The sequence below is a fragment of the Hydra vulgaris genome, chromosome 13 (genome assembly GCF_038396675.1).
Source record: "Hydra vulgaris chromosome 13, alternate assembly HydraT2T_AEP".
Classification (NCBI taxonomy): domain Eukaryota; kingdom Metazoa; phylum Cnidaria; class Hydrozoa; order Anthoathecata; family Hydridae; genus Hydra; species Hydra vulgaris.
In genome coordinates this window covers 13,293,029-13,365,117 of record NC_088932.1, presented here as the reverse complement: position 1 = coordinate 13,365,117, position 72,089 = coordinate 13,293,029, and the positions used below count along the sequence as shown (strand labels likewise).

Sequence of the window (72,089 nt, the reverse complement as noted above, 5' to 3'; positions counted from 1 at the left end):
GCCTACGTAACCTCCTGGATCCAGGCAGGAATGGAAGCTTTCATTCCTTCTTGTCAGTTTTTAAGTCAAATCACATTCTACTTCATAGTTTCCATCTTCTTGTGCAGCCTCTTCATCTTCTTGTGCAGCCTTTTTATCTGATTGTAATTTTTTTAACTTAATTACTGGAACAACTCTCTTGAAAAAAAACGCTTTTTTATTATTGCAAGAATTCGATTTAATAAGGTGCAATCTATTCCTAAGCTCTATTATTCCCAGTTAACTGAATATTTTATCTTATCTCAGGTGTTAAGCTCTAGAGAAAAACTTTTGGAAAATCTTCAACAGTGTCATTAACTAAGGTAATTTAAACATTCCGTCTCTTCATTAGTTTGACTTTATTACCTCTCCCAAGGAAAGGTAAAAAGATTAGACAGAACCTATCCTCTAATTCAACTCTTAACACTCCACTTAAACAGGTTTAGTAGCAGCCCTAGCGCAGTGGGTAGAGCGCTTGTCACAGAAGCTAGAGATCTGTGGTTCAACGCCACCTCTGAACAAGTTTTATAACATTGGTAAGTATGGCATTTGGGTATAAGACCAACAAGAACACAATTATATATTTATTGATATAAATATATTAGCTTTCTCTCGTTATAAATATTACATCAAGAAGATACGAGCAATCCTACAGCTACGAACTATTAGCTGCAACTATAAAACTATTTTACAAATTCGCATTGCGATCACGTGACAACAAGAGTCACGCACAAATTAATAATATGCGATAGGAATTTGAGCGCTATCGCAACATTAAGGAAGGAGGCATAAACTTTCTTTTAAATGCTCTTCCGCGGCGCTCTGTGATTCTTAAAAATATATATATATAAAAAAAAAAGGAAGTAACCCATTGTTAGACATCCAAATCACTCCGGCTTCCGTTGCTAAAGTCACTTCTCAATTTAACTCATTTACAACTAGTGGTCTAGACAACATTTCTATTAGAGTCTTACAAGAATTTTCTGAAACTCTCTACAATTCTTTCTAAACTTGCTTGCTGGAAATTGACATCTGCAGTTCCAATTTTTAAAATTTTGACCCAACTATTGTCTGATAAATCTTTTTTCTTTAAGGTGGCTCATCCCTTTTAAAAATATATATATATATATATATATAAAAAAAAAATCATAATTTTTTTTTTTGCTTCTTTATCTAGTTTAAACATTGCAGATTCCAAAAATATATCATTTGAAATGAATTATACGTTCTATTATAAAGAAATTTGCGTTTTTATGGTATAGGTTGAATAATGCAATTAAAATAAATAAATACTATAAACCTACTAATAATACTATATACCTATAAAACAACTAATAAACCAATACCATAAAAATAAATTTTTATGGTATAGGTTGAATAATGTTATGTCACCTTTGTTTTGTTTGCTCGTTTTTTGACACAAAACTTTTAATTTGAACTAAAAATGTATTTTTCACTTTGTCTACTTTGTTTTACGGCATCTGTAATTTCTCAAATAAATTTTAAATTTATCTGTAATTTACAAGTTATAGTTTTGATTTCAATTATGACATCTCAGTAATACAAATAACTGGATTTATTCTTTATATGTTTATAGAGTTATTAAATATGGGTAATAATAAAAATAAAAAAGATTAAACAGAAAAAGATAGTTTTCATCTAACAGATATACATGTACTGCAATAAATCAAATTGATGAACCAAAAGTAAAGGAAGCTGTTTCGTCATCAAAAATTAGTTTAGATGATTCACTCCTAACTGTTGACGAAGGAGATTCTAACTTATTTATGATAGTTCACTTTTGAGTACTGCAAAGTCTTCAACTTTAAGGTACATGTCTAGATTGTGGTGACTGTCAGTCTTAACCAGATATAAAAATTGGGACTCTCGCATAATCTTAAACCAGAGTGTATATCTTATGGTTTGAGTTATAATTTTTATTCGTCTCCTCAGATAAAAAAATAAACACATTCAAGAAGTCAATGTAGGTACTTTAATGAGTTTTGGCGAGATTGATATCGCCTTTGAATAACAAAGAGCTAGTGTAATTGATAAAGTGATAAACTTAAAAGTACAAGTACAAGATAAACTTCAAGGTACAACCTACAAAGCACATTTAAATTTGCCTCTAGCTATAAAAAAAGAAATTAAGAGCATCTTTAAAGATCTTGGCTCTGAAAATCTTCTATAAAAGTGCTTGGGTTTACCCGAAATCCAAATGAGGCTTTAAACCAATTTGTTCGGAATAAGTGCTCAAAGTCTCATTTTGTGTCATGAACTGTTTTAGAGATAAAATTATATTCTGCTATCATTAAATACAATAAAGGTTTTATTGAAATTAATAATGTATTTAAACTGTTAAATTTGACTGCTGGAAAATACTTTAGCTACTATGCGATAAAAAAAGGACAATAGGATTCTCTGACAAAAAAAAAGAGACAGGGGCCCCAAAACTTATAGTTTTGGGGCTCACTAGTTTTATTTTCATACTTTTTATTCCAACATTTCCAGCGCTAGTAAAGTATGCTAATCTCCTTTTTGTTTTTGACTCCTTAAACAAAAACTTACCATTTCCTATCACAAACTTATTTACAGAAAGTAGACTTTCTGTGAACAAGTTTGTGATAAGAAATGGTAAGTTTGTGAATGGAACAGGAGCCTTGCATGCATTTTGAATGAGTCCAAAAAACTATACCCTAAAATACCTTTACTCCATCTTGTGCTTTAATCTATGTGTTTACGGTCCATATGTTTCAATGCATGTCTTTGCTAATTAATACTTATATTATGTTTAAAAATTGGTGTCACTCCTTTGATCAGATTTCTGTATGAGTGACACCATCCTAAATAAATCATTAACTATTTATTATAAATAATTTTATACTCATAACTACCATTATAATATTAGCTTTTTTTTTTCCAATATAGTTATTGTAAACATACTTATTTTTACTATTACTATAGTTTGTATTAATTTTTTTTTTATCTTATATTATTTTAATATATTATTATTATTAATAATATTACTATTACTATTGTTATTATCAAAACTATTGTATAATGATTTACGGAAAATAAATAGCTTGTTGTTGTTGTTGTTGCATATTTGTGTACTACTTATTTTATTTTTAATTTTTCTCAGAAATATGTTTTTGTTACGTTCACTTGAATTCAAACGACAATTTTTAGGACTATTCGACCGATTGATCTGAAATTTTCACAAACCTTTTGTTCAATATTGGAACTAGGTTCTGAAGTAAAAACTATTTATAACAAACAGAACTTTTTTAATCGCACTTTATTTTTCTAAAATCACCTGATTTTTTAATGCTTAAAACGAATTGTCAGCCATTATGGATTGGTATGTTTTTGAATTTTGATTTTAGTTCAGAACCTTCTTTACTACTTTACCTATATGCTGTCAGAATTTGGTTCAAATACTACTAATAGATTTTGAGAAACTAATGTTTAATATTTGATACTTTTTAGATGATTTTTGCTGACACAGCTTTTTTTAGACATTTAAAAAAAATTTTGTCAACTTTTTTTTTTTTTTTATCTAATATATATTAACAGTAAACTTAGTCTAGTGACATTTTTATCAATTTTTGAAGAATTTAGTAAAGGGTAGAGCCACCTTAATTAGAAAAAAAATTTGAGACCTTTTATCAAAGTTTTTAATCTTCTCTTTTTCCAGAAGTCTTGCTAACTCTGCATCTGAAAAATTCTATTGTGCATTTTTTGCTCCTGACGTATCAAAAGCTTTCAATAATGTTTGGCATACTGGACGAATGACCTACCTAAATATTTTATTTGAAAAGATCTAAAACGTCATTAAATATGAAAAAAAAATTAAATGTTTTTAGCGACATTTCTTGTAGTACTGATGGTTATTATTGCAGAGGCATTTTTACAAAAATTGGAAACAAGAGCTCTACATATTGCAGAAATCAACAATTTTTCACCAAAATCTTATAGGAGGTATGTTGATGACAGCCATACCAGATTTGAATCAGTTGAAAAGCATAACAAATTTCTTATCTTATTAAATCAACGCGACTCCAATACTCAGTACACGTCAGAGGTTGAAAATGATCAAAGAGAACTAAATTTTTTAGATATAAAAATAACTAACACAAATAATTACCAATATGATTTCAAAGCCCACCGTAAAGAAGCAATAACAAACATACAAATAAAACTCGACTCAAATATCAACCCTGCAATTATTACTGGAGTTTTTAAAGGTTTCATATAGCGAGCCACCAAAATCTGCTCCGAAAAATACATTAACAACGAGATTCAGTTTATAATAGATATGTTTGTTGAAAACGGTCATAAGAGATCAAATCTAGAAACAATTGCCGCGAATTACCTTTCAAGTAAAAGCAATCCTAACAACAAAGTTGCATAAAAACTAGAAAATAATATTGCGATAATAAAGCTACCAACACTTGGACCGAAACTACGAAAAGCATTAAAAACATATAATGTCAAGTTATTTTTACAACACCACCTAATTTAAAAATAATTCTCTGTAACAACAAATCTAGTTTAATGCCAAACAACAACCCTGGGGTGTAAAAGCTAACGTGTTCGTGTGGGGGAATTTATATTGGGGAAACAAAAAAGAGAATTTTGCAAAGAAGCATAGACCACCAAACTAATAGCATGAGTGGCAATTGGAATGCTTCTGGAGCAACTGAGCATTGTAAAGAATGCCATGGGATAATCGACTGGCTGCACCAAAAAACATTGTCTATAAATAACAACTATTATGAAAGGAAAATACGGGAAATAAATTTACTTCATAAAAGGAAAATATGGGAATCGCTTAATTAATATACTTATCTCAGGAGGTTAAACAATACCCGGTACTGCTTAACAGAGATAACGGGGTAAAAGTTACTTTAAATAGTTGGAGACCACTATTTAAAAAAATCATAAAATAATTTTTATTGACGTCATCTTTGTAATGGCTTCTTTATGGTTTTTAAAATTTTATATTGTAACGGTTTTCAAATTATTTTACGTCTGATGATAGTCCGAAATTAGAAATTAGAAAATAGACCGAAATGTCACAAAAAAGAAAAATTAGTTAGTACGATGCTGTTTTTGATGTTATATAACTTGTTTTATAACGAAAAACATTAAAAACTACAGGCGTAAAAAAAATGTAGATGACAGACCAATAAAAACTCAGTAAAATATCTTTTCTGAAAAACTACTTACAAAATAAATCTCATCAATAGTACCTAATGATGTTACAATAGCTCAAATAAAATATTCTTGTGGTCTTCGTATACAAAAAGAGTCATTAATTACGCTTTGAAACGAAATCAAAAATTTTTCGAGCGACAAAGAAAAGATAACTTAAAAATTCGGTTAGCAGCATTAATTTATTTACAAAACCAAAAAATTAAAACAGCATCAGGGGCCTTTAATATTTACAAGGAAATAGATTATTAATATGTATAAATCTAATTTCTTTCCGCAAATTTACTCAGAATGTGTCCTTTAAGCTGAGGTATATGACTAATACGTAAGAATTTACTGGCAGAGTATTTATTTTTAACGGCTTGATATTTTGAATTGTCCATAGAAAGAGTTAAAATCGAAAGTTTACTAACGGTAGATGATATTTCATCCTCTGTATAACCACTGTAATGCGCTAATGTTGGCGTCTAGAAGTAAACCAAGTTAGTTTTTTAACCAAATAAACAACTTTTAATAATCGTATTAATAAAATAATTAATTTTACCCAATTTGAATCATCTATTAGCTTTAACGCTAAATATAATGCTGCAGCTGCAATTTCAGAGGGTAGTTTAGTAATAAACTCATATTCTACGAGTGTTAGCTCCATTAGATATTTAGCTAAAGTATGTTTTTGTGCATCGACCTACATGAAAATATCATTTTAAACCTGAAAATGTATAAATAAAATCGTGTTTATTTATACATTTTCATTATTAATATTTTACTTTAAAAACATAAATATTAAAAATACTTACAGCTCCAGCTTTTGAATTTCTTCGCAGAAAATGCAAACATAATGGATTACTGAAATCATATTCACAAGTTTTTAACATTTTTTGCTCCATCTGACGAATTTTTTCTTTAGAATAAGCATTGTCAGTTATATAAACAAAATCTCCGATTTCAGGAGCATACATTTCTTCATACTTTGATGCAATTAACATTGCTGTCACACCAACCAATTGAAGTTCCGCACGCTTAACATTTTGTTTCTGGAATTTCAAGAGAATTTCTTATAAAACAATTTATTTACTTCGGATAAGTATGAGATAGGTACGAAACATTTTATAAAATTGGATTTTTTAAATGTTTCAGCCGCTTATAAAAATTTGAAATAAAATTATCATGCAAGACTATGACAAAACTAACTCAATAGTAACTAATATTAAATGAGAAACTAAATTTAATGTAGTTAAATAAAATAATTAAATAAAAAGATTAATAACATACACTTAGATATCTATCTATAATATAGATAGTAAGGTACAAAGTTTCTTGCAAAAGATTGAATCTCGATTGCACCTGAATGAGCCAGTCAACCAATATGCTTCTCATTTTAAAATTTATTTCAGCTTGATGAGCCATATAGTCACTGGGCACTAATCTTCGCTTAAAAAAAATTTTTTAAATCATAAATAAAATTCAAGAAAGTCTGTGAATAAAATATAAAACTTCTAAAAGATGGAACATACTTCTAGTTTATTCATATACTTGTAAATATCTTTTACATATTCAGCACATAGAGTAGGATTTCCTAAGTCTTCAAGATCAATATCATCTACCTCCAACTCTGTAAAGGAGTTTATCATAGCATTTATTGGAACATCAACATCAGCAATATCTTGGTAAGCAGGAATGATTTTTGTAGTTTTTAGCTGAACATCACTAATAAGATTAGATTGAGAAACTGTTTTCCCGAAACCTTTATTTAAAGGAGCCTTTTCCTCTAGTGCAACTCCATCTTCTTTCTGAATAAAAATTTTTTAAATAAAAACAAAACTATTGACTCCAACACATTTATTCAATTTTATTTATACATAATTTTATAAACAAATTTCAATACTTAAAACGATCTAACTTTGGGTTTCTACATTTTAGTTAACGTGGATTAAAAACAACTTCAGAAGTTTTTAATCCACCTAATTTATAATAAATCCTTCACCAGTGTTTTGTTTCAAAATAATTTTTCTTTAGACATCGAGGCAGAGGTTAGGATTGGAATAGGCTCAAATGTATTAATAAAGGGTTTTTACATATTGTCTTAAATGAAAAGGAAATTGTTTAAATTTTTTAAAAAACCTAGCCCAGATATGACAACTACATTCTATACATAAATAAACAAGGAAATTATTAAGGTTAAACCAGATTTTAAAATTTTTTGACAATTTTTGGTATCACTCTTTTGAACAGATTAGTGTATGAGTGACACCATCTTAATAAATTATTTACTTATCTTTTTTAATGTAATTATTGCAAATATTGTTATAATTACTATAATTTGTATTAATTTTGTTATCATATATTATTTTTATTATTTTCATTATCATTAATACTATTGTAAAAATGATTTACAGAAAATAAACAGCATGTTGTGATTTGGTTGTGTTGACCCTGTTTCCAGGAGAGGTCAGTAATAAAAGATAATCCAAGAACATGTTAAAATAAAAATGTTAAGCTAAAATGCTGCCATTCATACATATAGAAATTATAAAAAAAAAAAATTGGAATAATTTGAGTGACCAATTCAAATTATTGCAACCCACAAGCAATCTTAATTCAAATTATTATGTTTAAGAATAGCTGCATGTTCTAAACATTTAGAACATGTTCTAAATGCATGTTTGTTCTAATGCATCTATCTATTTATCTATGAGTGTTCTAATGCATGTTCATCATGCATGTTCTAAACAATTAGAACATACAGCTACACTTTAACGTATAAAAATGAAATATATAATTGCGCCATTACTAACTTTAGCTGCCTTACTCTAAAAAATTCTTTTTTAACAAACCATCAAGAGAGCTGATCTGGAAACACTTAAAAGATTGTGACAGAATGTAATTTGGATAACAGACTGCAAAAAAGAAACAACTTTAACCATACACACACAAAATGATTAAAATGTTTAGAAAAAGGATTAACATGTTTATCTGGAAAATCAAGAATAATTCAGTCTTATCTTTGGGAAAGTTAACAAAATCTGACACACTCAAGAAAAAAGAAATAATGTATTTGTCCATTCTAATAGTAACAAAAAATTTTCAAAATTTTCTGAAGACAAACAGTTTCTTCTCAGGTGCTTTTACTTTTTTAGCTTTACTTTTTTACTTCTATAGGTGCTCTTACTTTTTAAGGGTTGTTTTATAATTTAGAACAGCATCTATATGACTTATGATCCAAACTATACAAAGAGATGTTTAAAACCAAGAAAAGTAAAAAAAAAAAAATTTCAAACAAATGTTCCTCTTAATATTCTTATTTTGCTAAGTTTTGCATATTGCTTTTGAACGTTTATTTTCATTTATATCTAAATAATCACAGATTAGACTTTAAGATGCTTCACTCATTGCTGATTTATGTCTTATTTAATTTTATTTTTAAGTTTAATTCCTAGAATATAGTTAGAAATGAATACATATATAAAAAAATTAAAGTTAGCAGTTAACATTTTATTTGAAAATAATTTTAAGTTACCTATTAGTAAAAAAAAAAGAATATAAATTCAAACTTGGGACTGGAAAAGACTTTAAAAATATCATAACACATTTATTATAAATTTTATAATTACTTAAAATATTTTTTATGATTATTAATAACTATTACTATTATAAATATACAAATATTCATTAAAGTTATTGTTTATTATCATTATTATGATTAAATTTTATACTCCTCTTTGTTTTTTCACGAAAAACTAAATTATTTTAGGCCGCTTGAGAGAGAGAGGTAATCTATATAAAGGTGGACTATATATCCCATTTCTAATTGAATTAAAATTCTGAAACCAAATCATTGCTTAAATCAAGTTTCAAATTCGTAATGAATTATATTTATTAATGGTTACCTTTATTTTTCCGACAACTTGAGGTCTTCTTTGAATATTTGAGATATTTGAGAGTACGGTTCTGGAGTTTGAAATTTTACCGCCAAGGACATTTTTGGTACCAATTCCTTTATTGTTAAGATTTTCCTCATTCCGAGATATCTAAAATAATCATGTTTAAAAAAACTGTTTTAATCAATATGCTGCAAGTCTAAATATTTTTGAAATACTAAGTATTAATTACATAGTATTTAAATAATTATAGAATTTTAAAAACTTTTTATGTAGTTATGTTATGCTATAAATTAGCCTTAAAACTAAAACTTGAAAAAATATTTATGTTACACTATAATTCACAAACTTGTACCATTATTCTTCGTTGAACACCAGCCATGTTAAAATGTTTTTAAGAAATAACTACCAAAATATTGTTTTGAAAGTGACACAACTTCAAGAAAGAAATATTGCCGTTTGAATTTCTAACGGATTATTATTTCTAAAAGTTTGAACGGCCCGCTATACAGAATCTGATTGGTTATAAACTTTGAAAGAATTTAAATGTCAATCATCAGTAAAAATTTGATCGATGTTTTACTACTTATTACAAATTAATCAAATTTTATGATTCAAATATTTTCAAAACATTTATTTTCAAACTATCAAATAAAGTTCAAAATATCAAAGCTTTATAACAATTTTTATACTGGTGACATATTGTTTTTAACAATAATGTTTAATTTAGACCTATATATTACGACGATGGACACATTAAATAAATGTGTTTCATGGAGGAGATCGTTTGACTACAGTCAATTTATTTCCCAAGAGAATTTTTATCATTTAATAAATAACTTTTTTTTTAAAGATTTCAAAATGCGTTTAAATGTTTTAATATCAATTATCATTCATGTAATAATGTCATATTTTCTATCTATTGCAAAATATCATTGCAAAAAAAAAAAAAAAAAAAAAAGGTATCGGCCGTAAACCACTAAAAAGGAAAAGTTGTCGGTACTTTCTAAACAATTTCTAAAATTGTTATCCTTAATTTGCATTGAATAATCTGATCAAAAGTATTAAAGCTGTGTACTTTTATGCACTAACTTTTTTGCCAAAACCTACCTTCTCGCATGTTTTTGATCTTTATGAGATTAACCTGTTTCATCTTTGAACCTCGGTGTGAATGGGAATTATCCTTTGATTCGCAAAGACTCCGATGATCACATGATTGGCCTTGGCATATACTTACGAATACTGTTCTAGTACCGCTGACCCTACTGGCACAAAAGCTCTGAACTTTTGTCATTCCAATCTTTTATTCAGATGCAGAGTTGTTAGTCCTTGGCCTTAGCCTTAGCCTCGGCCTTGCATTAACGCCAAAAATTAAAGGCCTTAGCCTTGGTCTTTGCCTTAAAAATGTTGGCCTAGGCTTTGGCCTTGGTCTTGGCCTTAAAAGTTTTGGCCTTGGCCTTGCTTGTTTGCCCTTGGCCGTCAAAAAAGAATAAAACTAAAAAAATAAATGTTTTCATTCATTTTTTTTAAGGTATTTTTTAGTTTATTTTTATAACATGCGGTTTTATTGTTACAACAATTGTTACCTACAGTTTTGTTAATAATTAGCCTTAACGTAAGGCAAAAATTATCAACAGTCTTTGGTCTTGAAAATGTTTGCGTAGGCCTTAGCCTTGAAACTCTTATTCTTGGCCTTGACCTTAAAACTCTTGGCATTGACCTTGTCCTTGGATCCTTAGACTGATATGCCTTTGATGTAATCTCTAAAAACATTCAGGAAGACTTATTATTATTTTTTCTCGTTGGTTTTATGTCAAGCCTCATCAGACTTCATAGTTTTCTACATTTTATCGCAGTTGCTATTTTATCGGTAATCATTTTATTTATCTTTTTCCCTAAATCAACTCTCTAGAGGAAAAGCATCTTTTTAGTATTACAAGAAATCAAATCAAATCTGACGCTTCAATATTCTTACTTTACTAAATCTTGTAGTTTATTTCAAATGTTAGATTCTGGAGACTTTTGGGGAAATGTTAGACAAGTCTAACATTTCATCTATAACAAATGTTTATGATCTTACTACATTTCCCAATGTTAGGACAGAACTATGCAAAAAAATATGCAAAGAAATTTAAATTTATCATTTATCTTACGAATCTCATTACCACTTTCTGTCATCTCAAAGAAACAGGTCCATTGTTAGACATCCAAATCACTCTGGCTTCGATTACTACAGAGACTTTTCTCTTAAACTCTTCTACAGTTTGTGGTCCATTCAACAGTCTTAATGAAGTGTTATCTAGAACCATCTTCAATAAATTTATTTTGTAAGTGTATAACTGATTTTTGATTTCCTGCCTGTTAAAAAATGACATCTGTGGTAACAATTATGTGTGGTAATAAACAAATATCTGTGGTTATAAACTCTGTAGAACATTCTCTCTAATTATCGTTCAATCAGTCTTCGCCCTATTATTAGCATGGCAAGTCTCCAACTTTAGTTTACAAACTTCTATATCTCATTTTAAGTTTAACAATAATTGAACTCTTCAAAATAAAAATCTAGAAATTTTAATACACAGTGACAGCACGATATATACGCTAATCCAAAATGCGCTGATCCCAGTTTTAAAAGCCGTCCGTAATCTAGTTTTGAAGGTCATCCGTTGTTTTGTTGTTATTGTTATTATTTTTATTGTTATTATTATTGTTATTATTATTATCATTATTATGATTTTTTAATTTTCAATTTTTATCATTATTGTGATAAATTAGTTTCTATTACCTTTGCTTTATTAATGGATATATTATTATATTTGTTTGTTGTTATCATTATTTTTATTTTTATTTTTATTATTATTGTTATAATTACTTGGTGTCACTCCTTTGATCAAACTTCTGCATGAGTGACACCTTCCTTGTCAAATAATTATCTATATTTATTCTTAAAAATGATATTTTATCATGATTTTGTTATTTGTATTAACATGACAATGACACGTCAAGTCAATGACATAGCAAATGGCGGAAACGTTTATTTAACGGTGAAAAGGAAAAAAAGAGAAAAGGAAATTATTTTGAAGAATAAAAAAGATTAGTTAAAAATAAAGTAAAATAAAGAAGTTATTGAAAGGTATAAACAAACTCAAAGATTGAAGATAAAATAAAACAAGAAAATGAATCAAAGTACTAAAAGAACAAACAGATTTAATAAAATAAAAACAAACAAAAAAAATCAATTTCATACTTTTTGTCGTATTATTTAACTTATTATAGCTTTATCGTTATTATTGTTATTTTTAAAGTTATAATTATTATTTTTAATTTAATTTACGCATGCTTTTATTTATTATTATTGCTGTTGATTTTTTTTTTTTTTTATTTGCTTATTTTAATTAGGTGTCACTCCAATGACTAGTTTTTAACTATATGAGTGACACCTAACCTAATTTTGTGAAACTCTAAAAGTAATTTTTGAAATTTTACAATTTTGGTTGAATAAATGGATAAATATTATTAAATATGATCCAAACAAAAATTTCTGCTAACCACACTTGATATTTTTGGGGATAGTGCCCTTCTAGCTAACCCGAAAAAGCCACCTATATGGAGTGATAGTGGACACATGTAGGTATCCAAAAATGGGAGTTTTGAAATCCATCTATTACGTTCGGGAAAAAAATATCAATTTAAGTTGAAAATTTCCCAATTTTTTTACTGTTTCGATTATTTACTAAACAAGCCATAAAATTGAAATGGGTCATTGGAACTTCATGAAATTTTATGGTGTTGTACCTATATAACACCCCATAAATAAAATTTCGGACAAATTTTAATTACATTTTTTATGTAATTTATTTCATTCACGCAAAAAACCTTTAAACTTATTTGAAATAGGATTGTATAATCTATTTAAATTTAATTTAATTAAGTTAAAAATATTATTTAAATATTGAAAATAAAATGGTCAAAGTAAAGGACCTCGAAAGAATTATGGAAATTTTTTTCCACAAAAATCGAGAAAAAGGTAAAGCGTTTGTTGCTTAGCAATTTATGGGATGGGGTTTACCCCGATCAACTGCTTACTATAAAATCGTAAAATTGGAGAAAGGATCTCTAAAAAGAAAAGTTGGAAGTGGTCGAATCGCTAAGGTAGCTTCTAAAAAAAATATTCCAAAGATTGCTGCATTTTTTGAAATTAAGTCAGGGTGCTCCCAAAAGAAAGTAGCTTAAGTTTTTAACTGTAGTCAAACTCGAATTTCCCAAGTATTAAAAACAATGACTAATATTCGAACTTTGAAAAAAACAAATCGTCCAGATCGTAGCCATCAGGTGAAGAAAGCTACGCGTCCTAAATGTCGTAAATTGTACGAAAATTATAAAAACTTGGATTTTGTTATGGATGATGAAAACTATTTTACCTTAAACAATAGCACATTAGCTGGTAATGATAGGGTTTATGCCGCTGATCCTTCTCAATGTTCTGACCAAGTAAGATACAATTTGCATAAAAAGTACGAGGACAAGCTCTTAGTTTCTTGTTGCATCAGCCCCCGTGGAATAAACCCTCTTTATATTCATCACAGTAAGCAGGCAATCAACCAGTACACTTATAAAGAGGTACTAGAAAAAACTTTACTTCTTCTATTATCATAATATTATAAAAAAGACAATGAGTTTATCTCCTGGCCTGATCTAGCTCGATCACATTACGCAAAGTTGGTCATCGACTTTTTGAAATTGAAAAAAATCAAAGTTGTACCCAAAGATATAAACCCAGCTTACGTTACAGAAGCAAGACCAATTGAAAACTTTTGGGGTGATTTAAAACGGCTAGTGTACGAGAATAATTGGAGAGCTGAGATTTTGGAAGAGCTTGAAGCAAGAATTAGATATTGTTATTCAAAGATGAATAAAGACATTTTCCTTACTCAAATAAACATCTTTCAAAAAAACTTTATAATATTGATAAATATGGTATTTGAAATAATTATTTTAATATATTTATAAACTACGTATACTAACATATTACAGTTGAAATATTAAATAATAAAACTTATTAGTTCTTGAAATAATAATTTTTAAATTTTGTCCAAAATTTTCTTTATGAGGTGTTAGTATGGCTATCAATCTATAAAATTTCATACAGATATCTTGCTTGGTTATAAAGTTATAGGCCAAAACGTTTTGCAAAATCATACATTTTGACAGTGTTGGTACCAAACGTTTTTAGTTTTGGTAAATTAACTTTGTCTGATTGCCCTGAATTTTTGTATGTATACTCAATAGGCAATAGGCAACAACTTTTGTTATTAGAGTTTTGGAATTAGGCTATTTGCTAAAAAACTGTGGCCACAAAATTATTTCGAGCCCCAAAATTTCCTTATAAAATTGGCAAGTCAATTTTCAATGAAAATGACCAACTGAGGGGTCCATTTTGCCTTTTTGCTACCCTGAGCACCAATCAATATAAAAAATTATAGAGTCTATTGAAAAATATCAAAAAATTGCAACTTTTAGGTCAGTTTTTAGATTTTCGTAAAATAGGCCTTTTTCGTGTACATTTTCTATGCATTAGTATAGGTTTAAAATGGAAAAGCAATAAGTAACCATGGCTTTTTTTGCATGAAAAACTAAAAAATAAAATTAGATTGTAAAATATAATGGAATGCATGTACACATAACACAAATTGAAGGGTTTTGCCCAATAAGTTAATTTTAAGGCTTCCTCTTCATGCACCTTGGGGCTTTAGTAAAGGTTCAAAGCTGAAAAAAATTTTCAGATGCAATATAACTTGAATTTTAATCAGGTAAGTTACCTGAAATAGTTGAATTGAAGAGTTGAAGAAAACTCAAATACTAGAGGTGAAAGCTTTTAACACAAAAATTGTATTTTCTTTTTAAATTGATAACTTAACAATTTACTCTCAATCGCAATTTAGGTTTTTTTTCTCGATTCAAGAAGCATCTACTTTCTAATTTAATTAAACAGTTCTAAAATAAACTGCACAATTTTAGAATTATAAAATGTGGCATTTTTGGCGGAGTAAGACTATTAAAGGTGCTTGCTGCTGTAGTCCACGAGATGGGAGTCGTTTGTATCGTTGCCAATGATGAGAAAAGTCTTGATGAGCTGCTTTAACTACCAGTTCGCTGTAAATTCTAAGTGGTGACATGTGGCGGTTCACAAAGTCTTTGATGTGGTGAAATACCACATGGATCTTGGGTGTAACACTAGCATTCGGGATGGCAAGGTACGAGTCTAGAAATTGTTGGATTTTGTCCAAAAAGTCATCCTCAAGGTCTGATCCAAAGCAGCTTTTCACTACAGCATCAAACTTTCTGAGCGCTTCTATGAATCCAAAAACTTGGAAAGCCGACTCAGCTTCTGCCAACTGTTGAAGCCTACCCACATTCCGAAGAAGTTTACGACAATCGTTTTCTTCAAACATGCCTCCATGATAGGGGCTCAGTTTCATGTTAAGAGAAGTTGGTCATTTTTTGGCATTGGGCCATACACTTTTCATCTTCTGAAAAATGTGGTTAACAACAACATGTGGCAAGCAAAAGATGAAATTCTGGTGGAGGAAAAACGTCCAGAATGAGAGTATCATCGGCTCCACTGAGGATAGGTGGATGGACAACATTGCTGGTGTGTTTTGCCTTGACAAGAATGCTCCCTGCACTCAGGAAGCTTTTATAGCTCTCTCTGAGTAACCCAAGTGTTCTCAAGGCTCCAGCCTTCTCTAGGTTTGTGAAATCAATGCTACACCAAGAGCAAGTGTGAGAGCTTGAGTGTGCTTGAAGCCCACAGAGAATGTTGGCCAGTTTCAAGTCACAAGCAACAATGGCTTTCACTCTATCGACTTGAATGAGCGACCAAATTTGGCGAACATTCTCATAAGTCTCGGTAAGCTCTTCTGCAACTGCCACAAACATCTGGCGCTTTACACCCGTATCTTTTGCAAGCCCGTCAGTCAAGGGACGCTTTTGAGTTGGGGACTCTTTTGTGGCTCTGTCAATGACTCCCAAACAAAACTTCAGAAATCCCTTGCCACCATCGATTCCGATTTTTATAATTTGCTCAGTTGAAACATTTCGAGATGTGTTGATTGTGCCGATAAAGTCAGTAATGTTTTTACAGTGGGCAACAGTGTGATCTGAACCAGTTTCACCTTTTGCATCAGAAGCCTTTATATTTAAGTGGGTAAGAAAAATCGGTCAGTTTTCGGCCAGCAGCCAGATAATGTTTGTTGAAACTCGGCTCAAAAGCTTTGTGCCTGAAGCCTGGTTTACTACTCTTGCCAATTTCATCATTTCCAAATTAGATAAACCTGTGTTGAGCTGAACATTGACCATGTCTTGTGTCTTCAAAGCAGGAGAGATGGTTTTTGATATAGCTCCACTTGGCCCTGTAATTACAAATTGGCTTGTAAAATATTTTTCCAATTACTAAATTATTGAGGAGAAAAATGCTACTTGAATAAAAATATTTGTTGTGTCAATGTAACATTACCTGAGGTATTCATTATTAAATGAAGCACTTGGAGTCACAGGAAGAGGTGGTCCTCCAGATGGTTTTGATAGCCTTACAGTGCCTTTTAGTGAAGCTGTTTTGTTTGCAATCACCTTTGCAGTAATCTGTTCTGCAACTTTCTCATCTTGAGCAGCTAGCCCTTTGAGGCCTTCACGAGTTTCCAATCTGACACGGATAGACTTGAAGTCATACAGTGATGGTAGAACAACTTCTTTGCCTTCATCTCGCTTCTTCATGATTGTCCGGCATGTATCACATATTCCTTGAGGCACTCTTGCATCACCCAAGTCAAAGTTGATGCCATAGATTTTTGACAAACGCTCCGCTTAAAAATGAAGTTTTTTGCCTGGTGCACTTTTTAAGGCAAGTTAGACAGAAAATTTTTCTGTTCTCCTTGTGACCTCTTGCATGATTTGGCATTGTGAGAAATTGCTTAGTCTCTCGTAAATGCAACAGTATTCAAACAGTTTTATCAGTCTTGAAATTTAAACTATCTCTTAGTTGTGCAAATGGAAGGAATTAAAAAAAACAGGCAAAAGTTTTTAGACTTATAAACCAAAATATAATTGATGTTATTGGCAATATATGCGATTGAAACGAATCGAAACTTTACCTGTATGCAGAAATATGGACGGTCACAAAAATGAGGGTGAAAATTTTATTTCGAGATTGGTCTAAAATTTAAGCAATGCTTTGTCAAAAAATTTAAAATAACTTAATTTAATTTCAGAGCTTTAAAATATATTTATTAGGATTAAAATAGTTTTGATATAAAAGCAAACTATTTTCATATCTACTCTCCCTTTGGTTCATTTTCCCACTTGTCATCTTAAAGTATAGCTTGCATATGAGTATAGTGCACACTCAACTTTTTTAACAATAAATATAGAATACATCTATTAAATAAATATTATTTTTAAATTGTGCACCTTTTTCTTTGATATCATTTTTTTGTTATAAAAGTGCGCACTATACTCAATAAAATACAATACTTTTTAATCACTTCCCACTTTTTCCGCTGAAAAACATTTCCATCTTAAACATCATAGACCAAAAACGTTCCTCAGAAGTTGAAAATGTAAAAAAAGAATCTCACCTTGATAATTGTAGTTTTGTTGATTAAAGAAATTAATTCCAAATGCAATAAAATGCAAGTTTTGAAAACAATAATAAGTGATTTTTTTATGGATTAACCTGTAAAATCGGTTAAACAAAAAAATAGAGAATGCCGTACATTTCTTTTTTCGGTAAAAGTTGTATGTGTCAAAAACTACCCGTCAGAATTCAACCAAAATTTACACGAATGTTCCTTAGTCTATTGCTCGCATTGGGTTCAATTTTTAACTCGATAGCTCAATTTTTACGGCCTCTGTAATGCTTTTTCTGAATGAAATTCATACGGATATAATAAAAAGAGCGAATTACTTAAAAAATCTACTATTTTAAAATCTACTTATTTTGCTAAACCCCCAAATTGTGTTATGTGTACATGCATTTCATTATATTTTACATAGATAACTGCTCATGGTAGCCAATACTTCAAAAATTTTCCCCAGAGTTAGTCATTTCTCTCAAAAATTGAATAATCCATATTATGAGATGATCTTGTGGCCACAGTTTTTCAGCAATGGTCCTAATTCTAAAACAATGTTAATAAAACTTGTTGCTTATAACCTGTAAAGTATGCACATAAAAATTCGGGGCAATCAGACAAAAATTTTTTACCAAAACTAAAAACTTTTGGTACCAACACTGTCAAAATGCATGATTTTGCAAAACGTTTTGGCCAATAACTTTATAACCAAGCAAGATATCTGCATGAAATTTTATACATTGATAGCCATACTATATAGGTACAACACAATAAAATTTCATGAAGTTCCAATGATCTATGTCAATTTTATGGCTTGTTTAGTAAATAATCGAAACAGTAAAAAAACTGGGAAATTTTCAACTTAAAATTGATTTTTTTTTCTCGGACGTAATAAATGGATTTCAAAACTCCCATTTCTGGACACCTGCATGTGTCCACTATCATCCCCATATAGGTGGCTTTTACGGGTTAGCTAGAAGGGCACTATCCCCAAAAATATCAAGTGTATAACATGTATTATTTCTAGATATCGAGGAAACTGTATGGACTTTTTTTTCATAGTTGTTTTATTGTTAAAAAAAATATATAATAATTTTTTTTGCTTTCCGACCACTGGGTTGTTAAACTAGTTTACCAAGTAGCAATTTAAGACTTGCTCTTTGTCCTATACGTTAGGTCCGGATTGATAAATACTTTATTTTTTATATGCCTTGACTTTACCTTATTATTTTTATATGCCTCGACTTTAAATGTCGAACTTTTATCTTCCTCTATTTTAGTTAGTCTATTTCTTTCACCGGTGAAAGAAATAGACTAAATAAAAAAGAGCAAGGTAAAAGTTCAACATTTCGATTCGTTATCAAAAACGATATGTTGCAGGGTATTGAAATCAAAAAACACTAAAGAACTTAATGCACCACCAAGTCTAATATCAAAAGCGAAATAACGTGCTTATGCATGAACGCAACTTCATTAAACAATAAAATTGACAATCCAATTGAAGTGATTAACTCAAACAAAGCTAACATAGTTATGATTTGTGAAACTTGACGGAATAATGAATCAGTAACTAATATCAATGGATACACCTTATTTAGAAGAGACAGAGGCGTTGGTAGAGGTGAAGGAGTGTGTGTATACGTACAAAACGATATAAAAGCGTATAAAATTTCAGAAAAATATTTAAATGAACCTAATATAAAACAGATTTGGTGCGTTATTAAATTAGGAAGTGAAAAAATATTATGTGACAATATGTACAGAACCGGAGCAACATTAGCAACATAAGTAACTGTATCAACATCGCAAAGCTTATTAATTTTGCTCATTCAATGAATTTGTTAAATAAATATACTAAAATGCTTATTTATTGGGATTTTAATTTCAACACAATCAAGTGGACAGAAAATTACTATGGCACACTAACTAGTGAGACTGATAGACCAGCCAAATTTTTTTAAAATTTTGAAACAATTGCTTCATGCATCAGAATGTGATTAAGCCAACGTTTCAAAATAACATTGGTAATGAAACGAATGAACTGAATTTGATTATAGCTAAAAATAAAACTAGAGTTTATAAACTGGTACACCTTCCACCAATGGGAGGTATTAACCACAGTCATCACATTATTAAATTTAATTACCGCCATGAAGAGTGTATTGACATCATTTTATTTAAAAAAGACAAGTTTAGTTACAATCGAGGGAAATTTGATGAATCAAATAATTATTTTAGAATCGTAAACTGGGACGATGAATTTAAAGGCTTGGAAATAAACAAATATCACCAAAAATGGTCAAGCCTTAATGAAGAGGGATGTAAACTCTTTATTTCAATCATAAAACCGGGAAGTATTTTTTGTGCGGCCGTGGCGCAGTGGTTAGAACGCTTGCTTTATAAGCAGGAGATCGGGGTTCGAAACGAGCTCTGGACATATTTTCGCGTCACGGTAAGGAAGGAGGCGTGAACTTCCTGGTTGTATGCACTTCCGCGGTGCTCTGTGACAAGACCGTTAGGACTTCTTGGGGCACCTAAAAAAAAAACAAAAAAAAAAAAAAAAAAAGTATTCAAACCAACACAAGCCTCTCTAGATTATAAAGAATTGAAAGCGTTGTCAAAAGAAAAAAGAAACGTTTGGTTCAATTGTCGAAATTGCAAATAACAAAGAGTTAAACAACATAAAAATAAAAAAAGTGAATCAAAGAATAAAAGATTTGAATATGACTTGCTTTAAATTCAAAGTTTAACCCCAAGAAATTTTATTTATATATTAACAATAAAATTAAAGCCAAAGACAATATAAGAGCGATCCAACTAAAAAATAGTACTGTCGAAGCTGATTTAAAAGTGAAAATTAAGTGAAAAGTTGAAAATACAGAGTTCATACAAAAGTTCTAAAAGAGTGCAAATCCACTTTAGCCAAACCACTATTGTTATTGTTTATCAAATCATTTGAAACGGGTAAACTTCCGAAATTATGGTTCTGTGCAAATATCGTCCCACTGTTTAAAAATGGTGACAAGTTGAACACATGCAACTATAAACCTGTATCTTTAATATCTGTAGTTTGAAGAGTCATAGAAAAGATAATTAAAGATAAATGATGAAATCTTTAGTAGAAAATAAATTAATCAATAAAAACCAACATGGGTTTGTTAGTAATAAAAGTTGTGTGACGAACTTATTGGAATCTTTAGATTTTATCACAAGTTCAATTGATAATGGTTTGGATGTAATAGTTTTGTTTCTAGACTTAGCCAAAACGTTTGCTTCAGTTGATAACAAAAGAATTTTTTTAAATGCTCTTGGTTTTAAATCAAAATTATTAGACTGGTGTCAGGGATTTTTAAAGAACAGACTTCAAAGAGTGGTGATAGGAAATAATAAATCAGAATGGGAAGAGGTCGTGAGTGGAGTACCACAAAGATCAGTGCTAGGACCACTATTATTTGTAGTGTATATTAATGATATCTCCAACAAAAAAAAATCAAGCTGTAAACTATTTGTTGACGACGCGAAAATCTTTAAATCAATAAAAACAATAATGATGTTATTGAGCTTCAACAAGATATAGACGAAATAATGGAATGGTCGAATGAGTGGTAGGGTGCATCATTTTATCCCTTTTGAAAAATTTTAATCTAAGCTGCCTGTCCCTATTTCATTTCTTTTCATATTGATGTACATAATTGTTTTCTAAATTTTTATAATATTTGGACATCCCACACAACATTTACAGTTTTACAATAGCAAACTATTACTAGGATGTACATATTGTACAATATTGTACAATATGTACATCCATTTGTATTGAACCATTTTATTATTATAGTTTATTCAATATCTTATCATTTATAATGCCACATTAGTCAATGTCCATCATCTCCAGAAGCACTTAACAAATTAAAAATGCTTTACTTATGTTATTAAAAAGTAAACAGTAGCAAAACACTAGTACGGTAGCGATCGAACTATTACCAAAACGTACATTACAAAATTGTTTACAATATGCATTATATTGCTGAGAGTAATTTACATTTACGTCGTACACGATGTTACCATTGCTCACCATTGCCACAATATTGTCTCTCGTAAGTTGACTTGAGTTTGCGCAGATTAAACAGTATGCGACGTTCGTGCTCTACAACTTGAAGCACATTTTGATAGTGTTCTTCAGTTTTTGATGCTGACAGAAAATCCGAGCTCAGCTTCACACCCCTCTCCACGCTGTCATTAATGACGTTGAGTGATTCAATGTTTGTAATTGCGGTTTGATAGTTGTTGCGGCTAAACCAAATCGACACGTTTTCGTTGAGGAATTGATTCTCAATTTGTAGTAGTTTAAACATGTATCATGAGTCCGCCCCTACAAGATAAGCAAGAGTTGTTGTACTTGTGATTAATTCTTTAATTACAAGTACAAGTCCGGAGCCAAATCGCCGGAGAATTGATTTGGCTCTGGATTTCGAAAGACAAGTTTTCCAAATCCGGAGCCAAATCAATTATGTGGCGATTTTAAGTTTGATGCCGGCTTAACTACAAGCAGACAATCAGCAACTTTACAGCGTTCAACAAAAACTGTACTGTTTAATGTACAATTTAACTTTGTAACATTTTTGTGTGATTTTGTACAATATATAAACTGGAGATATGTAAACATTGTTTTATTGAAATACATAATAACGCTTATTGTAAAAAATAACTACTCGAAAAAATTTATTTTGATATCTTTTTTTTTTAATTAATAGATAATATCAAAAAGATATAATAGCTGGAGGGAGAACGAAGTCGAAAATGATTTCAAACCTGTTGTAGTCTTTGTTGTATTATTATTCCAGCGGCAAGTCAAAATGGCGCTTTTGCGAAAAAAAGAAAAATTTTGAAATGTAATTTGTAACCTTTAAAAGCTGTAATCGAAGTAGATTAATCTCTAAAAAATTTATTGGATAGATTTTTAACAACAATTCGAGCAATTATGAAGTTAATTACAACAAAAATCACAATTAAGGTGAAGTAATTGCATCACGATTCAAATCACGATTAAGGTGAAATAATTGTTTCTTGCACACCTCAATTATAGGTATAAGTATCAAAGTTTTAGACAATCTTTACAGCCTATTTGAACCTTATTTTTTGCTTGCCTGTTCAAATTGGTTTGTTACATTCTTTAAGAATGTTCTTTGGCCAGGTACTTATTAAATCCTTCCAGGCTTTTATTTTGTTTTGGAGTATTTTTTCTGGATTTAATAACAAATTGCTATATTCTAAATATAGAGATATAAAATAGGGCCAACGAAACGGGTTTCTAAGTAATGGGGGCACCCCCTATACTTCGAAAACCCCCTTACTCTCGAAGTTGGTCCGCTCCCCCCCCCCTTTTTTTTTTCCCTCTGTATCTTAGGCTCTGTAAAATATCTTTTTGTAAATACGGAAAAAATACTACCAAATCTTATCTAGACATTAATTCAGAAATTTATTATTAGTTTTTCAAAAAGCCCAACATAATAAAGTAACAATAAACTAACTCTAAATATTGTTTACGAACTTTTTAAACTTCCGTCTTTTATATGAATCAGTGAATGTTAAAAGGCCTGAAATCCAATAATGTAAACTTTCGGTAAACTAATAAAAACGGTATTTTCCTCCGAAGTAAATTTTTGGTTCACTCATTTATTTTTTTGAAGGTGAAAAACATTATCCTCTTCAAAAAAAAAATGTTAAACAATTACCAAAAATTTACTACGGGGGAAAATGCAGATTTTTTTAGTTTCCGAAAATTTACATAATTTGACTTCCGCCCTTTTAACATTCACCGATTCATATACAACATGCATGAAGTTTTGAAACAATATCATTAGATAATTTTTGATAAAAGTAGAATGTGAGTGGTTAACTTTAAATTAAGATAATTACGCGGTGTTTAGTAGAAAATTATGTTATTACAAAGTAGAGTTGTTAACCGGAATGTTTCGTAAAATTCCGGAAAAATAAAATTCTTTCGGAAGGATATTGAGAATAAGGAATTTTCTTTTTTCGTACCGAATTTTACGAAACAAAAAAAACCGCCGATGTTCATTTCGCAAATGCTTCTTACGAAACGTTGTCTTCCGCAAGTTGAATTACGAAACAAAACTATTTTGCAACATACGAAAATAGGGCTTACGGAAGTCGCACTTGCGAAATGAGCTATTTCGCTAAACGACGTTTCGGAGTCTATAACAAAATTTTGTTGGCCAAACTGATATAATTGTAAAAATTAAATTTTTTATATACCAAAATGTTTATAATAAAATTTTATTTTCAGTATTGCAACATATGAACATTTTAAGGTTTTATTTTTTGAAATAATGATAAAAAACCAAATTTCTTTCGAAACGAAACTCTTTCGCACTGAAACTTGCGAAACAACTTCATTACGGAAAAACACTTACGAAACGCGGCATATTAAAAATATTTAAATACGTTTTATGAATCAAATACGTATGATTAGCTAGGTAACTAAAATACTAATTATTATAATAATTATTGATATGTTTCAGTTAGTAAATTTTTATAAATAAACCTAGACTTTCATAAGATATACTAAAAATGTCTTTCAATGAACAAGAGTTAAATAGTGAACATAACTTGAACAACATAAGCTTTCCCATTTTGAGGGAAAAAAGAAAATTTAGAGCATGTAAGTCATTTGTTTGGGATCATGTAGATTTGCCTCAAATAGTAAATCGGTCAAAAAAAAAGGGTCGTTATCGAACTAATTTTTAATGTAAACTTGTCGTTAGCTTAACTCAAAGGCAGTTTTTCTCCTGTTCCTTTCTTTATATTCATTACTTACCCGAAGTTGTGAGAGAGCAGTTAATTAGCCCCTGAGTCAGTAAGTTAACGGAAAAAAAGAAACGGTTTTATACGAATAAAATTGCGTGATTGGGAAACAATGCTGTCGTTGAAATCAAAAAAAGATATAGGTCATGTAGTCAATCCTAAAAAATAACTACTCCATACAGTACGTACGCTTTAAATTTGATCCTCCCCTCCCCCGCAATTTTCAACATCCCAACGTTATTGGAACTATACAACCGCTGAAAGTTATAAAGCTCTGGCTATTTTGGAGAGCAGTAAAAATTTAGTTGCAAGATTTTGCAGCAAAAAAGCGGGTACATAAAATACAACCCTTTCCCGAGTCTTTGCCCCGGGAAAAAATTTAAACATAGAAGCTCACCAGGATTATACAAGCGCTGAAAGTTTTAGAGCTGTAGATAGTCTAAAAATTAGTGATAAATTGACATAAAATGCAATGGAACCAAATATTTTACTAAGTTTTTATGTATAAGAATATAAATAGTAAACCTCCATTTCTGAAAAGCCAAAGACAATAAACAACCGAATGTCGGAAGTGAACCAAAGTCGGTACTTGATAAATATTAATGCATGTAAACACTGGTATAGGGACATGTTGCGGAGGAAGCGTTGTCCTTTCCCTCAAAACTAACTTTAAGTTTCAGTTTTTTCTATTTAAATTTTAGCTGCGTAACTTTCTTAGCCTTTCTAGGTCACTGTATATATATATATATATATATATATATATATATATATATATATATATATATATATATATATATATATATATATATATACAAGTATATATATATATATATATATATATATATATATACAAGTATATATATATATATATATACAAGTATATATATATATATATATATATATACAAGTATATATATATATATATATATATATATATTATATATATATACAAGTATATATATATATATATATATATATATATATATATATATATATATATATATATATATATATATATATATATATATATACATATATATATATATATATTGTCCTTTCCGTCAAACTAACTCAAATTTCAGTTTTTTTTTATTTAGATTGGAGTTGCGTTAGGCCCCCCTTATATTCTGTTTCAGCAACTCCTTCCTCCTCCCCCCCCTCCCTCCCCTACCTTCGTCCTAACTTTCTTAATCTTTCAAGATCACTGTATATATATATATTATATATATATATATATATATATATATATATATATATATATATATATATACACACACACACACTAAAAAATAAAGGTAGAAATTTTTAGTTAAGGTAGGATATGAGATATACCCTTAGTAAGGTATAATTTTTTACCTTATAAGGTAGAAAATTATACCTTTAAGTTAGAAAATTGTATGACAAATAATTGTTTTTAATATAATTTTCTACCCTAAAAGGTAGAAAATTATACCTTGCTAAAGATATATCACATATCCTACCCTAAGGTAGAAATTTCTACTTTTTTTTTTAGTGTGTGTGTGTATATATATATATATATATATATATATATATATATATATATATATATATATATATATATATATATATATATATATATATATATATATATATATATATATATATATATAGATATATATATATATATATATATATATATATATATGATTCCATCAACAGCTGAAAAATATCAAAGTATTAACAGTGCCATGTTGCGCATGGATGGTGTCCCTGTTTGTACTTTTGGTGTGCATTGCGGAGGCCACATTTGGAGCCCTTTGTTACGGCTTAGGGTTTATTAGTAGTAATGAGGCAATTGCTTGGGCTATTAAACAGTGTTCTGAGTACTATCTATGCTTTGAGTCAAGTTCTTCAATCTAATTTAAAAATGAATAAAGTACCAAAAACTATAAAACACAAAAAACCATCATCATCACCAAGTTCTCTAAACCTATCATTCACTAATATTCGTGGTCTTCGAAGTAACTTTTCTTCTGTTGAGTCTTATCTCTTGCAAAGTTCACCAGACCTACTTGCTCTTTGTGAGACTAATTTGAGTTCGGCTGTCTCATCTTGTGATCTTAGTGTTGATGGTTATCTTCCTCTGATTCGTAAAGACTCCAATAGTCACATGCTTGGCCTGGGCATTTACATTCGTAAGAATTCACCTGTTTGTCGTGAAACTAGGTTTGAATCCACAGACTATTCTTTCATGTGCTTTCGTTTAGCACCACTTCACTCTATTGCCTTTCTCTTTGTTCTATATCGTTCTCCTTCATCTCAAGACTGTACTCTTTTTGATGTTATTTCTGATCATATTGACCAAGCCCTCTCTCTTTATCCATCAGCTAATATAGTTGTTGTCGGTGACTTTAATGCTCACCACTCTGAATGGCTTGGCTCTAGTGTCAGTGACTCTGCAGGCATTAAAGCCCACAACTTTTGCCTTTCTCAATCCCTAACTCAAATAGTCAACTTTCCAACTCGCTTTCCTGACAACCCTAATCATTTACCTTCTCTACTCGACTTATGTCTTGTTTCTGATCCTAGTCAGTGCTCAGTTTCTCCACATTCACCCTTAGGTGCTTCTGATCACAGTTTGATCTCTCTAAAACTAATATCTCATTCTTCTTCATCACCTGAATACCCCTACTATCGAATCTCTTACAACTACAGTAAAGCTGACTGGGATTCTTTCCGTGATTTTCTTCGTGATGGTCCTTGGGTAGAAATCTTTCAACTTCCTGTCGACAAATGTGCTTCTTATATAATTTCGTGGATTCAGGCTGGCATGGAATCTTTTATTCCCTCTCGACGATTCCAGGTCAAGCCTCACTCTCCTCCATGGTTTTCCTCACACTGTGCTGCTGCGATTGCCAATCGAAACCGTTACTTCCATATTTATCAGCAAAACAATTCTCCAGAAAACAGACGTCTGTTTATTACTGCTAGAAACAACTGTAAAAAGGTTTTGTCTAACGCCAAAACCCGCTATTCTCAGGTCATGAAATCTCGTATCTCATCTCAAAAATTAGGCTCTCGTGACTTCTGGAGAATCTTTAATAATATCAATAAAAAGGGCAAATCTATAATTCCACCTCTCTTGTATGGTTCAGACTTTGTCACCTCACCTAAAGACAAAGCCGAACTGTTTGCTAAAAACTTTTCATCAATATCATCTCTTGATTCCACTAATTGCGTTCTACCTGATATTGCCAACAAACAGGTTGATTCATTGCTTGACATTCATATCACTTCAGCATCTGTATCTAAAGTGATTTCCTGTCTAGACTCTTCTACAGCTTGTGGCCCAGACAACATACCTGTTATTGTCTTGCAGAAGTGTTCTCCAGAGCTGTCGTCTATACTCTCAAAACTATTCAACAAGTGCTTATCAGAGTCTTGTTTTCCAGCCTGCTGGAAAGCCGCATCTGTTATCCCTATCTTCAAAAATTCTGGGGAGCGATCTGATTCGTCTAACTACCGTCCCATAAGTCTTCTTCCTATCATAAGCAAGGTTTTTGAATCTTTAATTAACAAACACTTAATTTCTCATCTTGAATCTAATAACTTACTTTCTGACCATCAATATGGATTTCGATCTTCTCGTTCTACAGCTGATTTGCTAACAGTAATAACTGACAGGTTTTATCGTGCATTAGATGAAGGTGGAGAGGTTAAGGCCATCGCTCTTGACATTTCAAAAGCGTTTGATAAAGTTTGGCATGCTGGTCTTCTCCATAAGCTTTCTTCTTATGGTGTATCCGGCAACATCTTTAAGATCATTGAATCCTTCCTTTCCAATCGTAGCATAAAAGTTGTCCTCGATGGACAACACTCTTCTTCTTATTCTGTAACTTCAGGGGTTCCTCAAGGTTCTATCCTTGGCCCTATACTCTTTTTAATTTACATTAACGATCTTCCAGATATTCTCACATCTAAGGTGGCATTGTTTGCTGATGATACTACCATTTATTCTTGTCGTGATAAGAAACCAACACCCTCTGATTGCCTGGAGGGGGCATTTGAGCTTGAAAAGGATCTCACTTCTGCTACAGCATGGGGCTCACAGTGGCTGGTGAACTTTAATTCAGATAAAACTCAATTTTTTTCAGCCAATCGTTATCGCAATAATTTAGATCTTCCTATATTTATGAACGGTGATGTACTCGATGAGTCACCTACTCTTCATCTTCTAGGATTAACTCTTACTTCCAATCTTTCTTGGAAACCATATATCAAATCGGTTGCAAAATTAGCATCTGCTAAGGTTGCATCTCTTTATCGAGCTCGTTACTTTCTTACTCTGGATTCTATTCTCTACCTCTATAAATCTCAAATCCGGCCTTGTATGGAATACTGTTGCCATATCTGGGGCGGATCTTCTAATGATGCCCTTTCTCTTTTAGACAAGGTGCAAAAACGCATTGTAAACATAGTTGGACCTGCTCTTGCAGCCAACCTTCAACCATTATCACATCGTCGTAATGTTGCTTCTCTTTCTCTTTTCTACAAATACTATAATGGGCACTGCTCGAAAGAGCTAACGTCTCTTGTGCCATCCACTAAAATTCATTCTCGTGTTACTCGTCATTCAATTAAGTGTCATCCTTTTTCTGTGACTGTTCCTAAGTGCTCCAAAAACGCTTATTCGTCTAGTTTTTTTCCTCGAACATCAGCTCTTTGGAATTCGCTTCCTTTATCTTGCTTTCCTGATTCATATAATTTGCAATCTTTTAAATCGTCCGTCAATCGTTATCTTGCTCTACAATCTTCATCTTTTCTCTTACAGTAACTTCCAACTTTAATTAGTGGCTGCTTGCAGCCTTGTTGGAAGCGAAGATGTTAAAAAAAAAAATATATATATATATATATATATATATATATATATATATATATATATATATATATATATATATATATATATATATAGAGATAGATAGATAGATATATATATATAGATAGATAGATAGATAGATAGATAGATAGATAGATAGATAGATAGATAGATAGATATATAGATATATAGATATATATGTAAAAACTATTGAAGAATCATTTAACAACATTATTTTATTTAAATAATAAATAATAATATTTTTTTGTATAACAGTTTAATGAATACTTTCGAGTTTATTCCGTAAGCGCACATTCCGAAACGCTCCTTCCGTAAGGAACTGTTTCGCAAATATTCTTTCGAAATGATTTGTTTCGCAAGTTTCTTTTCGTAAAGAGCTATTACGGAATAATTATTATTTATTTTTTTCGTATAACGCATTACGGAAGGTGAATTTGCGAAAGAACAACTTCCGCAATAACAACTTGAAATACGGAAGATAAAAATGCGAAATTTTCGTAAGTTTTTGTTTACGGCGAACAACCCTATTACAAAGACTGTTTCTTGAGAAATGACGTATTTTAACTTCGTTTCCCTCCAGTCTATTATACCTCTATATCCAGTATATTATACCTTTTTTTTAAAAAGTCGTGACAGAGCAAGGCTTGCTCTGTTACAACTTTTTTTTTTTTTAATTACTTGTTACGAATTTTACTGCTCAATTTTAGGTCACCTAATTAAGTCATCTGTAAATAAATTTCCAAATTAAATGTGTGTATATTTACAATACCTAAAGAAAGTTAGAAATGCTGCAATACACATGCTTGACAGTGGGTTGAAACAATTAATTTAAAAACTTGCGGTTTAAAGACTCATCAAAATATGATGGTTCGTTTCGTTGAAACATTGTGTAAAAGAAATTTGGTTATAACTACAATAAATCATAAACTAACCTTGAAATCAAACTAGAAGCCAGTAAAATTGTTTTATATTGCAAATAGTGTCGCACAACAAGTTAAATCTGTTTCTGATAAAGTTTTACAGCTCACAGTAATGCTTTACAGAGTTGAAAAGTTACAGTTATTAAATGGATAAAACGACAGTAATCGCAATCTTTTAAAATCTTTCAAGCGTAGTAAAGAAAAGAGAAAGGCCAAAAAGAAAAATGAAAATTTAACAAAAAAATTATTGCTATTGTTCGAGGTCTTGGCGTATAATTTTAAAATAACATTAAAAAAAAAAATAATTTTAAAATAACATTAAACTGCAAATAGAAAATGGTTACTAAAACGTAAGTTTTCTGTTTCAATTATCTGTAAGTTTGCGAAAGAAAGAAACCACTCACTGACTAAAATATTTGTACTTCCAAAGAACCATGGTATTGGTAAAATTGGAAGTATTTAGTGTAGTTTAGTTTTAGTTTAGTATATTTATATATATATTTATTTATATATTTATCAACGAGTCCCATTAAAAACGCTTCTAAATATCCTATATTTATATATATATTTATTTATATATTTATCAACGAGTCCCATTAAAAACGCTTCTAAATATCCGTATCAAGTAAATAATAGCATTTTAAAAAAGACAATTTTATAATGTTAAGAATCAAAAGTTGTTGACGTAAAAGAAACAAAAAAAGCAAAACAAAGACATGATAGGAAGTATGCCGAACTCTGCCACTTAGTTATGACAGCTATTTACTTAGTGGATAACCGACGTTACTAGGTGGTAGAACATTTTTTCGCAACTTCAAATGGAATAAGGAAATGACAGGGAAAAGTATGACTCATTTCAAGGACTGCATTTTTATGGGAAGAGGAACAAAACTCTAGTGGTTAAAAAACTTAAATCAAAACGGTTTTGGCAAATCATAAAAGAAGAACATTACTTAATTTTACAAGAATTAGGTTCTATGTACGTTGGTCATGCTTACTCTCTTCTAGGTCTGCTAAAAACAGTGCCAGCTACATTTTTTTATATTAGGAAAAAGCTAGATTTTAATTTCATGAACTGGACATATTCGGATGCAATGGTACTGTTACTAACACGGTATGGAAAACTGATGTTAACGAACCATAATTACAAATTTAAAAATATGAAAAAAGACCAGTGAGAGATTTGTCTGTTGCAGTAAAATCTCTCACTGGTCAGTCAGAGATTTGACTGTTATACTTCAATGAGATGCCATTCCAGCATTTGTTTAAAACTTTAGATGGAGAAATGACAGGCTGAAAATTGTTTAGTGGTCTGATTGGTTTACAGCTTAATAAATATGAGAAATTATTAGTAGTAAAATTTGTCATTGTTGGTAGTGAAATTCCAGAAACTGACCGCAAATATTTAGGCAAAGATTAGCAGTTCTTGTTGGATAAAAGTTCTGCTATCAGAAACGGCCTAAGACAAAGTAAACTTGGTAATCCAAACAAAATAAATAGATTATAAACTCTAGCCAAGCGCAAAATGGCGCATTAAAGAAAAAAGGCCCTAGTGGGATTGCTGGGAGGAGAATCATCCCCCGTTTCGCCGGAGGCAAAAAAATTTTAAATTTATTTGTAATTCCTAATAAATTTCAATTCAGCTTTTATAAACGTTAAAGAAAATTAACATTTTGTGCTTTGATGGCAGCAAAGTCTTGAATTAATTGTGAATAATGCAAAGATTGGAAGATGTCTTTTTTGATAAATACCATTGACAGTCTGTTAAGGCGTCTTTGCGTCATAGTCGTTCTCAAATATATTTTGTTTAATTTTAATTTAGAAACACACTTTTACCCAATGCAACAGTGATCAGAATTGTCAACGCTATACGAAGGGCTGGAGCGACATTTGGAAAAGCATTATTTAAATCATTATCATAAATAAAACGTGAACCATCAGGAGAAGATAAATCACTATCTGGAATAATGTTGGAAAATGTTTGCAATTCAAAACATAAATCTTTAGGATCAATATCTGAACCAGATTTACCTGTGAATGCAATTTTTAAATCTTAACAAAATTTCATTAAATCATTTTGGTGTAACTCTAAAATATTTTTTATATTGTGCAGAAATCTAATGAGGCCAAAATGACGTTCCATTTGCTCAAAACGTGTAGTTAATGACATAACTGCTTAATCTAAAAATTATTAAAAAATTCAACTTGATATTTTTCTTTTACATTCGTCAATAATTTTTCATGATCGAACTGTTTGCGCACGTTCTTTCGCCTCGAGCTCATGACAGCAAGAAATTTGATTTTACTGGAATGAACATTCGTGCGTATTCCCAACATGTATCGAAAGCAGGCTTTACTGTCAGATTTTTTAAATGAGTTTTAAAGATCTGTCACTGCTGTGTTGAAGCGCCTAACAAAAGATAAACTTAATGCAAAATTTCAATAAGTGTTTTTGCGATGACTGATGATTTCGCCCCTGCCTCAAAGATGTCTCTAAGAATTAGATTGAGACTGTGACATCCACATAGCTCATAAAATAATTTGGAATTGAGTTCAAGCATTCTTTTTTACACACCACAACTGTCTTTCATATTTGCTACATTTTCATATCCTTAGCCTCGGCAGTTCTGTAAATTTAAATTCAGATCTTCAAGCTTTTGCAAGCATGCGTCCGCGAGACCTGAACCAGTGCTGTCATTCACAGGTAGGAATCCCACAAAATAAACATTGATTTCGACTGGCTTTTTTTTATGATTTTCTCTGAAACATGATAATGGAATTTTTTCTTCAAGAATAACCTTGAAGATTGTTCATTGTTCCTTTGAGTTCCAGTACTCAATTGCACATTTTAAAACTTGAAGATTCTTTTCGGGAATTATTTTGTTAAAGACAATAATTTTTGTATTTTCTTTGCTTTGAATATTGTCTAGATTTAGTTCATGACTATTGTAAAAGCATTATTCTTAAATAGGGTGTGGATTTTTTTGATTTTTCAACTGTGGCTCAACAATATCAAATGTTATTTTATTTTTCAACTGGCAAATAAATAAGTTTAGCTTGTTTTACTATCTGATTGTTGATATATCCTGGATAGAATATATTAGCGAAAAAACTAATTTAAAAACTTGTATTTCCTTGTCAACTGTTCTCTTGTTCCTTTAACCAATTTTCTGGATTAAACCAAGTGCCAACAGCACGTATGTGCTTTGTACTTGCACTTTGTACAGCACTTGGTATGTGCTTTACGGATAATTCATGATCAGCTAGAACACAAGACACGTTTTCTAATTGCTATTTCCTTCAATTGTGAGCTTGATTTTTAGATCTGAGGACAATTGACAGCGAAGACAAAATACAATTTTTTCTGGTTTAAATAAACTAGTCAACAGCGATCTGAGCATTCACCATTCACCAAAAATTTATGTAACTTTAAAACCCCTTCGGGAATTGCAATGAAACTTTCGTTTAGCTTAAACTTTTATATATTAGTAACTTTTATATATTAAAACTTTTATATATTTCCAGAAAGTTACAGGATCGCACTACGTATTATAGAGTCACAGCAATTGTTTAAGTGCAGCTCATGTATGGTCACGCGCGGAGTTGCGAGTTCGTCGAGTTCATGTAGTTATTTTTATGACAATAAATTGCTTGTGAATATTTCGAGTGAAATATTATATCTCAACAACTCATATTTAATATATTTTCAATGAGAAATAGCAGCAATCAAATATATCTAGCTAGAGTATAGAGTTTAGAGTATAGCGTTTAGAGTATAGCGTTTAGAGTATAGCGTTTAGAGTATAGCGTTTAGAGTATAGCGTTTAGAGTATAGCGTTTAGAGTATAGCGTTTAGAGTATAGCGTTTAGAGTATAGCGTTTAGAGTATAGCGTTTAGAGTATGGCGTTTAGAGTACAGCGTTTAGAGTATAGCGTTTAGAAATTATTGTATACTTTTCAAACTATTGCGACATTAATAAAATATATAAAATGATAAAAGTATATATTTCTAAACACTCATATAGCCTAAAATATAAAATAATTTTGTTATGAGTGTTTTTTAAGATAAGCACAGCTTCTAATAGCGTCTTAGCTTCTAATTGTAAAAACAAAAAAAAATAACAAATCACAAAAGGGATCGTCTATAAACTACGCTTTACAAAAACGCATAACTCCAGATCCACAAAGCCTAAAATTTTCAAAAGAATCATAATTTACGACAGAAATTAACGAAAAGTAAAAGAATATATTTCTTTAAACAAAAGCAATTAAACAATTGAAAAAAATTTTAATAAAAGACGATTTTTTTTCTTATAAAATATGATTTCGTATTTCATTATTTTACAATTCCATTACATTATTCTACTTAAATTGTCTCTAAAGTCTGTAAAAAACTTATTCTATTTTATTTGAATTGTTAGAAAAATGATAAGAAGGGAATATTTTTTCAAATATTTAAATGCGATGCGCTAGCTCCATACGTAAAATATTAAATATTGTAATATAATTATTATTGTTTTTTGCATTATCCTCAGATACCAAAACCAAGGCAGGTATTTTGCGGTATAGCAAATTAAAAACTATAATTGAACGCTATTACAAGCAACAATGCTACCTAGTTCTGTAAATGTTGTGTAGCAAAATCTAATGATGTTAATAAGATAATGCTAAGAGACTGTGATGAAAAGACATAAAAAGAACTGAGTTCTCTTTACTGTTGAATTTGTACTTTTGAATAGACTTGAATAGACTTTCTGAAGTTCTAGAAAATGGCAACTGATAGAAAAATAAAAATATCAGAAAAAAAAAAATTGCTCAAAATAAATGCAGAGAGGAACTGAGCCTCATTTGCCCAACCAAGAATTTGCTAACATTAAACCAAGGTTTAGTAACATAGAGCCAAAATTTGGTAACATAAAACCAAGTTTTGGTAATACTACAAGAGGTGCTCTTGAAGTTTCAGAAATTTGTGTAAGTATTATTTTTGTGGAAGAAGAACTTGTAAAAAGACTGACAGTTATTCTGAAAGCTTTCTGCAAGTTTTAAACGAATTTAGAATTACTGTAGTAACACCACTGATTTAATTTTTTCTCTCCATAATTATTATGTAATACGACAAAGAGTTAACAAAAATTTAGAGCATAGAGTTTAGATAAATAAATACTTAGAACAAATACTTAAAACCTTTGATTGGATTTTACCCAGATAAGGCTTAAAAGGCTTTTTAAAAAATAAATTTGAAATGCATAATTGAACCGTTTTTCTTATGATTTTAATGTTAAGTGTTATAAAAAGGCAAACAAACTACTTATTTCAAAGGATTCAATGATTTCAATAATCTCTTTTCTCAAACACAATATCTTTTCATTATTTTTTAACTTTTAAAAATAATTTTTATAACATGTTAAGAGAATTAATACTATTGAAATACGAAACATTATTTTGTTGCTGTTAAGAAAGTTGTTAAGAAAGAAAGCTTTAATTTTTATTTTATTTGGAAACATACGACATGGTATATATGGTATATGGTCTTAGTATAACTTCCACACACACACACACACACACACACACACACACACACAGAGAGAGACACGCGCGCACACACACACAAACAAAAACAAATATTTAGATTACGGTAAAATAGGGTCACTTTAGCCCTGGAGCTGACTTTTGCCCGAGCTGAATTTTTTGTTTTAAAATGGTTTATAATTAGGACCCAAAAGTATGTCGGTTAATTTTTAGTGGAAAATCGTGTTAACTTTATTAGTTATTTAGTCTAACTTATTTATAATTTATAAATTTAGTCTAATTTATTCTATATATTCTAAATTATTATAACTTATTTTATAATTTATAAATTTTTATGAAATTCTTATAAACAGTACGAGCACCAAAGATCCGCATTATTTTACATACTTTTATAGATTATTTTACGTACTTTTACATCCATGGCAGTACCTGGCCAAGGTATTTTACTGAAATATGCAATAAATTAATTTTAAATTATAAATTAATTTATTACAGAAAAAAATTTTTTTGAATGAACTTGGTTTTCCGGCGGAACGATATGACTTTAGGTGTATTGCAAAATAGTATTTAGACACCTCAACTCTTTGTACTTTCTATTAAAACTTTATAATAAAATTTTTTTTAAAACCTTATTTTTGCAAGTTTATGTTTTTCGTATCAAAGCACTGTTTGTTTTTTTATTGACTCAATCCATTTACTCTCTTTTTAATTGGCTGAGGAAAAATCACCCCAACACACCATTTAAAGCCTTTTAAAAAAATACTTTAAGTGATTCATTTTCAATTATGAGACCGTTGTAACTATCATTTCTATGCACTTCTACCAGTGTTTAGTATTTTAAGAAATTACTTTAGTGGTTTTTCAATACACGTTAAGGGTGCAAAATAGGCTAAAACCACTCCAGTTTACAGTATTTATCTGCATATTAGTAGTTCGCCGATCAGAGTCGAAAAATTCCATTTTGAAATCCGTGACCCTTAATTTATATTTAATTAAATAATTAACTCAAAAATCCGTTAATTTATTATTAGGCTGCTAGTCCGAGTGGTCAACTTGGAGTCAAGAGTTCCAGCTTTGACCTTAAAATTGAAATCCTAAATATGAGCCTTTGTTAGCATCAAGTTTGCTATCGCAATTCGTAAAAACCAATCTCTTTTTTGTCGCGAGCTTCATTTATTGTTAGTTATGTTAGATTCATTTATTGCTTCAAGTTTGTTAAATTGATGGTCTTGTTGCGAAGCCTCACAGAAAAGCATTATATTTCAGGACTTAGATTTAGACTTAGATGCAAGAATATAGATTAATAGAGCACTATTTTTTTTAATGAATTAACAAAAAATTGCCACCCCAAGTCTTTAAAATTAAAAATTTGAAGGAGTTTTTTTGAAAGTTAACCTTCTTACGCAAGTAAGCAAAAACTTTTATATTTGACATACAAATTTGTACGTTAAATAGAAAATTGCCCTTCTCAAATTTTAACTTAAACGAAAAAGGGAATATCTAAAAAATTTCTTATTTACTATTTTTAAAACTGTTATTTCTTTGATCTGTTATTTTTACTAGTCATAAAACTGTTATTTAATTATGCCATATTCGATTATTGGTTCACATCAACAAGAAACATAAATCAATTAAACTCGTTTTTTTTCTCGCATTTTTACCAGGTTTAGGAACATTTCAGTACAAAACAAGAAAAAACACACTTTACATTAAAAATTTCATCCAAAATTTTTTATTGTCAATCTATACATAGTAATATTTTGTATATAATGTGTAGTAAATAAAAATAACCATCTAATCCTCTAAAATTATACGCATTTTTTAGTTTTTAGTAGATTTGTAAGTCTAGGTAAATTAAGACAGTAAGAATTCAAAAACTTTTGCAAACTGAAACAAAATGAAAAATGTTTAATATCTTAAGTTTTCCCCGAAAACGCCCAAAGATATCAAAAGATATAAAAACATTTCCATAATAGAAAAAAAAAAAAAAATCGTAAAACAGCAACAATAATTTACAAACATAAGTATATAATTTTTCGTACAATAAACTGTTTTGTGAGGAAATAAAAAATAATTCCACAAATATAAGATTTTTTATTACTACTCATCTGTAAAAATTTATTCATACTGTTATTATAAATCTACAATTTTCTGACAACCAAAATAAATGCATTTCTTCGCAATAATAAAAATGCAAAAACAGCAACTTTTATTATTACGTGTTTATATTTCCCCTCGTAACATAAATATTAAATATATAATTTTTTTAATGACTATAAAAAAACAGTTTGACGGCATATTTCATATTTCATTTTTTGCTTAAAAAAAAAGCCAAAAGGTGCTGATTTATGTCGCCAATCTGTTTTATTATAGGTCGATAATATGTAAGTTATTTAAAAGAAGTATAATATAAAGGTGAAAAAGTTTTTCATAATATATTTATAAATAAAACTAGATTTAAAATATTAGTTATTAAAATCACAAAAATAGAACTACATTAAACTAACTCAGCCAATTTATACAAATGTTGCCGAGTCAGCTTTTTTACTAAAATATATATTTTACAATTGAGAATCAAGCGATCTCTTTTAATAGACAAAATTATTCATGCAGAGAAGATTTGAAAATGAAATTAAAATTATTGCCAAGAAAGTAAAAGGTGTGTACAAAAAATAAAATTTAAGGAAGTTTTTATACAAATCAGTGTTAAGTATAAATTTATTTAAGATCTCTGGATAAAAAAAACTAAAGTTTCTCTACAATGTACTCTGCATGAATTGGAAAAAAAAAATAATAATAAAGAAAATTAAAAAACAAACAAACAAGCAAATGCACATTTAAAAGGACAATAAAGTTTTCATTAACAAATATAATTTTATGTATGACAGTTAGTAACAATTTATAGAACAAATTTCATATGATAAAATCGTGCAAATGAATAAAATATACAAACTTTATTATACAACCTTTCCAAATTAAGCTTTATATAATTTAAATGTTATAGAAAAATATATAAAGTATTCTTTATTTTTGCAAGATATTTCATCTTATTATATTAAGTTTAAGTTGGATAGGTAATTGTCCTCCAAATAATATCTTTAGAATAAAAAATTATGTCTCATATAATATTCATGACAAATGGAATCTCTTAAGTATTTATTTTATTATTTTAACAAGAATCTTATAAAAATAAACCATTTCTCCAGTTACTAATAATATAGAATTTTTCTTTCATAATTATAACTATAATAATTCAAAAAAAAAAAAAAAAAAAAAAAAAAATGAAGGAAACATAAAATAAATTTGCAAATTATAAAGAGTACAAAAATGAAACAAAACGTAAAATGTTTTTTTATGTAACTTTATATAGAAAACAATCTTTCTTAAAAATTTATCACCAAAAAAATTATCAAATTCAAAAATATAGAAGTATCATTGAAAGATTTGTTTTTAAATTAGGAATATTTTTCTGCTTGTTACAACAATATTACAAAATAACATTTTAGCAACAATAAAATTTTAGAAAAATAAACAAAGCCCTATAATTTAACTAAAGATTCGCAATACTGCTTCAATCTTTTTATGGCAAGCAGGACACTCTCCATCAGCTTCTTTGACTTGTTCAGCACATTCCATGCAAAACAAGTTGTGACCACATGGCACTAATGCAGCAACCACATTTTTACCTTTACAAACATAGCACTGCTTACCTTTATTTACTAACCAGTCTGGAGTCGAACTCCCAGATTCTCCATCACTAGATATTTTTAGGTCACCATTAGAAAGAATGTCATGCGCTGAAGATGGAATATTTGAGCTTGAACCATTATATTGTGAGTAAGAAATAGAAGGAACCGAGTAAGATTCATTTCCACCCTCACTCATTAATCGTCGCAAATGTGCAGGGCTAGAGCGTTCTCCATTTGTATATGTACTTGTGCTCATAGAACGGTGAGAGTAACCTTGGGAACCAACAGTCCTATAAAAAAAATTAAAAATTTAATTTTTAAATAGTCATTTAAATATTAATAAACTTACGATAAATTTTTTTTTTTTAAATAAAATTAAATCGTTAAATGAGCTAACCTATTCATTAGAGTACCTTTCCTCAACATGTCTGGCCAGATACTTGGTGATGGTGAACCAGGAGCTGGATCAAACTGACCTAGGTTATCAATATCAGCTGTTGGTGAAGGGATAACAGCATCATAAAGAAATGAATTATTGGTAAACGGACTGTTAACAGTTGAAACACCGCCAAGATCTGAAAACTTTGATGAATTTGAAGATTGACCACTTAAATAGTTATAAGAGTCCATTGACTGAGCTCGTTGATGAGGATGTCCAGGGAGATTATGATCTAAGAGTGAAGAAAAACCTCCGCTATTGGTTGATCCGGTTGGAGAAAACAAACTTGATGAATATCCGTTCAACAGATGTTCATTTGTTTCTGGATGGGTTGGATCAAAAATTCCTCCAGTCCTCAATGCAATATGATGTTCCACTTCCCTTTTAGCTCGATCAACATTATCTGGAAGTCCAGTAACTTCAAACACAGGTTCTTTATCACGAGATGGAGTTACTATATAAGTATTAGTAGCTTGTTGAATTCTTTTAATTGTAGATCCTTTAGGACCCACAACTAATCCAACAACGCGATAAGGAACTCGAACTTGTTTAGTTACATGCCCAGGAGTTGTTGGTGAAGGAGGACCAATTGGAGATAAAGAAGTGCTATTTCTTCGAGAAGCTCTGATCTGACTAAAATGATCAGCAGCTTGCATAATTTCTCTTTTAGCAAGATGGACATCTTCTTTTCTGCCAGTAACAACAAAAACAGGTTCCTCTCCACGAACTGGAGTCTTAATATAAGTGTTGGTTTTGGAGCGAAGAGCCTTTATTTTGCACCCTGTTAAATAAATGAGAAATACAAAAATAGTATTTTTACAAGATTAGTGGGAATTTTATTCTTGATTATCATCAAATATTAACAAAGATTTTGAATAAAAATTGATTATCATCATTTATTAACCATCAATTATTAACAAAGAGGAATAATTTAAAATTTGTTCACCCAGCAAAAGTTCTTAATGTCTGTGTTTTTAATATAAAATATTAATATATACTTTATAGGTTTACACTTGACCAAAAATCTTATGGAACTAAAACATGAGGATCTCAGATTTATTTAAATTACTTGTCTATAATAAAGTTAATTTAAAAAATGCTTTTTAAGCTAATGCAAAAAATAAGTTAAGCGTAGTACTTTACTTCCCATGATAGATATATGCTTTAAACTCCTTGTTTACAAAGCACCACAACTACATAAAATGTGACACATTGCAATGCTTACAGACAAAAGCACTTAAGTTATTCATTTTATTTCAATTAAACTTAACTAAGCTCTTCAGCAGTTCAACAGATCCAAACACAAGCCAAAAGTTTATATCAGTTATTTATTCAGATAATTTAGTCAGAAATGATCATTTAAAATTTTAACAAAATTGAATATTGCTATGTAGTAATACTTGTATAACTAGTGCTTCAGGCACTTTGTTATACATAAATAAATTTTTATTAAAAATTTTAAATTCTGTCTTCTAACTACTAAAAGTAATTCCAGAAAAAGATATTAGCCCATTTTTTGGAATTACATGCAATAAAACTTCTCAGAACCTGGACAACAACAACAAAAAATTATAAATCACTTTTCTTCTTTTTACTTTCTATTATTTGTAAGAAAACCTTTAAAGAGCTGACATGACACAAAAAAATAACAAATTATTAAGTGATCTATGGTTGCTACATTTATTTCTTTAGAGGCTGTCTATTAATTATGTCAACAAAATAGGGGGGGTCTGAAATTTTTTGACAGTTGTTGACACGGGGGAGGGGAGGAGGTCAAGTAAAATTGACGTTAACATTGTTTTTATTTTATTATATTACTTTAAAAACGAAAAATTAGGCTGCATTTGTAGCGTAACTTCTTTATTGAGAAGGGGGGGGGGGGGAAAGGGTAATCAGAAATTGACATAATTTTATAGGGAGTCTCTAGAAAATTGAAAAATTGTTGACAAGGGGAAGGGGGAGGTAAATATTGCAAAAATTTGTTGGCGCAATTAATAGACAGCCCCTTAGGTATAAGAGTAATTTAAATACCAGATAGCCAACCAAATAAAGCAAAATCAATTTGAAAAGATTAATAATTTAATGTTTAAACTTAGAGCACAAGTTTATCTAACTAATATATTAAAATGCTTTGCTGTTTTAAAAAAGGACATTCGTTAACCCTAAAATTACATGACCAACAATAATTTCCTGAAGGTATAAAATTGATGCCAGTGCTCTTGAAAAATCTACAGCAAAGAAACTTCTTACTATTTGTATAATAATTATTTATGAAAATTTATTTATTCGAGTTTTCAAGTACCTTCATTTATACATGATATTTTAATATGAATTAAATGTTTGATTTAATTTACATTAAATGTTCAAGTTGATTTAGATGAGGCAAACTACTTGCAGCAATGCCTCATCTTTTTTTCAAATTTGAGATCAGTTCCAGGCATTTCTAGATATTAGGTAACGGGTAATTTTCAGACATTTAGCAAACTTTAAACTACTAATGTATATAATCTAATATACATAGTTATAAAATTTGCCTGAGCAAAAAGCTAACAAATGTAAAAATTTGCTGTTGGATTATACTTTTATACCACAATATGCTTTAATTTTCAAGATTATAAAAATGTTTTATTTTTTAGGTCTTTCATGTTTAAAGACCTTGTTTCAAGTTTTTAGACCCTGAGCTTTTCTAGTTATTTTTCAGAGTGGTCCCCAATCTGTCCTAGAGTCAAAAAACTTCATTTTAACTGATTATAATATAATATAAACATAATACAATATATAATATAAACTAAATAATATATAATAATATAAAAATTATAATATATAATTATAAACTATAGTAATAGTTATCAGGGAATCTAATTCTCTGACATGTAGCAAACCTTAAATTTAACGAAGTATGTTAATGCTTTTGTTACATAAACATGCTTTGCAAAATATTGCAACAGTTTAACTTATTTTGGTGGGAACAACAAAAATTATGAAAATTGTCTTCTATTGTAAGTGTTTGGGAAAAAAAACTAGGGAGTTATATACTTTATATGATCGATAAAATATAATTAGGTGAATTTTTAAATCAGAACATAACTTTAACTTGGAAAAGTAATAGCATAAACCTCAGTAACTTATCACTATCACATAAGGGGGAGAGGCACAAGTTTCAGGGATTTTGTTGTTCCAAGATTTAACCACTGCAATTTTTATTTATTTAAGTTTTGGAAAAAATTCATTGATCCAGAAAATTTTACCTATGCAAACTTAGGGTAACGCTTCAAATCTGTATATTCACAATACATTATTTGAATACTTAAATTTAATATATGCGCATTAGATTCACTTTAAATTTTTTATTATGGGTAGTTTAAGAATTGATATAAAAGACTCTTTGATTGTAAGATACCCTTGATTAATTTAGGGGCAGCGGTTCATAGAAAAAACACCAAAGATTTACTAAGTAAAGTTAAACTATATTTTATTTATAAAAATAACCATGAAGTATATTAAAATATAGGTTAACTTTCTTTTCTATACAAATACAAAATTCATTTCAATTGGTTACACATAGCAATGTAGCTTCGTTTGGCCTAAACCTACTTTTCATCAAATAAAAAAATTGCGGCTCATTTTTTAGAACATTTTATTTACGCAAATACTAAAGTAAACTGGCCTAAAAAATAAAGGCCTCTAAAATAAGCATTTTATGTGATAAGCAACTTTTTACAACTTTCAATAATTGCATTTTTTTTTTTTTTTTATTTAAAGCTCTGTATTATGGCAAAATAATTTTTTTAAACAATGAGATAAACTGCCGTTAAGACACATGAGTTTATCAATTACAAGGTCGAGCGAACAATTTTATGACAATTTAAAAGTTAATTGATTTTTATAATGCATGTAAAGGTTGTTACAAAGTAGCAGGAAATATTTATAATGTAGATGTTATAATATGTGTAATATATACTAATTTAAGTAATTTTTAACAAAGGTATAAAAAATGAAAAATATAAATAGAAACTCGAAGCTATTTGATGCATTTTTTTAAATAAAAAGTTTTTTTTTGGTATATAAATTATTTGGTATATAATTTGAAGACGGCTTATTATTGGATACTTTTAATATATAATTAATCTATTCAGTTGCGCATGAAAAACTATGCACTAACCATTTAAAGATGACTAGCGATGACTAGTTCTTTAACATAGAGAATGTGAATATATATATATATATATATATATATATAAAATATATATATATATATATATATAAAATATATATATATATATATATATATATATATATATATATATATATATATATATATATATATTAGAAATTTTAAAATTATAAAAATCTCTTGTTATTTGTATAAACTGCAAAAAATATTGGCAACCTGTGTAACAAGATTTTAGTTTAAAACTCATTGAAATATTTTTCAAAAAGTTTTTTGTTTTTGTTTTTAATCTCTTCTTTTTCTATTATAAATTATTCTTTGTTTACGAAGTTCTTTATTCTGTAAACAAATTATGGGAAAATAATTTTTAATTTTAAGGTTAGAAATCCCAGAGCTTATAGAAAAAACAACAAAAACGTATTAATAAATTTTATTATGATTATAAAATAAAAGTATTAAAAATACATTTATTAATTAACAATATGTAAAGACATACTCCAAATTTAATTTTTTTTTTTTTGGAAATATTAGACGCAAACCCCCCGTAAAGTTTCCGAAAAAACATTTCTTTACGTTTATTTAGAATAATAATTGTAAGGCGCCGTGTTTATAGAGGAATGCCTTATTAACTAAATCTCAATTAAATAATGCATTTTGACATAAGGAAACATATTTTGATAAATAATCTTGATTAAAAATCTATAATAAAAATTACGAACTTTTTAAATCTTCAACATAGTACGGGTTTTTTTAAATTTCTTAAAATAAATTTGATCAATTTTTTATAATCAAGTTTGAAGTGGTATAATAACGTAATAAAAAAAGTAAAAGAAAAAAAAAAAGTATTTGCGTTAAGACTTAAGAGCGAAAGAATAAAAACCAGTAAAATAGTGTGTACAATTTTAAACTTCAGGAGAATTCGTAAAAACTAAAAAAGAAAAAAAGGTTGTCATTTAAAACGAGAAAGTCATCTGCTTTCTTTGCAATAAAATTAATCGTCGCAAGTGAACAATAGTAAAATTGATTTACATTTTTTATACGAAAATAAAAATCGAAAATAATGTTTACTTTCTAGGGCTTAAACAAACAAATTCAAACCGCCGCATTATTTTTAGACGTACAAAAACTTTTTTTTTGTTGTACATAACAATTTTATTTTAGAATTAATTATAGAAATAAATACATCGCTTTAAACCTAAAAATACTTATCATGTAAATAGGTAAATAAAAAACTAAAAATATTAAAAACTAGATTTACCTTGCCTTCCAACGATCTCAGCAACGTGCTCGGAGCTGGGTACGGGTACACATTCTGTTGTGTTCATACTTTTTTTAGTTCGCATATCAGCAAAATTTATTTCATCTTCATTTGTTAAACCTAGCATAGACAGTTCTAAAGCAAGTTGCAAAGCTCTGTGTTCGTCTAAACTTCCCGTGTTATTCTGGCTGGTTAAAGTTTTAAACTCGTTTAAATCATTTAAAAGCGCCGAAGTACTTTCCTGCAGGTGCGTATCATGAGGCAAAAATGTATTGTTGTTATTATTATAGTTAAAAATATTCTCCATTTTCATTCTTTGTTCGCTTTGTTTATAATAGTCTTCCGTACTTAACATTTTGTTTCGAGAAGTTTGAGAATTGCTTAAACCCAAACTAGAATTGTTGATAGCCGCACATAACATGCCGAAGTACTTAGCTCGTATGTTGAAAGTTAAATTACGGATTTTTCTTGTTAGTATTGTTATATTTTCTTCCTCCGTCATGCAATTTTGTTATCTATAGATACTTCTATAGACACGTGATAAAAAAACACACTATTATTGGTTATTTTTAATACCGTGTATCGCGGGATTTAAAATGCTTTAATTTTTAATTGCGTTTATACAGATTTTTTAGTTGAAAGAATATGCGTATTGATCAAAATATTCAAGAGAAAGCTCTTGCTTTCTTTGAAATAACTTGAATAGAAACTTTTAAATGGGCTTCAAACAAAGCATATTTTTCCGATTTCTTTAAATTTCATTAAAGGTGGGAATAGTTAGTTTAAAGAACACGTTCTATACGTATTGAAAAGTTTACATTCTTTCAAATCACATTATGCTTATCTATTTCCCGCCCTGACCAAGAAATTACAAACTGATTAATTTCTCCTACGTAATAGTTTATTTTACTGTTTAGTAGTAATGGTAAAAGGAAATGTTAAAATCATTAATTCAAAATTAGCACAAATAAAATAAGTGCTTTATATTCCAAATAGAAAAAATTTTTTTTTTTGAAAAAGCAAGTAATTGATGAAAACACATTTTTAAACAGTCTTTTTAATAATTTTGAAAAAACTTATATTGTAAAATAAAAATAGTTAAGGGGAGGCATTTGTCAAAGAAAAATTATTATGCGTTGTTGTAAGAAAAAAACAACAAACAGTTTTTGCCAAACAATTTTAAAATATCTAACTTGTTAGTTTTTTAAAAATTAATTTTTAAAGCTTATATACTAATAAGGTAACCAACGTCCTCCTATTTATGTAGGAAAGCGTTGTAAAAATCTGAACAATAATTAGCTTTCTTACTACGCTCTTTTTTGTAAATAGGAGGACGCTGGTCGATTTAATACTGTAACATATACTTTAGTATTATAACATATACTTTAGTACTGAACGGTTTTGTTAAATTGCCTGCTAAGATTTTGTTAGGCAGTTTGAATCGTCATAAGCAACTATCATTATTCAGAATATTTTAAAATGATTTGCTTTACTACTCTATAGAAACTTTCTTTTCGTTTTAATAGTTAAAAAACCTTTTAAGGTAAATCTAAGAAGAACACGGGCTAAATTACTCGTTAAAACAACTTTCTTACAAAAAAAAAAGTAGTTGAAATCTCAGAATAAACTGCGCAATTAACATTTAGAAATGAAATGATATTTTAAAAATGGAACCCGTGCAACTTCAACCAGTTGCTTACTGTTTGTCGATCATTATGATAAGGAGTAGTCTAGGTAGCAGTATATTTGTTACTAGCTTATTAAAGGGAGGTTTCAATAACTTTTATGACCTGTCGATTCATCAAATCACGACATGTAACTAAGTTCGGACGTACACAATAATATTTGATGTTTAATAGGCTTTAATCACCGTGTAAAATTACAGTGTTGCTAGCTATAATCGTAACAATAAAGACAACGATTTGGCCATGAGGATCGCTAGCTTTTATAAGTTAGCGAAAAGCTATCGATATTTATAATGATGAAGACAGCGGTTTGGCTACGAGGACAACTATCTTAATAAGCTAAAGACCCAATGGCTATTGTACCTAGCGTCATAGCGTAATATAATTGCTGTCTAAAAAATGTTGATATGTAGCTATCAACCAGTTTGTAGATATTTTGTAGCTAGCTACAAAGCTACGATACGTAGCTAGCAACACATTGCTACAAAATCGCAATGTTTAAAGTTCAATTATTCTCATAATTATAAAAGACTCAACACTAAAAATCGAATTTTTAAAGATGTTAAAGACATTAGAAAAAAAAAATAAGAAAAATAAATCGCTTGAAACTCATTATAAAGCTAGCTAGTCGCTCGCTTGTCGCTAAATCATTTCCCACCGGGTAGAATCTTAACAAAAAAGAAAGCACTATTCAGATAACTTAGATACATTAGTAGTTGTAGGGCCGCTGAGTAGTTGTATTTGTTTTCTTTAATATCTCGGTTAGCATAGAAAATATATCAAATTAAATAAATCATTTAACTTGATATATTTTCTTTGTCCATTTCTTCTAAAGCTAAGTCCATTTCTTCTATAGCATTTTATTTGCAACCATTAATTGTAATATTTGAAATAATTTTAAAACATCTTTATCTTTAAATAGAAATACCTAATTTAAAATTTTTAATAAAATTAATTTTTTTTTCTTTAAAGAAAAGAAAAATTTATTAAAATTTTAGCTACGAGCCCAACGTGAACATCAACAAAATTTTGTTACCCTTCTCTTTACTTTATAAAATCTTGTTAACTTAATATTCATCTTTTTTTCTTTGCTAAAAATTTTTAAAGCCAGTGAAAAACTAGTGAATTGGAGTGTCAATAAATATTTTCATATTCGCTTATTTAACAAAAAAAAACCTTTAAAAATATAAATTTTAGAACTTGTTTCGTTGTAAAGCATTTTAAGCTTAAGGCAGAAATGCAAAAACAACGGTTTCTAAAATCGCTAACTAATTTAAAAACTTAGGTAGAATAGCCGCTTTTAATGACACATCTTTTTGTAATCAATTTAGGTTATTCAAAATCAATTAGAATACTTAGAACTTATAAAAAAACGTGAAAACTTTTTTTTATAAGCTAGCACATATATTTTAAACAAATACGAAAATAAATGAGGAAAATCAATGGCACACAAATGTAGTTAATTTAAAAAAAATGCTATTAATAAGAAACAAAATCGATGCTCACATTTAAAAAGTTGCTGATTTGACAAAAAGTTGTAAATTTTATGCATATAATTTATTTATTATTAATTTATTTTAGTCAAATATAAAAAATGTTTTTACTTTAAAAAAGTTGTTGAGCTATTGAAAAATAATCCTAAGCTGTTTAAAAATATTAAAACAGACAAAAAAAATCTAAAAAATTAAAAATATCCCCTGGTGTAACAAAGTTATTGTAATTACTATATAAATGATGTCATTGATTATTGAAAAATATGCTTTGCATAATCATTTTTTTTTTAATGTTGAATTAAAAATGCGACATTAGTCATGTGATAGTCATGAGTTAATCCTAGTTAATAAGATTAACATAAAAAAAAATTGCCGAGCTGATAAACTTTATTTAATGGCTTTTTAATACCAATCCATTTTCAATCAGTGAAGTAACATTAAATAAAGGTTGTAAAACAACTGTTTGTAATTGTCTCCTAGTTTTATTGACAACAGGCAAAACTAATGAATAATATGAATAAAAATAAGAAATAAGTTAATGAACAAGATAAGAAAAAATAAGAAAAAAATTTATATGAGTATAATTATGATAAAATATCCATAATGCACTAGCTAATCTATTGGTAATGCGTTGTTTTTATTCATTAAGATTTTGCCCATCTAGTATAAAAGATTTTTTTAAAAAGCAACACATTTGATTTCATTTTGCACTCCAACAGATATGCCATGACAAAATTATTGTATTAAAAAGATGTTATTAAAAAAATCTATCTAGAAGCTACTTTATTAGTTGATGGATGGACATTGAATGGATTGAATAACCTGATGGATGGACATCGAATGGATCGAATAACCTGAAAAAAGCTGTCTTAAATAGATTAAGTTTTTTTGTTATGAGTTACTGCTTATGTAGTTATAAACTACATAAGCAGTTTTTTGGAAAACGAATTTGACAATGACAATTTTTTTATCCAAAGTATTAGACAATACTTTGGATTAAAAAAATGTTGCTTAATCGCAAAATATGTTTCAGAAAAACTTTTTACGTTAAGGATAACCTGTTACTTTACTTGTAAATATTTCTTGTATTTTAAAACACCCATTGGTTTTTTTAAGTATTATTAACGTAACTTTATACGTTAATAATATTTAAAAAATTTATATAAAAAAGATAATAAAAAAAATACCTCAGTTTTGGTTATTTATAATGGATGACGTCTTTCAGGTGTAATCTTTTTGAGAATATTTTTTTGCGACGCGAGTGTTCTTTGTGTTACTTTAGTTAGAGTAGTTTTTGAAACTTTATAAAATTAAAGGCAGAAATTGCATAAAAAGTCATCTTGCCCCGGTCACGTGACCAGATGACAAGCTTATAAACTTTTTATTTTAATTTTAATTTCAAATACTGGCAAATTGAAAATTCATGGTAACATAACCATTATAGTAAGATAAATATTCTGAAAAAGTATTATTGCCTCATGACTAAGGGCTTTCAAAACTATTGCCATCTTACACCGTCTTCTCCTACTCTCTATAACCCCCTACTCTACTGCAACCCCTTACTCTAAAGCAACCCCTTACTCTACTTTAGTTGAACATAGTAAACGAGTGATATAAATATAAGAAAATGAAAAAAACTTTCTAAATATTTAATATCAAATGAGATATAAAATATGAGAGTGAATAAAAACCAATAGGGACATTTTACTTTTTTACAATAGATCAGAAACTAATGGAACTCATTACTAAGCAAGCAGTTTAAATTAGCCGACACAATGTGTTTAAAAGTAAGTTCAAAAAACCACCTAACTAGGGGAAGTTGGGGTACAGTGGATTGAGGGGCGCAGTTAATAAGAGGCATTTTATCGAAGATTAGAATTTTGTTTATCTTGATAATGTAATCATTTTATGTGCTCATATATCAGCAATCTTTATTTATAGTTGTTACCACATAATTTTTGACTAACGGTTTTTGGTAGGTAATTTTTGTTTTTAGCTAACTCAAGTAAATTTTTTATCTTCCTTATGTTTGTTACGGAGATCATGGTTAAAATAATTTTAAAAGTTGAGGTTTTTCATTCGAATTATTGATATTTTTGCTTCATTTTAGTAGTTTAGCTTTTCCTTTAACAACACTCATAACCCAAGAACTTAAACTTAATTTGTTATCGTGGGGCACAGTGAATCGGGGTACTGTGAATAGGTTAGTTCACTATGACCTATTAATGATCCAAAATTTTAAATTCATGTATTTTTAACAAACGAACTAAATGAAAATGAATTTATTAGGTTCAAGTTATAAATAATAATATTTGAATAAGTTTTTAATTTTTTAATATTTTTGTAACTTTTTTTATCAATAAAATTATTTTTTTTTCTTCTCAATTTTAAAAATGTCTATTTTTTTGTTTTTATACGAATCTAATTATTAAAAGTATGCCAAAAGTGTAGTGTACAGTGTCTTTAATCCCTCAGCCTCAAAGTTATTTGGCCATGCCCCTATTTACTATCATTAATTCACAGCTGGGTTCATTGATTCACTGTGCCCCAGTACACAGGGGCACAGTGAATCACGTAACAAAACTCACTTTAAACCTTTCTGTTTCCGTTAGATAATAAATATTTTGGGTTTTAGTGATTTCTTATTGTGAAGTAAATATAATTCAATCCTTTCGCCTTGAAAAAAATAAAATACATATTTTAACTTTTGCTAAATTTAAAAAATAAAAAATTTCGATCCACTGTGGCCTAACTTCTCCTACATAATTACTTTTAAAAAACAACTTATCAAATTAATTGACATAGCGTGCTTAATTAAAACAGTTACATCAATAAATTAACTTATGCTCTTATTATAATTTATTACAAAAAATTTTAACTAAGCATTAAATTTTAAAATTTGTATGATCTCCATGTACCTCTCTATTTGACAAGAACTTTATAATGCTGAATAAAATTGTTTTGAGAGTATTGGTTATTTAAACTGCCATAATTCAAACAATTCTTTTATTCGCTTTTTTTTAAATAGAATTTTAGGCTGCTTTAAAAAACGTCTTGAAAGTAAAACTGTTGTGTAAGTAAATTTCGCTACGATTGTTGTTTAACATCTTCAACTTTTGGTCAGGACTTTTACCAACATTGAGCAGTTGTGGTGCGAGAGCCAGCTACATTTTGCGTTAGTTAGTGTAATCACATTGAATTTGTAGTCTGACCAACCGCAAATTACGCTTATTGACACAACGAACAAAACAAAACACTTTGTAAAACTTTTAGTCCAAAAGGGTAAAAATGTTTGGTTAGTTTATGTGTTTCTTAAATAACCAGTCTGCCCGTATTTCTCTAAACTATTTTTATAACTCTATTACTTACAAATAATCAACAAATATTATTGATAAAAATGAAAATGATATACAAATGTTATTACAAACATATTTTTCTAACTCTATTAGTTACAAATTTTACTTAATATTTTTCGTTTTTCTAAATTATCTTGGTTCCTGGCGGGAGGTATGATAAACTAAAGTGGGAGTAATTTGTTTTCTGCGGATCTAGGCATGTGGTTTTCATACGACTATTAGCTGGAGGAGGAAAACCACAATACTAATACATGACACGAGTACAGTTACCGCTGAAAAGTTATATTTCTATAAAATAATTTGTTTGACTTCTTGATAACAACTTTTTAGAGAGAATTTTTTCCTTGGGTTACTAACATTCTTCGGAAAGATTAAGAAGTAATAAATGCTTAACCATTGGAGGTCCAATTTGACGTCGAACTAGTGTAATAATAGTTACTTACATGTTATTCGTAGCGTTACGTTGGCCACTAATATGCAAACGCAATCCCTACGATAATGCTTTGGAGAGTTATTTATATGTCATCGTAACATCTTCAACTTAATATAACCAATTGATATATGTAATTCCGCGACAATTAATAAGCAGCAAACATTGTGTCTACTATGCTACTCATCTGAATCAAAAGCTCCGTTGTTTAAGACCTGCTCTGGCCTAACCTGACATTGGTAAGATTTATAATAAAATGCTGATCCATGGTGCTTCAAGATAAGACCATAAAGTTATTTTCAAACATAAAAAAAAAACAGAATACAGTTTACGTTCTGAGAATGTCGGAGTTTTATTAGTATAATTTAAATCTACTAAATTGTTCAAGTAGTTTTTTGATCTTTTTTGTTACATAACTTTTTATAGCTTTTACAGCCCTTGTTTTCAGTGAGTTCCGTGAAGTCTCAAAATCTACCCCCTCCCCCCCCACACACATCTTCCATTGCTCTGAAAGTAACATGTTTCTTAGTGGAACGAGCCTGTTTGTCAAGATTCGTGTATTTGCTTGTATTATTTGTAAATAAATTTATTCTTTTAAATCTTTTGATACTTATATTGTTGATAACAAAAACTGCTGAAGTGTAACACCTTGTTCAAATATAATTTTTAATACAATTAATACTTGCTTTAAGCACAATTTAAGTGTCTAGACAAGATTAAAAAAATTTAAGTGTCAGACAAGATTAAAAATTCGTAGAGAGAGTGTTAGAGAGTAAATAATGATATAAAGTTATTTATAATATAAATATTTACAAATACAAAATATTACAGTCGAACAAAAAGTTTCAACCGATAGATTTTTTTAAAAAGAGTAATTAATAAATGTTAACAAAAATTTAAACTTTTTTTTTCCAAAACAATTAAGTGAGAAAAAATTATTTAAATGTATAAATTTTGAATTTGTTTTGTATAGTATTTTTATTTTAATTCAGCGCAATTCAGGATTTAGCTTGAAGTAAATTCATTAAACAATTTTTTTGAAAATTTTTTCATTTCAAAAACTTAAAATGTTAAACAGCACTTTTATAACTTAGACTTTTTAGTATGATGTAGATTAAATTCCTTTATGCTGTGAAATATTTTTTACAGTCTTTTAATTTAGTTTTTATAAACAATTAAAAAAAAATCATGTATTTGTTTACTTATTCTTCTTTTGTATCCACAAATAATTTAAAAACTTAATGTTGTTGATGGCCTTTAAAATAGTCTATTTATTGAATTTATTTGTCAATTTATTTTGCGTTGATTTACTTTTAAAGAAATAGCTTTTCTTTAAGGATTTTAAGTTATTATTTTTTATTACATTTTCATGTCTTTCTTTAAAGGTTTATACTATCTCTTCGTTTGCTTTTCATACTTCAATAACTGTGTTAAATTATATAAACTATTATTAACGAATTACTTTAAAAAGGTATTTGTGGGTTCGCAATATTTGCATGAATATATTACATAATTAAGTATTGCAAACATTACGTGTATTATATATATATATATATATATATATATATATATATATATATATATATATATATATATATATATATATATACTACAAATATATATAGATATATACTACAAATATATATATATATATATATATATATATTACAAATATATATATATATATATATATATATATATATATACATATACATATATATATATATATATATATATATATATATATATATATATATATATTTATTATTTTTGTAATGTATATGGCATTATATTTGTATATATATATATATATATATATATATATATATATATATATATATATATATATATATATATATATATATATATATATATATATATATATATATATATATATATATATATATATACAAATATAATGCCTCACTGCATTGAGGATAAACAAATTAGACATATGAAATCTATTTTTAGTTTATGAACTCACTAGTTTTTACTTGATGATGTCATCCATAGGCTAATTTAATACAGGAAGCTAAAGCTTTTGCTAATTTTTTGTTGGATTTAATTTTTTAATATAATGTATATAATGAGTCAACATCAGGATCAATGAGAATTCTGAAATACCTTATCTTTATTTTATTATCTAGTTTTTATTTATTTATTATTATACTTTTTAATTTGTTTGTTATTCGAAACCAGATCTGGCTTTTTAACTAGAAGATCTTTTTCTGACTTTTTTCTTTTTAATGAAATGTATTATGTTTTTTTAAACAAATTTAAACCAATAATTAACGTTTTCTCTAAAATAATTCTACCTAATTTTTTAATTGTTTACGTCCGCATATAATTGCTTAATATGAATAAAAATAGAATGATATAAGCTAAAGAAATTTAAACTAAGTTTTACTGACGCATTCTTATTATTATTAATTAATTTAGTCAATCATACAAGATAAAAGTAAGGGTGGAAAGAAAAAAGAGAGAGAGAGAAAAAATAATTAGTTTAAGAAAGCTGAGGAGCCGACAATTGTTTAATGGCTCCAGCGCCGACTCCAGCTTCTTTTAAAAATCTACATAATATTTTTAATTTCAATATAAACCGCTAAATTTGAACCGTTCGTTGTTGATGCTATAAAAATTAATGAGGGCTTGATATATAAACCAAAATACTTAGCAATTTTTTGTTACATACATATTTAACGATAAAATAAGCTAACGTGTATTGTAAACTGGCTGGAAATCTCCCCATTCAACTTTATTTATAAGTCTTCCATTGAACATTTGTGATTTGAAGACGACCACAAGTAGCGAGCTTAAAAGAATTTACTTTAAAATGATTTAATAGTCATATTAGTCATAAAAAAAGTTTAAAATTCAAAAAATTCATGCATCGCGGTAGCTGTTTTCGATGTTTGAACAAGATTTACTTTAAACTTCAAATAAAAAACTTTGAATCCTTTCATTATTATGGTTTGCAAGCTTTACATGACCAAGTTTTGAACACTTAAATATTTCTGAAATCTTTTAATGAATAATAGTTCATGAATTTATATTCACTAAATTTTAAACTGATCAGTTTAAAATTGCAATAATATGAAACCTTGTAAACTATTACCTTTAAATTTAAAAAACCTAGTAAACTAAACCTTCAAAGGGGGTTGAGGAGGGGGACAAAGTTTTTTTTAATCAGGCTCCAATCTCAGCGGTTTTTTACAAAGCATTCTCGTTTAATACAAGAACAAACATATCCAAGTTTAAAGTGTGCTTCATGAAATGTTATTTTTCTCGAAATGAAATTTTTCTTTCCAAAACTGAAATGAGAAAAATAATTTTTTATATACATATTTTTTAGTCGTTTAAAAATAATTACAATAAAAAAAAAAAATAATAAAGATTAACAAGACTTACTTAGCCCCATAATGTATTATAGGGTAGAGTAGGGCATATAGGGACACTTAAGAAACAAATACTAGTTGCAAATAAACTAATCATAGTTAACACTGGTTTTATAGATTTCTTAAAACTCATTGATAAGAAAACGAAAAAACAAAAAAAACAAAAAATAAAAATAAGCTGCGATCACCAAAGTAACGAAACTCTAGATAAGCAAACATTTTTTTTTTTTACATTTTGGAAGTGGGTGGCGCCAAACGGGACAGTTAAATAGCCGCAGTTTTTCTTTAATTATAAAGTTTTAAGAATGATAAAAAATTAAGGCTAATTATTATTTAAACATGTTCAGACATTAAACTCTCAAAAAACCCCATACACCCATAAGCCCATTTATTTCATTTAAATTCCTTTTCACTAATAGTTAAAACTGCATTTAATCCCATTTTGAACGATTGATCTTTCTTATATAATTTCTTACCGTCGTTATTAGCAATAAACACTATTAATAATTGAAGTTAAGTTATAAAAATAACGATTTCTTTGAATTTATTACTATTATTGCTTTTCTAAATAAAGAAAATTTTAAATTAAAAATAAAATCATCAAACTGTAAACAGTATCATAAAATGGTAGCAATATAGTTAACTATATAAATAATTTGTTGTTATTTATATAAATAACTATATTGTTACACAAAAGTCAGAACACTCAACCCACAAAAGTCATTTTACTGAAATTAATATTATTTAAAAATTTCAATTTTAGATATTTTTTTAAAACCAAATTCTAAAAGAGAATAAAAAATAACGTCTGAAAAATATAATTTTTTTATAAATAAAGCAAATTAGCGAGAGTTCAAGATAAACCTTTCGTTATTGTATCGCTTAAGAAAACAAACAAATTTTGTTTTTCGCTAACTTACTCGTGGATTTTGGGTACTTTAAATGCATTTTGGAATTTCTAAAATAAAACTATTTTTACAATAATGAAACACAATAATTTAAAACGTTTTATTAAAAAAAAAATTAATTTTTTTTTTTTTAGCTGAGATATAAAACTTACTTACTTTGAATATATTTTAAACAAGGAAAAAAAAAAGAATTATATTTTCATTATATTTATGTATGTGAAAAAATAAATTGCTTTTAAAAAAAGAAGAAGAAATTTCGTTTTTTTATTTATTTATTTTTTGTTTTTCCTCGCCTGTTTTTAAATCGAAGATGAGATAAGATTAGAATTATGGGGACCAATTTTTTAGAAACTTCTTTGAAGGGAAAGGTAAAATTTAAAAAAACAACAACAAAACAAACAATAATTGACGTAAACAGAAAAATTGAAAGTTTTGAAAAACCGGTCGCGTGAAGGGTGGCCACGCAGTTCAAGGGGCCAGAGCGTCCGAGTGAATTTAGTCAAAGTATATATTATTTGAATGAAATTATATTATTAAAAAAAAAGAAAAAGGAAAATAAATGCTCGAGAAAAAGAAATTGTTACGTTACTCAAATTTAGCATATTCTCCCCGCCTAAAAAGATTTTAGGCCCTCTGGCTACTGTTAGCTTTCAAGTATTTTTTTATTTTTTTAATTTTAGGCGCCCAATGAAGAACTTTGTTTCAAATGCTCTTCCGCGGTGCCCACAGTCTTATCATAGGACACCGTGGAAAACCATTTGAAACGAAGTTCACGCCTACTTTCTTAACGATGTTCTGAAACTTGCCCAGAGGTGGCGTTGAACCACAAATCTCTTGCTTCTGAGGCAAGTGCGCCTACCACTAATTTAGCAGTGTTTAAAACCTTCAAAAGAGTGAAAAAAGAAAAAAAAACTTATTAATAAATCAAAAAACAATATAACAAAATTGAAATAAACAAATAGTATAAGAAAAGAGATAATTAAAGAATGAAAAAAAAGAAAGGAAATAAAAGTAAAACGTGATGAAATTAAAGTGCCGATAAAATAAAAATTAATTACCGAATTCTTATCCTAAAGTGAAGCGGTCCGAAGAAGGATCGAGTTAGACTTTATCTAGCAATACCAGACCAAAAGAAAATTAATGGACTCAAGTTGTTCGACAAACAATCAAAGTTTTTAATCTCTTGTATAGGTTTGTAATTGAACAATCATATAAATTTAAATTAATAGTTATAAAAACTTTATTTAACAACTATTATTAAATAGCGGTACTGAAATTTTTTTTTTTTTTTAATTAAATACAGTTTTATATTTTATTTATTGATTATTCTCAGAGGAATATCATTCTGTGGTTGGACAAAAAAAGAGATCAATACACTAGAAAAACTTTCCTGGATAAAGCTATTATCAAAGTTCAATCCTTTTTACGTTCAACACCTGATCACTCATGGTAACAAAATTAAGGGAAGCATCTTGCACCTATAAAAAACATTTGTGAAGAGTTCATCTATATTATAGCCACCAAAGTTGCAGAATTTACAAATTGTATAATCATTCCTAAAACAAAATGTTGAAGTGGACATTTTTTATTTACTTCAAACATAGATTATGAATTATTTCTCAATCATCGTTGATACTACTTCGAGTGTGTTATTTATCAACCAACTTCCGAAATTGACCAAATTGAGACAGCTATACATTTAGAGCAGCATTAGAAGTATTAGGAGTAGTTTAAAAATTAGAATTAAAAAGAAATTATAATTAAAAAAATAGAATAAATTAATTTTATTTGTATTAAACGAACAACTATATTTCTTAATTTCACGTTAAAATGAGTAAAAAAAATTATAGAAAAGTTGTGAAATAAAAACATGCCTAATTTTCGCAAAAACTGCCATTTTTTTTCAATTTAATAATACAGCACATACGTTATGGTAACTTAATTTTATAGTCGTGCGTCCTTGAAACTCAAATTCTATTTTAACTTGTTTTGAGCATTTATCATATAAAACCAGCGGACAGTCAGGTAAAGTATACAGGTCCAGTTATGAGCGCCTGCAGGATTTTTTGATGTTTCAGAAAAGATACTTTCACGCATTGTGTAAATTTAAAACTTGAATATTTTCATGTCTGTGCCAAATGAAGAAACCTTTGTAGAATATCGTGATGATTGAAGCCTGGTAACAAAAATACCCCAGAACGTTGATATACTTAAACAAATAAGAGTTTGAGTATATCAAACTGTTTTACATTTAAAAGTTAAAAAAATATAACAAAAAAAACAACAAAAAAAAACAAAAAAAAAGCAACGCAAATTTAAAGTAGAAATTTTAAAACTCAATGAGTTCATTTAATTAAATTGAACTCAATGAACTCAAATTATCTTGGTCAATGTGCATCCACAATATGAATGAATAAATTCACAATGTGAATGCATATGTCTTTGTCGATTCCTGATACACTTTTTACACTAAATATTTATGTAATGTAAATTGTGTTTCATTTTTATACTACAACATAAATTTGCGTCCAGTATTTCTTCAAAATAAGGTTTTAAATTGGTCGATAAAATATCGAACTTTTCACCAAAATTTTTTTGATCCCATCAATGATTTTTACTTTCATTTAGTCGGCAAGTTCGACCCTTTGAGACAAGTCAGATAGCAAACGTAGACCCTTCAGACAAGTTGGTCGGTAAATTTAGACAGTCAGTCGGCAAACTTTAAAAAAAGAGGACCTTTTTTTTTAAAGTTGTAATGGCACACACACCACACGACACTTACTCGCGCCGACCCTGATTGTTATTACTGTATATTTTTTGTATATATACTATATTGTATACTTTGTATATATTAATGTATAAATACTGTATAGTAAAGTATATACTATTATTATATTATATTCCCCAGCCGGCAAATACCGTTGAAATAACCTTGAACTTACGTTGAAACCTAACGTTGAATTTACGTTGATTTAACGTTTAGAATGAAAGTTTTTTTCAACGTTGATTTATCAACGTTAAATCAACGTTAGGTTCAAACGTTATATCAACGTTGATTCGAAGCAAAAAAACGTGACAATAACGTTGAAGTTACGTTGAAACATTACGTTAAGAATGGCAGTTTTTTAACGTTGATTTATCAACGTTAAACCGGTTGTTAGAAAGCGTTTTGTAATCACGGTAACCGTTGATAAAAACTGAGATCACCATCAAAACCTAGTATGCATGTCTAATAGTGCTGTTGCACTTCTCTATTAGATTATTAGGGTACATTATGGATATTAAATCTACTCATAGTCTATACTTAGACTATTTAGAACTTTTTCAGTTTAGTTTAGTTAAAATAGTATTATTAAAGCAAGAGATAAAAGTTGTTTTATTGAAAAATATATTTAAATATTACATATATTTACATATAATTAAATAAGATCTACAAATAATTGAATATAATCTACACATATTTCTTCTCTTTTCTATCACCTTTTTGAATTAGAGCGTATTTTAGAAAATCAAACAATATTCCATTAACCGAGGTTTCTTTTGCTCCATTGAATACAGTAGAAGAAGCTGTAAATAAAAAATATAAATTTAAAAAAATCAAAAAAGACAAAAAATATTGAAAAAAATATATAATGAATGGGAAATTGTTACAATTTATAAATATAGATCAAAACTTGCTAAATGCGTCAATTTAAATGCTTACATGACAGCTTTGGGGGTGGTAAGACACCCTTACACCCCCGGTTCAGGACGGCCCTGCTGTTAGATATTAATTTAGGTTTAACGCCCATGTTTTTACATTTATAAGGCTTGGACAGAGGTCAATAATGTCAGTTTTCATGTTAAAAAGCATGCATTTGCAAAAGCAATTTTTAATAACCCTTTGCACTTTCAAGGGAATATATATATATATATATATATATATATATATATATATATATATATATATATATATATATATATATATACATATATATATATATATATATATATATATATATATATATATATATATATATATATATATATATATATATATATATGTATATATGTATATATGTATATATGTATATATGCATATATGTATATATGTATATATGTATATATGTATATATGTATATATGTATATATATATATATAAATATATATATATAAGTAGAAAATCACTTAACAAAACTTTTTTTTTATTTTACACTGAGTTTCATCCATAAAGACTCATCAGAAATAATGAGTCTTTATTGATAAAACACAGTGTAAATGCATTTCTGATGAGTCTTTATTGATGAAACACAATGTAAAATCAAAAAAAAATTTTCTACTAATACATAATTGCTCTGTTCTTTTAAGAACATTGAGCACTTTATTTTGTAGAATACATTTAAAAATTGTTTTTATATATATATATATATATATATATATATATATATATATATATATATATATATATATATATAGTTCTATAGTTTGTTGGCTTTAGGAAGAGCGGAAGGAAAAAAGTGATTCTTACGCCAACACATACGTCACTTTTAATTACTTTTGACTTTCGTCCAACATTTCCGTGTTGGACGAAAGTAAAAACCATTAATTTAATTACAAATTAATCGTTTTTTAAAAAAGCCACAAAAACGCAAATTTAATTGACCAGAATGTTTTTAAAAACATTCTGAATGTTTTTATAACATTTTGAATGTTTTTAACAATATAAACAATGTTTTTATTTTTATTTTTTTTAATAAAATATTATTATTTTAATTTTTTTTAATAAAATGTTTTTATTTTTATTTTTTTTACTGTAAATCATGCGCGGAGTGTTGCTACATCGACTATCTTATAGCCTGACTCGCAAGGGAGTGCTGCTACATCGACTGACAAATAGCCTGACTCGCAAGGGAGTGCTGCTACATCGACTGACAAATAGCCTGACTCGCAAGGGAGTGCTGCTACATCGACTGACAAATAGCCTGACCCGCAAGGGAGTGCTGCTACATCGACTGAGGGTTTGGTTGGGGCAGGCAGTCTATCATTATTAAAAAAAAAAAATTCCGGTCTTGCATTTTAATTTTTACTTTTTGTCAACAAAATATCGAAAAAACTTTCGGACAACATCTAAGGGTTCTATATATATATATATATATATATATACAGTATTGGACAAAACATTTGCAAACAACATCGAACAATGCTAAAAAGTGTTCCTAATTTTACATGTCTTAAAAACGAAACGAACTATACTACCACAGCAAACAGTTCAGGAGTCTGGAGTCATAGCATGCCATGACATGAGCAATCAGCTGACAGGTGACAGCAAAAAGGCAGAATTTTGTTGACAAGTGCCATTTTGCAGCGGACAAAACAAGTGCAACTTTTTTGGTTTGTTTCATTTTCAAAAGTCTGGTCTGTGTCAACGTCACGGAAGTTTTTTAATAATTAAAGGAAGTATCCAGAAGTTTTCAGAAGCATGCAGAAGCTTCCAGAAGTTTCCAGAAGAAGCATCTGGAAACATCCAGTAGCATCCAGAAATATCCAGAAACATTCAGAAGCATCCAGACGCATCCAGAAACTTCCAGAAGCATTGAAAAGAAGCATCTAGAATCTTCCAGAACAGGTTCACACAGGTTCATTTTACTATATAAGAGACATGTAAATCGACATGTAATTCAGTCAGTATATAGAAGTCAATCAGTCAGTATTATCAAGAAAGTTTATCGAAGTGAGTTATATCAAAGTGTTTTATCGAAGAACATCAATACAAGAAGTGAAATACAACAAGTGTTTCATTACACCAATACAGTCCACATCCAACCAAGACGTTGTGTTCCACAGAGCATTATTGTATCACCACAAGGTAAATGTAACACGGTAAGCTTTGAGAAGCGTGATTATTTATTTTTATTATTTTTATGACTTCAAGTGCAAAAATGGCTCCCGACAGACTTGGATTGGAACTAAGAAAGAAAATTATTGGCAATTACGTAAGTGGAATGTCACAAAAAGGTATTTGTGATAAATATCGCTTGAAAAAATGGACCGTATCAAGACGATATTCCAAATATCGTTTTAAGGGGAAGTTGGCAGCAGATAACAAAGGTGGAAGACCGTGTTCGACGACCGGCCGGAAAACACCTCGATTTACGTTACTGCCATAAGATCGTGAAGCATGGTGGAGGCAATGTAATGGTCTGGGAGTGTTTTTCTGCTAACAGTCTAGGTCCAATACATCGAAACGATGGAATAATGGACCGTTTCATGTATAAAAATATCCTGAAAGATGTTACCTCATGCTGAATGGAATATGCCAATAAAATGGGTTTTTCAGCAAGGCAATGATCCAAAACACACTGCAAAAGTAGTCAAGCAGTGGTTTCAAGACAACCACTTATCGGTGATGGATTAGCCGCTTCAATCTCCGATCTCAACCCTATCAAGAACCTGTGGGAGATCGTCAACCGCAGAATTAATTGTGAAGGTGTTCGTAATAAGGATCAACTGTTTGAACAAATCCAAAAGGCCTGGGCAGCGATTCCACAAAGTTTCATTGATCACCTGATCAAATCTATGCCTTGAAGATGCAAGGTTGTGATTGACAACAAAGGATTCGCCACAAAATATTGATAGCGAAATACAGCTTGGTCAATGTTTTGTCGAGTTGTACTTGTTTTGTCCAGAAGGAAATCAACTTTTTTTAATACTTTTAATTAATTTATTAATTTTCGTGTACAAATAATGAACTTTGTGATGAATAAAACTTGAAGAACTTTGTCTCTAAACAGTTACATAGTTATTTCTCTAAAAAATGCAGCACTTTTATATAAAGAAACTAAATTAGCATTATTTGGTTGCACTCGTTTTGTACTATACTGTATATATATATATATATATATATATATATATATATATATATATATATATATATATATATATATATATATAAAATTGATTTTTTGACAAGATTAAATAAAAATAACTACATGATTTTTTACTAGTAAAAGTTTCATGCGTTTAGCAATCATCAGGTAATAAAATACATGTATTTTTTATTTGTATTTAATCTTATCAAAAAATCAATTATATAGCTCTGATATCATTGATTGAGCACTCTTGCTGAATATATGCTCACAGCAAAATTAAACTTATATATATATATATATATATATATATATATATATATATATATATATATATATATATATATATATATATATATATATATATATATATATATACCTATAGATTTGATCAATAAACAACTGGAGGTCAGGTGCATTGACACTTCATCTAAATCTTTGATAACTGAACCTGTAAAATATAATTACTAATTTATGGTGCAATTACAAAAACATTTTTATTTTTAGGTATAAAAATTGAAATTTATAAAATCCAAGCACATAAAACTAATACCTACTTGGGAAATTCTCTTTGTTTATGTTTTCTTTTTCGTAAATAGACATTCTTGTCATAACATTTTTCTTTTGTAGTTGTTAATTCAAATTTTTCACAATCCTGTTTGCTTTCTGTGGAATTGAAATAGTTATATGAATAGTTATATGAACAATATATTATGTATCATCAAAATAATTCTTCCTAACAAAATTATTTAAAAAATAATAATTGGAATATATAGATGTAATACCTGAAGAGAATTAAGTTTTGATTTGAGAAAACTTAAACCAATTCTTCTCAGCTTTTTAGTGTAGTCAATGCTTTGGTACCTGGAGGCCAATAAACAGTTTTATTGCAAATCCAATTAGATGGAATTACACCTTTTTTTCCTTGTAAATCTTCATTCCTAACAGCTCCATTCCACATATTTGATTTTGAAAACATTATATGAACTAATAAAAAAACGGAGAAGCCATATTGTACATGTACTAACAGGCTTAGTTAAACTAGCTAAACCTTGACATTTTATAACCATGATACTTGCTAAACAATAATATTAGTAGACATTATTAGCAAAGATAAGATTTTCTTTATTTTATAAATTTATTATATTTTAAATTCATTTTTATGAATATATTTATTATTCTATTAATCTGCATAGTTCTGAATATATTATGTTTAAATAACTCAAGGCATCAAAGGAAAATAATGAAAGAATCACAGGTTGCTAAAACATAATTAACTACATAAGAGTAATACGGAATATTGAATGAAAATAGATAATATTCATTATTAATACAAAATATAATATAAAGTTTATTATAAAATATCACACAACAATAACTTAGTTTGATTGAAAATATAAAGCAAAAAAAATTAAAAAAGAAAACATCTCAATAAATAATAAATTATCATTCAAACAATTTTAAAGACCAAATAATATTAATACCAATTTTTAATACCACATCATTAGTAATTTTGTTTTTATTAAAAATAAAAATATCATATCAGTTAAGCTTTTCTTACTTTACTTAAAAGATCAACTCTATCCTACGTTTTTTCATAACTGAAATTTTTTTTTGGTAATGTTGAATTAACACTGAAAACAAAATATTAGTATTCAATAGAAGAAGCTGTAAATAAAAATAAAAAAGTTATATATATCTTATAAAGGTATATCTTTCATAGCACCATATAGTCTGGTAAACTTCTGTTAGTATTACAAGAAAAAAATAATCAGTCCTGATCTGAATAACAAGTTAACACCAGGAATAGCATCTGGTTGTAAAAATTGCCTAACCTTGCTCATAATGTATTATAATCATATTAATGAAAATGAAACTATAGACATTAAACATTAATTGTTCTTAAACTATTGAAATTATACTACCAAATAAAAAGCCATTGTTTTAATATATACACTTATAAGTTTTTATAAGTTTTGACATATAACTGTAGACATAAAAGTAAAAAAAGTTCTGAAACTAAATGATATAACTATTTAATAAAATACTTATTAAAACTCACTCCTGATGATTGTGTTTTTTTCGTCATCTAATATCTTATCCACTTCAACAAATTTAGCTACTGACAAAATAAAACTTATTTAACTTATAAATTCACTATTATAATCAGGCTTTGTCACTGTGTTTAGGGATTTCTTAAATCAATAAGGAAATATAAAACTCTCTTTTGAAACTCTATAATTTAAAATAGTTTCACAAAACAACTTTGGTTGAATATTTTTACAAACGTCATACAATTAAACAAAAAATCACTAGAAAATAATTAATAACATACTGCCTTCAGCCATCTAGAACCTATCAACGTTATCTAATTTTAGCACTTTGTTTCCTTTTCTCTTATCCTCACTGAAAGATAAAAGAACTTTGCTTCAGGCTCCAAAATCAGTTACTGTTGAAAGCAAGTGTGGTGGTCAATACTGATATTTTGGTCTTGAGACTGGTATACAAAAAGCTGTTTCTGCAGATAGCATAAGGCTTCTGCTATCAGTATAGCTAACAGCTCGTTTACTTATTCACGTAAACAGCAGTGATCTACTGTCATTACGCCAGTTTATGATTAAAAGAAACATCGTTTTTTTCAATTTCTACTGAGAAAAACACAGTATCATTGTCACTTTGAGACAAATAATTATAAATTCTTCACTTTCATAATCGCTTTCCGAATTTTTATCTTCTTCTACTTAACTAATATTTTGTGTAAATTTTGATTTGTCATTATTAAATAATGACAAAAAATAATTTATTTTTTTCGGCTTTCTCTTCTTTACTACTAGAAGATGATTCTGCCAGAGCTAGAACATTAGAGTGGCATTTTCGCCAGTTTCTTAAATAAGCCATTAATTGAGAACAAGTAGAAATTTGAATACTAAATAAACGTTTTTGCTTTGCACATTATACTAAAATATTGCTCTATTACTGTTTCGCTTTAACTATTTTTACTTTAAGCACCAATTCAACGGACGGTTTTTTTTATAATTAAGTTTTTTTTGTCAACGTTGATTTAACGTTGAAACAACGTTAAATAAACAACGTTTAAATCGTAACGTTGTTTTAACGTTGAAACATAGTTGAACAACGTTGAAACAACGCTTCAACTAAATTTCAACGTTGAAACAACGTAGAGATGCCGGCTGGGTCGTATATACTTAAAGACGTAAACACAAAGACTATATTCATATTACTTTAATTAAGGCGAGCGCGAAGGGAAGTGTTTGTGTGGGGGTAAGTGACACACATCCATCAATAAAATTTTGTTCATTAGAGATTATATTTTCTTCTTTTCGTTTAGGTTAACGGAAGATTTATCATAAACTTCAGTTAGGAAACTTTAAAAGCATTAATACTTTTGCAAACTTTTAAAACTTTTTTAAAATTAAAAGAAACTGAATATTTTTTTAAATAATATAAATTTTTTTAAATAATGTAAATTTAATTATAAATATTAAATAATATTTTCAGATAAATTAATGATATAAGTATAAAGTAAATATTAAATAATGCGAGAAAAAAAAATGTTAAAAATTATATTTTTCAGGATTTTTTACTTAATAAAGCTAAAAGTGATATTTGCGTTTAACATTTACTATAACGGAGAGTTTATACTATAACGGAGAGTTTATAATATAAAGGAGAGTTTATACTATAACGGAGAGTTTATATATCATTAGTTGTAAAGATTTGTGTTTAACGTTTATCATAACGGAGAGTTTATATACCATGAGTTGTAAAGATTTGTGTATAATTTAAATTGCTATGAATTGCAAAAATAAAAGCTGCAATTGATTTCCTTTCTATTGTTAAAATTAATCTTTATAATTTCATTGCCATGGAGACGATACAAAAAAAGTTGTCTAACCCTATTTAAAATGCAAAGTCAGATTTTCCAAGAGTTATTTAATTATTTTTTATCCTTTTTTGAAAACCATAGCTTGTTACCATTTTTTTAAATTATCTAACTAGAGTTTATTGGTTAAGTTTGATTGCCATATGTTGTTTGAATGCTGTTTTAAATTTAAAATTTCCATTTATTTAAATATTTTTGGTATTTATCTAAAAATAAAAATTAAAAGTAGGTTTTGGGCATAAATTATTTTTTCTTAAAAAAAAAGTTTAGAGTTCCAAATTTTTATAAAGGCTTTGATTTAAAGTTAGAAAAATAAATTAACTAATAAAAAATTATAAATCATTATTGTTATTATAAATCATTATTGTTAAATATAATTTGATCTTTTTTTTTCCTATAAAAAACAAAGTTGTTCTAGCAAAGACAAAATAATCTTTAGCAACTTCGCAATTTCCAAAGTTATTTTATCTCAAAGTAATTATAATAATGAATCAAAAATTATTTTAACCGCAGGAAACCTAAAAACAAAACAACTTACGCAATTCAACCGCGATAGCTTTTTGTAGTTATTAAATTACTTAGAGAATTAAGAATCTTTAATAATGTAAAAATTGTTGGCAGACGTACCGGACATAGTTTTGAAGATGAAAAAATTCAAAAATAATTTATTAATAATTTAGGTATAATATTGCCAATAATAAGTTACTAATGTTTAAACTTAATACAAAAAAAAAAAAAAATTTATGGTCATGGAAAAAAATTTTTAAACATGACAAAAGATATATATAAATAAAGGTATATATATATAAAGATATATATAAATAAAGATATATATATAAATATATATATATATATATATATATATATATATATATATAAAGATATATATATATATATAAAGATATATATATATAAATATATATATATAAAGATATATATATATATATAAATATATATATATATATATGTATATATATATATATGTATATATATATATATATATAAAGATATATATATATATATATATACATATATATATATATATACATATATATATATATATATAAATCTTTTGTTTTGAATGCTGTACGAATTGACATGACAATCAGCGTCATCTTTGCTTGAATTGATCAATCCAGCCTCTCCGTTTTGAGAATTTGTAAAATGGTCATAACCTTTCCTAGTTCCACCAATACGGAAGGAGCCATTCTAAGATGAGAAGCAATGCACGAATGTATTTCGGATACCGTACTCGTACAATCCCGTTTCAATACACAATCTAAAAATAATAAAAATAAATTAATGAACATCTTCATTCCATTCATATAAATCATTTATTCAATTTTCTAAATCCATAGTTTTATAGATCGAAATTTGTTTACATTAGTACAGTGTACACAGAGTAGATTTAAATTACAACCATATTGTGAATTTAATTTTAATAAAATAATAATAATAAATTAATATTTTACCAACATCAAGTTGACACAGAGCAGTGTCTCTAAACGGAAGCTTTTTCAGAGAACCTTTTCCATCTATACTCAAATGAGAGATGACAAAATTTGTAAAAAGTCTTTTCAATGTATTCTTTGAGGTATCTTTAATGGATGAGCCCCCAATTCGTGAAAGAAGGCGTAGCTACAATGAAATTATTTATAAATGCTACTTTTTTTTAGATATGGGATTCCAAACAACAATAAAATAAAAGTCCTGCCACCCCAATAAAACTAAAACATATTTTCTGACATCAAAACAAAGATTTTATAGACGTTTAAAACTTTTCTGGGAGTCTTTTCTGAGAGGGAGAATAAAAACAATTAGCTATACACTTACTAAAATTGTTCGATTAGCAAGAACTCCACATTGCTCCTCTAAATTTCTGTACCCATCCAAGGTCCCAATAGCTCCAGCAATAACTTCTAGATAGTCTTCAGCAACAGGCTGTTGCTGGCACGTCTATAAAATGTTTGTTTTGATGTCAGAAAATATGTTTTGGTTTTATTGGTTTTATTTCTTGCTAATCAGAAACTTGGAATGGCCATCATTTCCACTGCTATTCTTAAAACTTTAATTTCGTTGGCCATATTTGATAACTGATAAAGAACCTTTCTCTAAAAAATCTGTAAAATATATAACATTATTTATATAAAAAAAAACCTTATTAAAAAACTTGCAACTTTCCATATTTAACATTTATAGGTTGATAACAGATAATTTGCTTAACTGCAGGACAACTGCAGTGTCCACCCTAAAATAAAGTAATCAAATTGAAAATATATTAATAAATAATTTATAAATAAATAAGGTTTGACTTAATCCCATTATCCATTTCATTGTCTTGAGGAGCAGTTGGCACACTCAGTACCTTGTTTGAATGAAACTTTCTATTCAATTGAAAAGGTGGCAATACCGATAGTTTGACTATAATGTAAATGAATATATCATTAAATTAGGCATTTTATATTGAAACTTATTTAAAAATCTCATTAGATTTTTGCAGTACATATGTAAATCAGACCATATATACTATACTATACAACAATATACTATATACAAATAATATTAATAATACAGCTGACTCTCAATATCTCCAATATCTCCCAAGTATTACACATAGCAAAAATCATCTCGATATCTCAAACTATTTCCCTGGTCAATTCTCTGAGATAATGAAAGTCGAGTGTAATAATAGTATAAAAACTCAAGTTGTTTAACTGAATTCAAAATGGAAAACCACCTAGAAAAGTCCTTGCCTCTGTTATAAATTAAGAAAATTGCTGTATTGGTTTAGCAAATTGATTTTTTTTATATCCAAACTGATTTTTTTAAATATTTTTATAACACTTGTTAAAAATAAATTAACCTAATAATTAGAATTTATATATCAAATCTCAATATATATGCAAACACGTAACTTAAGTATTACTTGATTGATCTATTAAATTGTCTTTTGATATGGCAGCCCTATGTCTGAATATTGGTATTTTAGAATTCAATCTCCGAGCTAACAGAAAAGGAGACTTTGAAAGTGCTGATTGGTTAGGCTGTAATGTAAATAACTATATAGTTACATTATGTATGCCAAGTTATTTTCAATGAAAATTAATTAAATCTTTGTAAATTTGATTTAAAAAAGTTTATCCTAAAAAAATAGCGACACTGAATATGTTTATAAGTCATAAAAATTAATAGGTCAATCTAAAACTGAAGGAGGTCTATAGTTAAGATATAAATTTAGACATCTTATTTGATGGATCCATTTTATTGTCTTTTGGTATAGTAGCCATGTTTGATTTGAATAAGGGTATCTTGAAAAAACTGCTTGAAAGAACAGATGACTGTGAAAGTGGTGATGGTTCAGCTACAATGTATATAAAATAGATATATTGTTTGAGATATAATCATTACATAAAGTCGTTATATAAAGTAAGACAATTTACTTGTATGATCAATTTTATAACCTTGTGGTACCAAATCCACAATCTTACTTGATGGCAACATTTTGCTTGATTTAGCAGGTGGCTGTGAAAATGCAGAAAGCTTGACTATTTTAAAAATAAAATACAAATACAGTAAGCGTAAAAAATTATTATAAATAACTGTTTTATTAAAAACCACATACACATACTACTATTATTACTATAATTAGTCAGCACGTTTGCGCTTTTTTGTTATATGATGATTTTCAACAGCTTCTTCAGTTTCTGTTGTTAAATCATAAGTATTACAATCCTCATAGCAATCTGTAAAAGAAATAAAACTTCTTAATTTATCCAAAGCAGATAATGACAAATAAATTCTTTTAATAAGTAATGCATAAATTATTTAACATTTTGCAAATGTAATTTATAAAATATAAAAATTCAAAAAAATATGAAGCTGTTGTCAAAAAATACGAAACCTGACGTAACTTTGATTTTTTAATAGTTTGAAAAGCCGCCATTTTCAACTCCATCATTCATTAATTTAAAAGCATTCATTTTGGATGGTGGCCACATAACTAATTGTCCTCTCACCCATGCGGAAGGCAAGACTCCTTCTTCTTCACGATTTTCTTCCAACCAAACAGCCCGGTGATATGACATCTTGCTAAAATGTTAATACTCTTTTTATTGTAGGTATTAACACATAACATAAACTTGTTATGTGTTTAAAAGTGTTTTGAAAAAGTTTAGTCGTTTACTAATACATATATAATATTTTACTAATACATATATATATATATATATATATATATATATATATATAGTTGTTTACTTATTATTATCAACACTTGCTCCAGTTAAACAAGACATCAAGAGAAGCTATCAGCAGAGGAGAATATTATGATTTCTATTATATTTATTACACTTTAATTTAAATTTAATTTAAATTTAATTAAAAATACTTCTATTATATTTCTATTATAATTATTAAACTTATATTTCTATTATATTTATTACACTTCAAATAAATTAAATGAACAGATTAATATCTTAAATGTAATAAGATTTACAATAAAAGTAAATGATGTCTAAACAAAACAACATTTTAAAAAAATGTTAAAAAGTTAAAACAGAGGAAAATATACTCATAATATAATATAATATAATTGAAATAAATTTACAATAACTTGCACCAAATGAAAATAATAATAAAAAA

The 72,089-nt window shown here is 28.3% G+C and overlaps 2 protein-coding genes and 1 long non-coding RNA gene across 8 annotated transcripts in view; all 3 read right to left on the bottom strand.

Moving 5' to 3' along the window:
• Nucleotides 1–5,210: 5,210 nt before the first annotated feature.
• Nucleotides 5,211–9,629, bottom strand: LOC100204331 (G2/mitotic-specific cyclin-B-like). The gene is made up of 7 exons (XM_065816595.1): nucleotides 9,469–9,629; nucleotides 9,123–9,263; nucleotides 6,750–7,025; nucleotides 6,508–6,666; nucleotides 6,033–6,269; nucleotides 5,780–5,920; nucleotides 5,211–5,702 (listed from the first exon to the last, which is right to left on the bottom strand). The coding sequence occupies exons 1-7, from the start codon at nucleotides 9,493–9,495 to the stop codon at nucleotides 5,499–5,501; spliced, it is 1,185 nt and encodes a 394-aa protein (XP_065672667.1). The 5' UTR covers nucleotides 9,496–9,629; the 3' UTR covers nucleotides 5,211–5,498.
• Nucleotides 9,630–37,584: 27,955 nt separating this feature from the next.
• On the bottom strand, nucleotides 37,585–48,706 carry LOC100205603 (RNA-binding protein MEX3B). Its single transcript, XM_065816341.1, has 3 exons — nucleotides 45,433–48,706; nucleotides 39,962–40,784; nucleotides 37,585–39,854 (listed from the first exon to the last, which is right to left on the bottom strand). Exons 1-3 carry the CDS (start codon nucleotides 45,932–45,934, stop codon nucleotides 39,422–39,424), a joined length of 1,758 nt encoding a protein of 585 aa, XP_065672413.1. The 5' UTR covers nucleotides 45,935–48,706; the 3' UTR covers nucleotides 37,585–39,421.
• A 19,811-nt stretch (nucleotides 48,707–68,517) lies between these two features.
• LOC136089303 (uncharacterized) overlaps nucleotides 68,518–72,089 on the bottom strand; it is an 11,792-nt gene continuing 8,220 nt past the window's right edge. Inside the window, exons 1-5 of one of the 6 annotated variants that reach the window (XR_010642937.1) lie at nucleotides 71,706–71,820; nucleotides 71,077–71,537; nucleotides 69,606–69,869; nucleotides 68,921–69,086; nucleotides 68,518–68,727 (exon numbers count right to left, since the gene is read on the bottom strand). This is a non-coding gene — a long non-coding RNA (uncharacterized LOC136089303). The other 5 variants (XR_010642940.1, XR_010642938.1, XR_010642936.1 and 2 more) reach the window with 5 other exon arrangements.

Bases quoted from the DNA above. Each gene is read 5' to 3' on its own strand.
- LOC100205603 (XM_065816341.1), bottom strand. From the start codon at position 45,934: ATGACGGAGGAAGAAAATATAACAATACTAACAAGAAAAATCCGTAAT. The intron at 40,785-45,432 runs GTAAATCTAGTT...TTTATTTAACAG, and splicing joins TGAGATCGTTGGAAGGCAAG to GGTGCAAAATAAAGGCTCTT. The intron at 39,855-39,961 runs GTTAGCTCATTT...TTTTTTTTATAG, and splicing joins AAAGGTACTCTAATGAATAG to GACTGTTGGTTCCCAAGGTT.
- LOC100204331 (XM_065816595.1), bottom strand. From the start codon at position 9,495: ATGGCTGGTGTTCAACGAAGAATAATG. The intron at 7,026-9,122 runs GTAACCATTAAT...ATTTTTATTCAG, and splicing joins AAGTTGTCGGAAAAATAAAG to AAAGAAGATGGAGTTGCACT. The intron at 5,921-6,032 runs GTAAGTATTTTT...ATTTTCATGTAG, and splicing joins GAAATTCAAAAGCTGGAGCT to GTCGATGCACAAAAACATAC.